General features: G+C 41.3%; 1 protein-coding gene across 5 annotated transcripts; it reads left to right on the top strand.

Moving 5' to 3' along the window:
• The first annotated feature begins 16,642 nt into the window (after positions 1 to 16,642).
• On the top strand, positions 16,643 to 66,189 carry slitrk6 (SLIT and NTRK-like family, member 6). 5 transcript variants are annotated; one of them, XM_055636799.1, is made up of 4 exons: positions 16,643 to 17,102; positions 38,537 to 38,651; positions 43,240 to 43,294; positions 62,403 to 66,188. In XM_055636799.1, the coding sequence occupies exon 4, from the start codon at positions 62,432 to 62,434 to the stop codon at positions 64,985 to 64,987; it is 2,556 nt and encodes an 851-aa protein (XP_055492774.1). In that variant the 5' UTR covers positions 16,643 to 17,102; positions 38,537 to 38,651; positions 43,240 to 43,294; positions 62,403 to 62,431; the 3' UTR covers positions 64,988 to 66,188. The 5 variants fall into 5 exon arrangements, with proteins under 5 accessions (XP_055492774.1, XP_055492775.1, XP_055492773.1 ...); XM_055636800.1 differs by lacking the exon at positions 43,240 to 43,294 and having other exon boundaries at positions 62,403 to 66,189; XM_055636798.1 differs by lacking the exon at positions 38,537 to 38,651.
• The last annotated feature ends 5,900 nt before the right edge of the window (positions 66,190 to 72,089 follow it).

The following is a 72,089-nucleotide window of genomic DNA, read 5'->3' as shown; positions in this document are numbered from 1 at the left end:
TTGTCGCACACACAATCCAAATGCTTTACAATGTGGAAATAAATTGAAAGAGAAATTTACAGATTATAAACATTTGGAATGAATGGGTGGATACGGTGTAAACAGTAAAAAAAAACGGTGCCATAGATGTGCTCATAATGGAGCTTGTTAATGTCGCAGGAAAATTGGGATAAAATAAGAAAGAAACAAATTATTTTTTATGTCGAGTAAATTTCAATTCATTGGAATTTACCATGGACATCAAGACCAAACTAAATAAGTCTTTCCTCATTTCTCACTAATTATTTTTAAGAGGCTTCATTCGCTTGTCATTGTAGGAGCTTGCAGTCCCCACATACGCCACATGATGGAGGCAGAGTCTTTATTTTGTTTTACATTATCAAGATTTGCATTTTCATAATGTATTTATTTGGGCTATTTTGAATACCTTCATGTGGTTATCAGATTTATTTATCATTATTCAATCAATGGAATCTAGTTTAACGAAAGGAACTCCAAGGTTCAATAGTTGAAACTAAATATTATAAACACAAACATTGACATTGTTGCACTCACAATACACTATAATGTCAATGTACACATAACATCCCTCTGCTACTATTTTAACGCAGCATCAAAACAAACTGGGAAATCGCTGGTGGAGCTCACTTAGTAAATTGGGACATCCACACTTTTTCAAGAGTTTTCCTGTTCCCAGCACTTACACTGAGAAATGATGGTAGTTGCTTTGAAAACTATCGGCAGAACCCAATAGTAGCTGGGCTGATATATGGTCAGTAAATGCATCAGGGAATCAAAAGATAATGAGGATTTTATGTGGAGGAGATTATAACACATTTATGAACAATAAAAAGTAGAACTATCTTTATAAGGTTTGTAGGAAGGAACAGCAGAAGCTGGAATAACTGAGCGGGACAGACAGCATCTCTCAAGAGAAGGAATGGGTGACATCTCGGGTTGAGACCCTTCTTCAGACTGAAAGTCATGGGAAAGGATGCTGTAGAGAGATATAGAACTAATGATTGAAAGATATGCAAAAAATTAACAATGATAAAGGTAACAGGCCATTGTTAGCTACCATTGTCACCTAGCAAACAGCTGGTTCTGGGAACATCACCACCTACAGATGTATTTCTAAGTCATGCATCACATTCTCATGGAAATATATTCCCATTTCTCCATCATATACTGTATGAATCAAAATTCTGCATAACATGCAGAAATAGTGAGCCAAATGGCCTAATTCTGCTCCTATCCCTTATGACCTTATGACCTGACCGAACTTTGACAGACCTTCACAACAACGGGGAAGTTCATTAAGCTAAATTATCAGACCCTTCATGAAGACAAATATGAATGGTATTAGCGAGCATCATGAGCTTGCTCTGGTCGACACTCATGTGTGCAATAAACAATCAACTTTGGATATGTTCTTAAATTGTTTCATTGTTTTGTCAGTCATGTAATGGTATCGATATTGGTAATTTGCAACAGGTGTATTATTTGCTGGGTGAACTCATCTCCTGGCATTTGGCTCCAATTAGAACTGAATGTTGGAAGCTGGGTCAATTATTGATCTGTGCACTCACATCCATTTAACATCAGTGATCAATGGCAAATTTGTCCCATTGTGTTCTATTTCCACCACCTTTTGTGAATGATAGATTGCTGCACTAGAAATAAATAATCAACATTGATATTTTTAATTAAATTACATAATATTGTTTTGGAAAGCAAAATGCTAGACAACATCATTCACTTACAAGCAGAGCACAACAGAAAATTTCTATCACACTGCTTTGAGGATTGCCTCTGTATTGAAAGGAACCGTGTAAAACTTGGGCCAAATCTTCATCATCCGCCCAACCAACTGTGTTACCTTAGGTTTCTTGCAGGGCTTTGCAAATGTCCACACACTGGCTATATGAAAAATAGTTTATTTTTACATGTTCATAAGTGTGTGTATGTTAGCATATGTGCACGTGATCCTTACTCTTTTAATTATTTTTAAATAATTATTTTTCACGTTATTTTCTATTATTTTTAACATTCACTGGCATGTAATAATGACAGCTTTGAAAGCCAGTGCACATGAGGACATAAACCCACTGGTTGTCAAATCTGTTCTCCCGATGCATGTGGTAGTTTAAACTGAGGCAGCCGCTTCACTTTATCTGCCAAGCCCATGTGTTAGGAAACAGCTCCCAGCAGAAAACACACTTGACCATGCCGGAAGAACAATGTATGTCCCCAAGGCTGTTGCCGGTAACTTTGATTAAGTGAAAAATCTCTTATGAGATTTGATGGGGAAAAAAACCCTTACAGATTTGGTATTGCTTATAATCCAACAGATTAGCCTCAAGGAAACAACTCACTGAAGCTACTCAAACACTTGCACAAGAATAAATTATTTTCTATCAGACAGTTCCTTTCATATGTACACAAGGGCTAATTCAATGATTGTGCACAGTTGGGGGAAAATGTTAACCATGGGGAAAAAAAGTGCAATTTGTGAAGATAAATGAGCAGCCTGTTTTACACATCAACCAAATGTTGTTTCTATTGGTGACCTCAGTTAAAATTAACCTTGTCTAAATAATTTCCAGTGATTTTTTAAGCTATTATCCAAAGTGGTACATGTCTAAATCTGGTTCTTTTTTGTTTGTGATTCTTTTGTTTTGTAAAATGAAGCCTTCTTTTGGACAGCTGTATCTGTTTTGCATGTGGTGCATCACACGCAACTGGAGAGTGCAGTTTATTTTCCAAAACAATAAAAATATTCTACAAGCAAACATGATTTATATTCTTATTGTCTAACATTTGATGTTTGTATAAAAAAAGCAAATCAGATTCTTACCTCGTCAGAACTGCACATAGCAATCTGTGCATGTCTGAAGAGATTTTCCTTTGTCACCTTCACGAGATTAACTGTCATCATGATGCACCTTTCTTACAAACAGCATCCTGACAAGTCCAGCACAAAGAGAACGCTGCTCATGGGTAGCAAAGAGCCTCCAAGCAAATGTATCCTGCCAAGCTATTACTAGAAACATTTACATAATCAGTCAGTGGTCAAGGCATGGTCCAAGGCTCCTGTCGTTCACTTCAGGCAAATAACAGGGGGCTCACTGCAAATATATCATATCTCTAACATGGAAAGTTGGCTGCATGTCAACTGTCAGAGTTTCACTTTGCAGGAAACAAAATGCCACCATTATTTGAAGGAGCAGCAGAATGGACTGATGCCTGTTGAGAAGAGGGGAGGAAGGGTGGACAGAATCCCTTAACACTCTTACTTTGCTAAACTGACAGATATGTGCAACAAATATTACATCGCTGCTTTGTGGAAATGTTGGTAGCTAAAGATCAAGTTTAAGTTCAAGTTTACATTTATTGTCACTGTACCATACAAATAAAAAGAACACAACACACGATAGAATTTAACATGAACATCCCCACACAGCGGAATCAACGTTTCCCACTGTGAGGGAAGGCAATAAAAGTTCAGTCTCCTGCCTCTATGTTCATTCGTGGTCGGGGCTCGATGTTTCAGGCTCTCTCACAGGATGATGGAACTCTGGCGTCGGAAGAACACTCTCAATGACTTGGAGTTTCAAAATCGGCTACTTCCTACCTGAGACCGTGGCTTCTGAAGTCCACAGGCCGAGCTGGGCAGAGCTCCACACGGCAATCCTCGGCGAAGGATCCCAGGGCTCCGCATTGTTAAAGTCAGCGCCCCTACCATGGCTGGAAACTCTGCAGACCACAGCTCCACGATGTTAGAATCTGCAGTCCCAGCACTCTTGAGCTCCAACACGGCGACCCCTGTAAGGCATCGCCCCGCTCCACGATGGTACTTCAGTGCTGTGCAGCTGCTGAAGCTGAAGCTCTGGCCGGTCCCCGGCAGGAAAGGTCACGCCAATCCAGATGGTAGTGCACAAGGAGGGGGCGAAGATGTGGCTTGGAGGAAAGACACATTCCTCGACCAGGTAGTGACTAAGAAAACAGTTTCCCCCTTCATCCATCCCCCACATAAAAAGAATAAAAGACCTCCAAAACAAAAATTTTTGACGGACTTAATATTTAAAAAAAGGATGAACAGCTACAGGCGGGGCAGCCATAAGGGCCAGTCCCATTAACGCGACTTTTCAGCGACTGTCATCGACCTTCAAGCTCGAGGGCACTCGCCTGAAAAACCTAGAGCTGGATCGACCGTCAGCGATGAAACCGTGTGCCGGATCGACCATTTGCACAGACATACACATACACAAACACATTGTAAAGGCGAGGGCAAGGGAAACGGAGGAGCGCTGTCTGAAATTCACACCTGCGATGAACAGGAAGGTAAAAGACGGCTGGCAACAGTTGCGGTAAGTCCTTTAGAGAGCGTGGGGGGGGGGGGGGGTGGAGAGAAGGGGAGAGAAGGGGAGAGAAGGGAAGGGAAGGGGGTGGGGAGATGGAGTGGAGACATTTATAAGAAGACAGACAACTTTTAATAAAGTTTAGCGGGCATTTAACATTACCTGTCGGATTACTTACCTTTTTTTCTCAACGAGCTTTACCTTCAACTACCTTCGATTACCTTTGATTGCCTTTTATTACCTACGATAACATTATTACCTACTACGACCTACCTCGACTAAACCTACGAGTAAAAAAATATTGATTTTTTTCCATGGTGACCTTTTGTTACCTGCGGGCATTTTTCAGCTTGCTGAAAAAACGCCGCAACCTAACAGAGGCCTCGAGAACGCGGGGACTACTCTCGAGCATGAAGGAGTTGCTGCAATGACCTCCGAGGACCTCGTGTCGACCATGCTGCAAGTATGAGTCGAGGGCAAACTCGTCTAAACTCGCGAATTATGTCACCGCAGTGGGACAGGCCCTATACTCAATGGCGCCACCCATCGGATTCTACTGCCCTCTCAATATTTTATCAAATCACTGTAATAACAACATATAGATTAATTGCTAGGTTATGGTGTCTGGTGATCCAATATCAAGATCAGTGAAAATACTGCAGTCCTCCCCTCACACAGCCTTTGCACGCTGCAGTTTCAGTCAAATAAATTCACAAAAGTTGGAACTGGGATTGATTGGGTTAAGCTGAAAACCTAAGCAATGTTCCTTTGTCCTGACTCCTTGCCAGTGACCCACTGGATTGTGAGCAAGCATAGATGTCGATGAGAACAGATCACTTGGCTGTGATTCCCCCTGAAGCTGCACAGACTCACACACTGAATAGCCATTTGGCATGAAGTACCAAAGTGCGGTCTGTATTTCGAAAACACCATTCAAGAGATAAATCAAAGATGTTAGTGTAGGAGCAACTGTGTTCATTAATGAGCAGCTCCTCTCTTATTCACAGCCAACTTTGGAGACAGGTAGGGAAGCATCCAAGTGGGTAAATTTGATATTGACCAGGGACACCGCCGTACCCAGTCAAGGTCACTCAGTGGAGCTGGATATTAAGTAGTTTACTGAATAATCTACAACAGTAAAGGTGAGCCCCGAAAGAATCCCTGCAGTGACAATAAAACATTAATAGAGTAATTATGTATTCTTGAGGTTAATTTGTTTATCCTTTCAATATTTCATATTATGTGGGTAGTGTTCTTTAATGTTGAAAGTGCTCTCTGTAGATTACTTAATGCTTTAAAAGATCATACGAGCTTCCATTTCTTCCTGGTCTGTTCTTAACAGCTGTCAAGAACACCCCATGAGTATTATAATGATCTTCACTTCAGAAACAGATTAAGTACGAAATCTATGAAAGTGACAAGTTTGTTCATATCTTTTGTAAACATACTAAACCGGTGGCACATCAGGGACATTTGAAAAATATAGTTAACAAGGTTTCTCTGCTTCTGGCGATGTTACCTCTCTACACATGTGACTTTAGCAGCTGAGAATAACTAAGCACTGAATCAGTTATCTGCAGCAATACAAAACATAAACACAGTAGTGCAACATTTCTACTGTTTTACTTTTTAGTTTTAGAGATACAGCGCGGAAACAAACCCATTGGTCCATAGAGTCTGCACCAACCAGTGATCTCAGTACATTAACTACACATACTAGGGACAATTTTACATTTATTCCAAGCTAATTAACATCTTTGGAATGTCGCAGGAAACCGAAGATCTTGGAGAAAACCCACACATGTCACAGGGAGAACATACAAACTACGTACAGATAGCACCCATAGTCAGGATCGAACCCGGGTCTCTGTAAGACAGTAGCTACGGCACAGTGCCGGCCATCACCACTACTTCATGGGCGGAATTCCGGGGGGGGGATGGACGGGGGGGCGGGGGGGGCGGGGGGGCTGTCCCCCCCATGTTTTGAGAGGTGGGGAACAATGTTTTGTGAAACATGTTGCAGCAAATCTGCCTTGGAATTTTACATTTTTATAAAGCTCTCGGGATTCAAGAGTACTGCAGAACAATTGGCGTCGTTTATCACTTGATTCCTCTAAGACAAAAATGATTTGTTAACTGCCACTGTTAGCACTTATTAACTGTACCTGTAGATTGAATTGAATTGAATTGAATTTCCTGTATTGTCATTCAAACAAGTTTGAACAAAATTTCGTACAATGCAGTCATTGTAGTGGCCATTTGGCTTAATTTTGTGTGTCATAAATTATGACATTTGACTTTAAATTTTACTTCGGAGTCACGTAAGTGACCACATGAAGAACCCCGCTGGGACGCATGCGTGCAATATCGCTACACGCATTGCAACGAGTCACAGCAAGGGGGAACGACATTCCCCTTAGCGGCAAAATTTGAAAGCCGGGAACAGCAGGTAAGAAGACTCTGCGTTCCAGAATTTGAAAGTCGGGAACAGCAGGTAAGAGACTCTGCATTCCTTCCACTTACCTTTTAGGTGGAGACTTGGACCGGATCCACGAAGGCTGCGGGAACGCTGGCGGGGGAGAACCGCAGAATTGCGGGCAGCCGGCAGCAGCAGCAAATGGCACGCTGATCTCCCGTAATGGGAACAGCTGAGCCCGACGTCGCTACCGACTTCGCTCCCGCGCCGGCCCGGCCGGTCGGGAGAGGAGCAGCCGCGAGCGACCAGTGCCCGTGTGTATGGGGGTCGGTTTGCGCAGCGGCAGGAGAAATTAAGCAGCCGCGAGCGACCAGTGCCCGTGAGCACCGGGGTCGGTTGGAGCGGCTGCAGCATGCAGGATAAAGAACAGCCGGGAGCGGCCAGTGCCCGAGAGCATTGGAGCCGGTTGGACCGGCTGCAGGAGAAATTAAGCTACCACGAGCGACCAGTGCCCGTGAGCACCGGGGTCAGTTGGAGTGGCTGCAGCATGACGAGCAGCCGTTAGCAGCCAGTGCCCATGAGCACCGGGGTCAGTTGTAGCGGCTGCAGCATGCAGGATAAAGAACAGCCGGGAGCGGCCAGTGCTCGAGAGCATTGGAGCCGGTCGGACTGGCTGCAGGAGCAGTACCCCTTGTGGGGCTGCAGAGTGGAAATACTCCAAAATGGGAAAGCCACAGTGGGCAACAAATAAGCCCACAGCAGTACTCCTTGTGGAGCGGCACAGAGTTTCTCACTCTTCAGAGGGGAACACCGAGAGTCAATCCTGGGCTGACAACAGGAGCAGCTTCAGGAGCAGCCGTGACGGCCAGTGCCCATGAGCATTGGAGCCGGATGGAGTGGCTGCAGGAACTGGAGCAGTAGCACCCTCAGGAGTAACGGCTTCAGGAGCAGCCGCGATGGCCAGTGATCATGTCATTTAAAAATAAATTGGATATGCATATGGATGAGAAGGGAATGGAGGGTTATGGTATGAGTGCAGGCAGGTGGGACTAAGGGAAAAAAAGTTGTGTCGGCACGGACTTGTAGGGCCGAGATGGCCTGTTTCCATGCTGTAATTGTTATATGGTTATATGGTTATATGGTTAATAGTCATGCAGAACAGACAGGGGTCAACACGCCTAAAAAAATAAAAAAATAAAATTAAAAAAAAACAGAATTCAGAGCCTACCCTACAGATGGTCGTCTCTGTATTATAACACACTTACTATCATACAGTAAGTATACTAAGATCATCAGAGGGAAGAAATGTCACTTTAATCAGCTACTAACAGCCATTCAAAACAGTGACAGTCCAGACCATCTCTAGATGGCTAAAACAAGTCCTAAATAGGCTGGAGTGCACACTAGCATTTCAAATCTCACTCCAACAGGGCTGCAGCTACATTGGCAGCTATGAAGTTGGACGTACCAATGGACCAAATCTTCAAGACAGCAGGATGGCCAACGGAGGAACTTTCCAACGACTTTATAACAAACCAGTCATTGAACCTGGAACTTTTGCAGAAACAAATTTAAGTTCTGTAATATAATATACCCATAAATAGGGGCAATAATTGGTGTTAATATTTTTACTGTTGGATTTCAATATCGTATTGATGTCTAATGATGTTAACTCTATTCTCCCCAAACATCAAGGCAGATGTGATGCATGGACTCATTCCACGGCATGAAATCACAGAGCTTTAAAATCTTCACGTAGTCACTCACGTGACTCCGAAGTAAAATAGTAAGATTAAACGAGAACTTACCAGTTTGAAGTTTGATCTTTATTTTATGAGGAGGAACGTTGAGGGAATACGTGCCCTCCGCTCCCACCCTTAATCATAGTCTGAACTGGTATCTGTTGTCTAATCTTACTATGTTTAGTCATTACAGTTATCTGTGATTTCACACCGCTGCTTTGAAGAAATACACGCATGCGTCCTAGCGGGGTTCTTCATGTATTCCCTCAACGATCCTCCTCATAAAATAAAGATCAAACTTCAAACTGGTAAGTTCTCGTTTAATCTTACTATTTTGTGTGCCTGTGATTATGTGGGTGGGATTTATTAAGTAGTCGAGGCGTGTTTGCTGCTTGGATTCTGTGGAGAAGCTTATAGTTCTAGTTAGTTTGGAGGAAGCATGGTGGGAAGGCATATCTTTCGACCATTCGGAGCTTTCTAACATGGAGAGAAGTTTTCTAACAAGCCGGTGTTTGACCATGCATGAGTTTGACTATGAATAACACCAAGATGTACCTAACAAGAAGGAGTTTGGATGAATATCTTACTGTTTTACTTCAACAATAAAGAAACTATTAATTAAGAGACTGTGTTTGGGAACATTTATCTTTCGACGGCTTTTAAAGTCTCATGGAGAGCTCCCATGCATATACAACACTATCTCCCTACCCTGTGTTTTCTCCTAGTGGCTAGAGGGAGCAATTCCTTGAACAATATAATAATCTGCCACTACAGTCATAACACAGTGACAAAACACATAATTAACACAAACATCTATCACAGTGAATCTCCACCAGACACCTCCTCACTGTGATGGAAGGCCAATGGTCTTATCTCTTCCCTTCTTCTTCTCCCGCATGAGGCAGTCAAACTGCTGCATTGAGGCGATTAAGTCTCTTGATGTTTAAGCCCCTGCTGGGCGATGGTAGATCCCACGGCCGATTTTAAGCCACGCCGGGCGATGAAAGGCCCTGTGTTTGGACAGATTCAAGCCTTATGATATGGAACGGACAAAGCTGCTGTTCCTGGAGGTCCTGAAAGTCGGTCATCAACCAGACACTTGCGAATTCCCGATGTTACCGTCCACAGGGCCCGCGGCTGAAGCCTCCTAAGTCGAGTCGCAACCGCAAGGCCACCACAACGCCGAAGTCAGCCAGCTCCATGATGGTAAGCCCACAGTCTCGGCGACAGGAGCCCTCAAGGTTGATTCCAGTTGGAGACCGCCAGCTCCTAGAATCTAGCAGCCTGAGACTAGCTGCAGTTCCCAGGTTGGCTTGCCTGCCTCGTGACTGGCTGTAACGCCCAGGTCAGCTCACCTGCCTCTGGCCTGGCTGCACCACCCACGTCGACTCGCTTGCCCCAGGTCTGGCTGTAGCGCCCAGCTCAGCTCGCCTGCCCCGGGAATGGTAGTAGCGCCCAGGTGGGCTCGCCTGCCCCGGGACTGGCTGCAGTGCCCAGGTCAGCTCGCTTGCCCCGGGACTGGCAGCTCCTAGAATCTAGCAGCCCGAGACTAGCTGCAGTTCCCAGGTCGGCTCGCCTGCCCCTGTACTTGCTGTAGAGCCCAGGTTGGCTTGCCTGCGTGCCCGGGATTGTTGGTGGTGGAACTGCTTTGAAAGGTTGCACTGCAAACAAAATGGCTGTTGTTGGTGGTGATAACTGCTTTGAAAGGCTACACTGCAAAAAAATGGCTGTTGGTGGTGGTAACTGCTTTGAAAGGCTGCACTGCAAAAACAAAATGGCTGTTGTTGGTGGAAACTTGACAACTTCCTGTTTGCACTGTATATTGATTTTAGATAAAATGCTACCACTTGCGGCTGTGATTTTTGGCCATCTTACTCAGTCCCCCACCGCTCATCAGGTGCAGAGGATTCTTCCCATCAATGAAAAATAAAATGTTAGTGGTTGAAAAAATGTTGAGAATCTCTCTCCTGTCATTCACGCCATGAAGACCATGCCCCTTCCGGTTGGAGGGGGATTATAAAACCCTTAAGTGTGAGTGTGGCTCCGTCTCTGCAAGATGGGGGAGGGGGAGGTCACAATTCTGTCTGAGTTGTGAATCAACTGAACACACTGAATGTCTACTGACCTGTGAGTGTGGTGTTTATGTGGTATTGTGTGTGGTTTTATAGTGGTTTTACGGTGGTCTCATCCTGCTTGAAATGGTATGAAACTTCATTTGAACGTGGTGGCCTGGCACCCTGCATGAAATGGTATGAAACTGTATTTAAACATGGTGGCCTAGCACTCTGCATGAAATGTTATGAAACTGCATTGTAACGCTCCAGAAATCCCCCCCCCACCCCCCCCCTGGCCACCAATATACTATACCTGACCATGATGCAGCCAGTTAGGATACTTCCAACCACACATCTTTGAAGTGTTTTAGAATATTTGGTGACATCCTGAATCTCCTTAAACTTTCCATAGTCAATGATTAAATCCTTGGTTTTGCTGACATTGAGTGATAGGTTGTTGTTGCAGCTCTACTCAATCACGTGTTCTGTCTCTCTCATGTACGCTGACTCATCACCTGTGATTTGGCCTACAACAGTGGTGTTGTCTGCAAATTTGTAGGTGGCATTGTTAAAGTATTTAAACACGCAGTCATGGATGTAAAGAAATTAAAACGGGACCAAATATATACTTATTTTAGGCAAATTTAATTATTTGACTGATGTCATCATTTTTAAGCAAATGCAATTATTGTTAATTAGATTTGTATGCTAAGAGCTCGCGATTCTTTTATATGTTGATGCTGTGTTTCATTTTTGATAATTCTTATACTTTTGTTTTTTTAATGGTGCTGGTAATCAGGAAACTTCACAAGAACTCAAGATCTTTGCTAACTGTAGCAATTGGTTCAAACCAGGGGCCCTCACAACTTCTGCTTTCCAAAAGCATTTCAGTGGTATTGGCAACAGGTGGAGCTCTTCTCTTGGTGATCAGCTTGGAGCCAGCTTCTTTGTGAAATTTCATGACAGAGATCCATTCAAGCAAAGAGTGAATAGAAAGTGCTCAGTTACCTGGCAGTGAGTAAGTTGGCTGAAGTTTAAGGCCAAAGTTTCCAGTCACAGTTTCTGAGGCTCAAATTTATTCTCACAGCTAGCTTCTGATTAAATGGATTTTATTTCTTACAGCCAATTAATGTAACTTAGAAGATTTCATATCAGCTAGCGTTTATTTCTTCGGTGATAGATGTTGACCCATTTTCCATGTCAATCTTCTCTGACGTTTAATGTTGGAACAATTGCTTAGTCCCTGCCTCTTAGACTTTGACCTAACTCTGAAAACTGAAGGATAAAATGGGAAAACCTAAAATGTTATATTTGTCTGGATCTGTCTTGGCATGAGTACACTATTCATACAGTGCTATTTGGTCACAAAAATAGCAAAAATAAATAATTCAAAAGACTTAAAATCTGTGAAAGCTGCACATTCGTTGCGTAATTCAAATTTTATTATTATTGCTAGGCTATCCCAGTCAATCCCAATATCGTGGAGCTGGGGCTGCGGGCGTCTGGCCGTGGGCGGCGCTGGATTTGGAGCGCCGCAGAGCCAGGGATCGAGTTCACCGGGGTCGGAGCTCCAGCCAGCGCGGCCTGAGGACTACAAGTGCCCCAGTCTCCAGGGAGGAGGCAGCCGCTCCAGACTTTTCCAAGCCACTGAGGAATGTTTCACCCAACGACGAAGTTCCATCTTCACGGCAAGAGAGCCCTGAAAATCATCGGACTGGCTGCACGGCCACAAATGGGCCCCGACCTCGGGTGTTTCACAGAGGAAGAGGACTTAACTTTCTGGTGCCTTTCCCCACTGTGGAAAGTTTTGATTCGGCTGTCGGGGGACGTTTGTGTTGAACTCTATAATGTGTTGTGTCCATTTTATTCTTTTTTTTAATAACCTTTTTCTATTGTTTGTAATGGAACATTATTTAATTTATGTAAAGCACTTTGGTGTCAATGCGAGTTGACTTAAAACGTGCTATATAAATAAAACTTACTTACTTACTTACTTACTTACTTACTTACTTACTTACTTACTTACTTACTTACTTACTTACTCACTCACTCACTCACTCACTCACTCACTCACTCACTCACTCACTCACTCACTCACTCACTCACTCACTGTCCAGTTGATTCACAGCTCAGAATCACAGTTGTGGACTCTCCCTCGCGATTTTCCAGAGTTACTGACTCACGACCAAGCATCCGGGGTATTCTAGTTCTGCCCCCCCCCCCCCCCCTCTCCCCACCCGGAAGGGGCATTACCTTCATCATGGCGATTGATAGGCGAGAGGACCAATAAGCTGATCCCAAGATTTTTTAAACACTCATAACTTTTTTTTTCATCGATCAGAAAAATCCTCAGGGCTGCCTCAGCGGAGGAGGACTGTGAGTAAGATAGCCAAAAATCATAGCGATAATTGATAGCGTTTTTTTCTAAAATCAATATAGAGCGCAGACAGAAAGTTGTCAAGATGAGACTTTTAGTTATATAGATTTTAAAGAAATACACCCAATTCTGCCTCAGGAAGAATTATTCTGTGAGCTAAATACACACACACAGATTTCTAGTGTTCAACTTTATTGTAAAGACATTGGAACACCAGTTGTATAACCTAAATGATGCTATATGTTCCTTCAAGCTCCACATATACAATTGATTATGAGATTCATCCCAACCTTCAGAATGGTAGGAATGCTCAATTTAATTGCTTGAATATCAAAACCACAAAACATCCTGGTTTACTGGACAGCGGTGATCACCGCCTTGCTACATACTTCCAACTTTTAGACTACCTCCATATGAACCTCAAAACACTAATGAGGTATTGTTCAGACTATGCATGCAAAATCTTCCAACACTAACGGCATCAATGTTAATGCCTCTCCCAGGTTAACAGCCTCAACATTGAACCGAGTCACTCAAATGTACAGGCCACATTGTTCCTTTATCCGACACTCGACTGCGGTCTATTCCAACCTTGGTCTTGGCAAGAAATTTCTAGGTAAAAATAATTCTAGAATTCTAGATTCTAGAAATAATTTCATGGTATTCTGAAACCTTCTTTGAACAAGTGTAATATCCCAATGACTCATGGCAACCCAAGTCCGTGATGACTTAAAATAGATAACGAACATTAGGGTAGGAAAGAGACTGCAGATGCTAGTTTAAACCAAATATAAACACAAATTGCTGGAGTAACTCAGCGGGACAGGCAGTATCACTGGTGAGAAGAAATGGGTGACATTTCAGGTTGAGGCCCTTCCTCCTATAGATGTTGACATAGAGAGGAATAGAACAAATGAATTAAAGATTCAATGATTCAACAAGTAACAATGATAAAGGAGAGTTCATTGTTAGCTTCAGCTAGGTGAGAACAAAAGACGGGTGGGGGAGTGATGGAGAGAGAATAAATGCAATGATTACTTCAAGTTAGAGAAATCGATATCCATACCCTTGGGTTGTATGCTGCCCATGTGAATTATGAGATGCTGTTCCTCTAATTTGCATTTAGCCTCACTGACAATGGAGGAGACCTAAGACGGAAAGGTCAGTGTGGGAAAGGGAAGGGGAATTAGTGTTTAGCAACCGGGAGATCAGGTAGATCCAGGTGGACTGAGTGAAGGCATTCAGCGATTGGATTGTCCAGTCTATGTTGATGTATAAGAGTCCACATATTGAACAATGGATACACGAGATGAGGATGGAGGAGGTGCAAGTGAACCTCTGCCTAACCTGAAAGGACTGTCGGAGTCCCTGGACTGTCGAGGGGGGAGGTATAGGGACAGGTGTTGCATCTCATGTGGTTGCAGAAGGTACCTGGGGAAGTGATGGTTTGGATGGGAAGGGTTGAGTTAATCAGGGAGTTGCAGAGGGAGCAGTCTCTGTGGAAGGCGGAAAAAGGTGGAGATGGAAAGGTGTGACTTGTGGTGGGATCCCTTTGGAGGTGGCAAAAATATTGGAGGATTATGTTTTATATGCGACGGCTGATTGGGTGAAGTGGGTTTGTAGTAGATGTCAGTCGATAGTCTATCTCCTGTAATGGAGACGGGGAGACCAAGAAAGGGGAGGGAGGTGTCGGAGATGTACAGGTGAGACCGCACCTGGAGTATTGTGTGCAATTTTGGTCTCCTAATTTGAGGAAGGACATTATTACTTTTGATGGACTGCAGCGTAGGTTCACCAGGTTAATTCCCGGGATAGCGGGACTGACATATGATGAAAGAATGTGTCAACTGGTCTTGTATTCACTGGAATTTAGAAGGATGAGAGGGCATCTTATAGAAACATATAAAATTCTTAAGGGATTGGACAGGCTAGAAGATGCAGAAAAACTGTTCCCGATTTTAGATGATCAGCCATGATCATATTGAATGACAGTGCTGGCTTGAAGGGCCTTCTCCTGCACCTCTTTCCCACACATATTTTTATATTTTCGATGGTCAAGTGAATTTGAGTGCAGGATGCAAATTGGCGATGAAGGAACATTAGGGGGGCTTTTAGAAAACCAGCATAAATGTCAGGAGAATATTGCTTTCCTAACCATCAAACACCTGTTTGTGACAGAGGCTGTAGATTCTACATTGATGGCACGACACATAAGACTGGAGTGGAGCAAGTTATTGCAGACCCAGAGGACTGCCTGGATGTAATCAAATTAATATGCCATCAATCCCTTTATATCCCTCGCCAGCCGTCAGAAGGGGGCGATGTTGAACTGTAGTTGAAACGCGAATCGCTAGCTGTAATTCACTTAAGCAATTTAGTTGTTAACACGACTTGCAATTAACTTGGCATTCCAAAACAATCAGACCACAGTGAGGTGGTTAAATCAACAACTCCACGAACGCTCTCCCAAAAATATTCCACTTTGTTTCAAAACTGGAGTGTCGAACACTAAACTATTGCTATTAATAGTGATTTTATAGGCAAAGTAACTCGGTGAAATTCGATGACAGAAATACCGTGGTACATTTTACCAGGGCAGGTTTATTGTGCGGCTCTGCGGTATCTTCATTTCAAATCAGGCGCTCAGCCCAATTCAATTGTATTTTGAGAGACTGAGTGGCTTTGGGTGTACCGGATTCACCTGTAATGGTTCGTCGACTTGCGAGGGAAATGTATACATCGGAATACATTTAACGTTGGAGAGGCTGTTATTTCTTATCACAGTTATAGTCCGCAACATTTTTTAACATCATTTTGCGTTTTGAACGTTCGGCGTTTTCCCCAAAGCGTTGACAGGATTAAACAGAACAAACAAATGAGGATATGGTGTGAATGACGAGATTAATGATTTGGCACATTAATCCAACGCACTTGCAATGGGAGTTAGTCAATGCGAAAGTTTATTTGAGGCTTTTTTCGCACGATGCATAAATCGTGTTCGTGCGCAGTTGGATTCAAGTTCAGGAGTTCCTGTTGTGTTTTATCTTATTTTTGCGATTAGATCACCGTCCCTTCCGTCGACCCCCTGAAAATGCAAATAATAAAATATAAGCCTTCCATCGTGCTGAGAAAGTAATGAAGCAGAAACTCGCTCGGCTCGGCAATCTATTCTTACATTCCCATTATCTCCCCATAACTTAAACCTATCCATTAGTGGACCTAAGAGTGAGTGACATTTTCATTCATGCACTGTTCTTCGGTAAAGCCGCAATTCTAGTAATTTTATATTCGCATAAATCTCTCTTTTTGCCAGGCGTTTTTTTGTCATCGACAAACAATAATTCTAACATATAGAAGCATGTTTCTGCGATCTAAACTCAAAGACTGGAGAACTGCGAGTTAACCAGCGATAGTAGAATTCGTCATCAAGCCCTTAACTTCAATTTATTATCGTTTCTGTATCAGAAAGCGGCTGGAAATCAGCTGGCAAAGGAGGGCTATTGTAGTTAAGATGCAGGTAATAAGAACGGATGCCCGCACCTACACGAAATTCCGGGTTTCGAGGCGGGATCTTATGACGGCGGGGAGAGGATGCGGCGTTGTACAAATAGTCATGTCCCAGGGTGGAGCTCGCAAGCTTTCTGACGAGAGGAATTAAATGAGGGTGGAGCTTCCGAGCAGATTCAGAAGTCAAGAAGTCTCCAAACGAGAACCCTCTGGCAATCTGATTACTTGGAGAACACCAGGAAAGACCAGCTCGCAGCTCCGGTGTGGATTTGGACTATGTTGTTGTAGATGATTGTTATTGCTCTTTTATATAACAACCCGCTCTCGTCTTTAGTGGACAGAATAGCTCTGGGGGAAACCTGTAAACTCAGAGTCTGTCGGCCAGGAGAGTGACTGTCCCTTGTAGCTTGACAGACGCTTTCAATCATTTTTTTTGTTAAACTGATATCCGCATATTTTCTTGACTTCCACACCGTGCGATTCCACCGCTGGTCTGTTGGAAAACTGACTGTCGAGGTCACGATGAGTTCATTTTGTTTACCGAGGGGGAAAAACCGAATTGACTGAAACTCAACTGACGTTACTGGTTTTAGCCCTCTGCATTGCCGATAAACTAGACGTTCAGGAGTTGACTGCACTGTGTCGGTAAGTCAACCTTGCGTTACACTTAAATCCTCCACTTGGCGTTTCGGCTTGCTCTCGCTACTGCATGTCAGATCTAACTTGTGTTTTGTGGGACAGTCCAGCTGGACCGCAGGCAAATGACCCATTCTCACCGCTGCTCCACACTAACGTGAAGCAGATGGTACAACAAGCACCGATTCGCGTTACCGAAAAACACGTTTATTTTCTGCTATAATTTAAATGTTTAGTGTATAAGATACAGATCATGTTGCCATTCATGCCGTAGAGTATGGTTTATAAATCTTATGTATTAATTAACAGGCAGTTCAAGAGTTTGGGGGGGGGGGGTCTTTTTTCAGATCAGTTATAAAGGAGGATCCACAGTAAATTATTTTGGTAGGTTGGGGTCTTATGTAGGCATTTCAGGTTGGGAAACCAAGCACCTCGAAGGTAAACAGTAGCAGATATTTGTTGTGAAGGTCTATTATACAACCTCACAAGGATATACGTTTGTCTTTGAAGAACTTATAATACTTATAAGAAGTAACCCATTTATGAATTGTTCAATTGATACATTGGTTCTTGAAAGTATGTTATTGCTTTGGATGTTGGTGGCCAGCGTTAATGAGTGGAGCACCAGTGCAGATGACGAAATCTCCACTGCGCTCCAGGAACATAGATGTGTTTGGGGTTGGTGTTCCGCGCAGTCAACGTTTGTTTCGGGAATGGATGTATCGACGTTTTTCGTTTTCGCAGTTTATCTTGACGGGCCACTTAAAAAAAATAATAATTAGGGGAATATTTAAAGTATCTACTTCTGGATAGAGAAAATCTTGTCTTGATTTCTAAGTAAAACTGCAGAATAGAATCCAACTAATAATATCCGATCAAAGGAGTTCACTGTCAAAAATCTAAGTAAGAGATGTTTCGGTGCCTCAGATGTGAACATGGACAGATCTGCGTGCGTGAACATAAAATCTTGGCAGATTGTCATGCGGGTGTCTTTCAATCTTTGGTAACTTGATCAGGGTGAATGGGCATCTGTTGTCGATTTCTTTGCGTGCATGTTGATCAACGTTTCAGTTGACTTCTATTTTGTGCAGTAGGTGAATGCAGACGAAAACAAATGTATCAATTAACCAAACCATTGCACAACTGTGGGGGATAATGTAAGGGATACAAGCCACATTGGTAACTACATGTATCTATTGCAACTGGCGCCCTCGGGAATTTCGTGCAGTTTCCCTGCATTTATGCAGTCAAACAAATCCAAAGTTTTTTTTCTGTACACCAGCATCTGTAATTAGTTGTTTCAAAATGCATGTTTTAGCTATTTTAAATTTGGGAGTGAAAATCCAGTGGTAATCTCGTATTTCCACCAGCTATCATGTTTTATCTTTAAAAACAGCCAGGAGAATGAACATTGAGGTAGGTCAGGTGCAGGATATCCTACAGAAGGTTTTTCAAAATATGTATATGTTTCACACGCAATAGGACACCAGGCAGAAGTGCACTGGGCCATACCCCACTTGGACTGGAATATCTTATTATCACATGTAACTAGGCACAGTGATATTATTTGCTGCATACCTAATTTATACAAATGACAGCCACCTACAGCGCTGACAAAGTTATAAGGCACGCAGGCTCCTCCTTGTGTCCTCCCCCCCCCCCCCCCCCCCCCCCCCCCCTCACAGTGGTTATCACAGGCCGGGCCCCTTTGTCCTTTGTTCTTTCCCCTCCCCAATTGTCCATTGTTGTGTCTCCCCCCCCCCCACTTCCATCATGGTAGTCCACCCAGGCCAGGTCCACCATTCTTTTCCCCCTACCTCCCTCATGGCAGTCCCCCCCCCATTGTTCTTTCCCTCTCCCATCATGGCTGTCCCCCATGCTGGGTCCTCCATTGTTCTTCCCCTCCTCCCTCATGGTGGTCCTCCACTCTCTCATCGACCGTGGGTCGACCTGCGAGGCTTCACCACCGCCGAGGCCCCATTGTTGCGAGGCTTTATCATTGCCACCGCCGAGGCCTCACCACTGTCGTTGCCCCACTTCACACCTCCGCGATGCCAACCCGGGCCCCAGCCATGACCTCCATCGTGTATATTGTCTCTGCAGTGCGTATTCTCTCCTTTTTGGATTACACCCACTTACCTGGAGGAATACAGTTCCAACAACATAAAAAGGCGTAACACCATATTTGTGGAAGATGCCCATTCTAGAGGCATTCCATTCCACCCCAAAACATTCACTGCCTTCATCTGCTGCACCGTGAGTTTTGTAAATTATTCACAAAAGGCACTGTTGTAATTATTCAAGGCAACTCTACAGTACCTAGCAAAGTATGTAACTATTGCGACTCAGAGAATAAAGGGCACAGGACACAGCCACAAAGACAAACCACTTAAGTCCCAATAATGACTTGAATGGGATCTTCAAGTCATGATTACTTTGAGTTGGAAATGTATTGTTGTTCTGTTATGAATACTGGGTGTGAATAGTGGCACTGCCTCACAACTATTTGGAATTATCATTGTCATTATCAATGCAGTAGTTCAGGAGAGGGGCTTACCACATTCAGGGGTAGTTAAAATTGTTGGCCTTTCCAGCAGCTGCAGTATCCTTTAACTGAGTAAGGAATATGTATAATTTGGATATAAACTTTATTTCAACAAAATAATTTATAAAGTGAACAGATCAGATGGATAAATACGACTTTTAAAAATAAAGTTCTTCAAGCTGATTATCATGTGGAAGTGCACAGTAAGGTACCTCTGTAAAGACAAATCTTGCACATGGCAAGATCCTAGGCACATATACACAGGCACACATTTTTTAAAAAAAGCATAAATTATATATTAACTCCACATAAAACTCCAGTAAAAAGCAGTTTAGCGAAAGAAACAAGATATAAGTGCAACAACATAATTGGAGAGAAGGAAAAAAAAACAAATCCATAGATGTGCAAGTGGTAAGCGGTAGTGTTTTGTTGTTGAGGGAGGGTTAAGTTTGTGTAGGCTGGTTCCAGAAATTGATAGTTTTAGGAAACTAGCTGCTTCTGAACTGATGGTATGAGACTTCAGACTTTTGTACCTACTGCCTGATGGTAGCAGTGAGAAGAGGGCACGGCCCAGATGGTGGGAATCTTCGATGATGAACACCACCTTCTTGAGGCAGAGCCTCGGTTAGATGCTTTTGATGGAGACGAGGGCTGTCCACATGATGGACTGGGCTGAATCAACAACCTGCTGCAGCCACGTGCATTCCTGTGCATTAAAATTTCCATACCAGGCCACGATGCAATTCATGATTCAAGATACCTCTGCAAAAAATCTGTAAAATTTTATTAATAAGATTCGGAGACATCCAAAACTCTTTTAACTAAGAAAGTAGAGGCATAGGTGAGCCTTCTTCGTGATTGCATCAATGTGCTGAGCCAGGGCAGATCATCTGAGATGTTAATGCCCAAGAATTTGAAGCTGCTAATGGCCCTATCCCAAGGTATGAGTTCATTCCAAGAGCTCTCCCGAGTTTAAAAAAAAATCTAACTCCTGGTATGCACGGAGAATGAACATAGCGGATACGTCGGAGCTCGGGGACGTCTCTTAGCGGCTCGTAACACTAACGGCAGGTACTCGGGAAGACTCACTAATGGCAGGTAAGCTCGGGAAGACTCGTGAAGATTTTTCAATATGTTGAAAAATGTCCACGAGAGCCCCGAGTACCGACCAGCGGCCATTACCGTAAATCTCCGGGTTCGAATCAGGGCAAACTCGGGAGAGCTCTTGGAATGAACTCGTACTGTGGGACAGGGCCATAACTCTCTCCACCACCAAACATTCAATAAAAACTGGTGAATGGTCTCCTAACTTCCCCTTCTGAAAGTAACAATCGGATCTTTGGTCTTGTTGAGGTTAAGCAGGAGCTTGTTGTTGCAGCACCATTCAACCATGTGTTCCATCTCTTTCATGTACACTGACATCACAGCCAACCATAGTGGTGACGTCAACGAGTTTAATAGATGGATTTAATAGATCAAAGATCATAGGTTTACTTACTTACTTTTTATTACAGACTCAACGCCCAGATAAAAGTCAAGACATCACATTGAATAAATTACATAAAAAAGCACATACATTACATACAAAAGCACAATAAATGGTTTAAGATCAAGAATTTAAAAAAAAAACAGTGTCCCACTACGAGACGACTATAACAATGTCTCCACAGCTGGGATTGGTAGCATGTCGTGCTAAACCTTATATTTGATAAGGCCAAGATTATTTTATTTTCAGAGTAATTAATCTGGCAAATAAATGTATACATAAGATTTCTTAAGACAGTTTTTAAAGTATTTACTCAAACATTACACTTCCACTACACCATCTACGTCTCTTAAGTAATATTCTCATAGCATCATTATAAGCTCCTTTAAGTCAGAAAAGCAAGCGTACAGAGGTGTGCAGTATAGAGTGATGTACAATATGCTCTGAACAGAGGCAACCTGGGATGTCAGGACTGTCTTATGAAGAAAGACTGGATAGACTTGGTTTATACTCTCTAGAATTTAGGAGATTGAGAGGGGATCTTATAGAAACTTACAAAATTCTTAAGGGGTTGGACAGGCTAGATGCAGGAAGATTGTTCCCGATGTTGGGGAAGTCCAGGACAAGGGGTCACAGCTTAAGGATAAGGGGGAAATCCTTTAAAACCGAGATGAGAAGAACCTTTTTCACACGGAGAGTGGTGAATCTCTGGAACTCTCTGCCACAGAGGGTAGTTGAGGCCAGTTCATTGGCTATATTTAAGAGGGAGTTAAATGTGGCCCTTGTGGCTAAGGGGATCAGGGGGTATGGAGAGAAGGCAGGTACGGGATACTGAGCTGGATGATCAGCCATGATCATATTGAATGGCGGTGCAGGCTCGAAGGGCCAAATGGCCTACTCCTGCACCTAATTTCTATGTTTCTATGTTTCTATAACTTCATTGCATCTGTACACACACTAAACCTGCTGTAGTTGTTGTGATTCAAATATTCTCAAACAGACAAAAACGCAAATACAATCAGTAATCAACCAGTAATCTTTATTTTGCCAGGCGGGTGTGGTAAGGACTCTATAGTATACAGAGCTTTAGTCGCCACACAAAGGGGCAGTGATTAAGTATATATATTTATACTCCAATAATCAGTGATTAAGCAATATCTTATCTACAGAGCATAGTACAGCCTCTTGCTTCTTTAGATTGACAGCTTCTTAAGATTGACAGGTTCTTCTGACAGAGGAAGGATTAGCCATATATGGTTTTATGAGAAGGCTATTTTTCTGCAGATCAAGCATCTTGGGGTTTTATTTTACTAATGATGCACATTATAATCATATAGAGCAAGGGTAAACCGAGAGTGTCTGAACATCCTCTTAATGTTTATATTATAGAGGATACATTCATGAAGTTGTGCTTGTTATCTCATTTGTTTTTATGGGAAATAGAACATAAACATCTTGTTGGCCTTGTAAGAGCTCTCTCCTGGCTTTGCAATTTAATAGGAAAAGGTGACAGCTTGTCTTAGTTTTAGCTGAATCAATTTTTGTAAAGTTTAAATCTTTTAAACTTCCACATAGTGGTCATTTGGCTTAATTTAGTATGTTATAAATTATGGCATTTGCCTTTAAATTTTGTCTACCTGTAATTATGTGGGTGGGATTTATTACATAGTCGGAGGCATGATTGCTGCTGGGATTCTTGCGCAGAAGCTTGTAGTTTTTTAGTTTAGTTCGGAGGAAGCATGGTGGGACGGCATAGCTTTCATCCATTGGTCAGAGCTTTTCAACATTAGTTGGAGCTTTTCAACATCAAAGGAGTTTTCTAACGTTTCGGAGCCACATGCTGGAGTTTGACTACGAGTAAGATTAAAATGAACTTAAACAAGAAGAAGTTTGGATTAATATTTCACTGTTTTACTTCGACAATAAATAAACTATTAATCAAGAGACTCCGTATTGAAGATTTATCTTTTGACGGCTTGGAATGTCTTGTAGATTGCTCACATGTGTAAACAAGACTATCTCCTTACCCCCGTGATCTCATACTGGCTAAAGGGAGAAATTCCTTGAACGATATAATAATTTGCAACTATACCTGCGTAAGAGAATGTTTGCTTGTGCATATGGCGTTGCCTATAAATATCCTCATCTGTAATTTGTTCTGTAATAAAATGTCCAAGATATTTTACGTTATTACAGACACTAATCATTATCAGACAATTTAAAATCAGGAAATTTTAGACATTTAAGGGCCTATCCCACTTATTTTAGGTGAATACAGGCGACTAGGCCGTCATCATATGGTCGCCGGGATGTTGCCTGTATGGCCATGAGTAGTCTCCTCAGTCGCCCAAAGAGTCGTAGCGTTTTTCTGGTCACCGCTGGATTTTGAAATGTTCATAAAATTTCTGCGACAGTGGGCTTGACGCCAGTGATCGTAGCTTGACTTCTCCTGATGTAGGTTGTCGCCCGGTCACTACGGAATTCCATTAGCGACCACCTACGTCAACCGGCGACAGGTACCATTGACTGAATTATCTTAAGTTGTCTTCAGTTGTCGCCAACAGGGTCATAGCTTGTCGCGGGTGGACGTAGGTTGTCGTAGGTTTGGTCGTAGGTGAACAACCTAATGGGTGACTAGAGTATTACCAATCATGCACCCAGTATTACAGGCTTTCAATTGCTTGGACAGATCATCAATATAGAGATGACAAAGAATTGGGGATAAAATTCCTCCTTGTCTAACATCATTGCTAACCCCAAATGGGGCTGAGACCTATTGCCCCATTTTATTTGCATTGTCTGGTGGGCATACCAGTAAGCCATAATTCTCACAATGTACAGTATTTAGGCACCCCTCTTTGACCCAATTTAACAAACAACTTTCTATGCTTAACACGATCAAAGGCTTTGGAAGCATAAATAAAGCACATCAAAATCGATGAATTTTGAACTCTATATTTGTTTACAATTTCCTTTAAAGCATGTATACTCATTCACGGCTTAGCTATAAACCCAAACTGGTTATCTGTGGAGTTAACAAACTCATTTAATCTATCCACCAGAATTCTTTCCAGGACGTTTGACAGTATGCTGGCTAAACCTATGGGTCTGCAATTATTTAGGCTGCCTACTTTACCAGCTTTGTCGTCAATGACTGCCACTAACAGAACAGACATCATTAAATCTGGTAAAAAGCCATGATTCTTAAAGCCAGTAAAACAAATAGCAAGGAGAGGAGCTATCCTCATACTGGCAAATTTAAGATGTTCAGCAGAAATATGATCTAAGCCACTCGCTTTGTTGTCGGACAGCTTGTTCATAGCTTGATACACCTCATGTGACATAATCGCCATTGAATCATTACTCTCATCATTGTCCACCCTATACAAACCACTTTGGACACTGCTAAATAGAGTACTATAATGCTGTCGCCATAACTCCGCAATATTAGCTGTGCCAGAGATTCCATCTACAGTGCATGGTAGAGATGTTTTGCAGTCGTTAAGAACTCCTTTCCAAAAATCAGTAGCATTGTTACTTAGCAGCTTCTTAGCCATGGATTCAGCCTTCACGGCTTGCTCATTTTTACAGATGAAGCGAACAGAATACTTATATCTTGCATTAATGAGCTTCTTGTACTCGAGCACAAGCCCTTGTCTGGGTCTACCTGCCATAGCCCATGATTTAGTGGCTTCACAGACTTCACCATGATACTCAGCATTATACTTATTCCAGCCAGGCCTGATGTTATGTGTCTTGTTTTTATGCTTGCAGTAGGGCTTACTGCCTATATATATTGTAAAGTGCTTACTATATCATTATACATGGAGCAGATATCTCTCCTATGCTTCACATCCATACAATTAACATTACAACTCACAATTGCATCTTTAGGTAGATGAATACTGCTTAAGGTTTTATCTGTATGAACATAATAGGCTAAGATGTCTTCCTTTGTGAGGGTTGACCAGTCCAGTTTTTCTAGTGTTAACACTATTTCCGACTCTTGATACCACAGGTAGATGTTCAACATTTATTGACATAGCAACAGGTATATGATCAGTCACTGCTGTCCCATACAGAATGCTCATACACCCCAAGGAGGCATGTGCATCAGCTGTACTAATACAATAATCCAGCCATGACATAGTGTGCCAGGCTTCACTAATATATATATAGAATAATTATTGTTTTGAATATAGGAATAGATGAATAAGCCTCCTTAAATATACATCCTCATTCTGCTGACATTTGGTATATACACATTCAGGATAACAAATGCCTTGTCATTGTGAGCAAAGTGTATTGCAATACACCAGTCAGCAACACGCCTAACCACATGTATTGATGAGTCAAGCTTCTTGTTCCATAGAATAGCCACACACCTCTGATATCCTACCTCTGACTATTCCCATGCCAAGGTCAGTTGTAGACTCCCCAAGCCCGTAAAAGTTATAATTGAGATAATTTAGTTTGTCCAAGTCTCACTTCGGTCTCTTGCATATATAGTATGTCACAGTTCTCCAGAGGTTCTCAACAACTATGCTGCGAGCTTTATCCTCTGCGCTCTGGCCCAAACGCAGGCCACGACAGTAGTACGACAAAACTCGAATAGTCATAGAAACATAGAAATTAGGTGCAGGAGTAGGCCATTCGGCCCTTCGAGCCTGCACCGCCATTTAATATGATCATGGCTGATCATCCAACTCAGTATCCCGTACCTGCCTTCTCTCCATACCCTCTGATCCCCTTGGCCACAAGGGCCACATCTAACTCCCTCTTAAATATAGCCAATGAACTGGCCTCAACTACCCTCTGTGGCAGAGAGTTCCAGAGATTCACCACTCTCTGTGTGAAAAAAGTTCTCCTCGTCTCGGTTTTAAAGGATTTCCCCCTTATCCTTAAGCTGTGACCCCTTGTCCTGGACTTCCCCAACATCGGGAACAATCTTCCTGCATCTAGCCTGTCCAACCCCTTAAGAATTTTGTAAGTTTCTATAAGATCCCCTCTCAATCTCCTAAATTCTAGAGAGTATAAACCAAGTCTATCCAGTCTTTCTTCATAAGACAGTCCTGACATCCCAGGAATCAGTCTGGTGAACCTTCTCTGCACTCCCTCTATGGCAATAATGTCCTTCCTCAGATTTGGAGACCAAAACTGCACGCAATACTCCAGGTGTGGTCTCACCAAGACCCTATACAACTGCAGTAGAACCTCCCTGCTCCTATACTCAAATCCTCTTGCTATGAAAGCCAACATGCCATTCACTTTCTTTACTGCCTGCTGCACCTGCATGCCTACCTTCAATGACTGGTGTACCATGACACCCAGGTCTCGCTGCATCTCCCCCTTTCCCAATCGGCCACCGTTTAGATAATAATCTGCTTTCCCGTTTTTGCCACCAAAATGGATAACCTCACATTTATCCACATTAAAATGAAATGAAAAAAAAAATGAAATGAAATGAAAAATGAAATTACGGCGGCAGGCGCGGGCACACCGCGACGCCCTGTGTCTCCCTTTCAAGGGAGATGCTAAAAATGCATTTCATTGTCTCTGTACTGTACACTGACAATGACAATAAATTGAATCATTTCATTTCATTTCATTTCATTTCATTTCAACAATAGGCATAATGTTACCGGATTTATTTTTTTGTCCGGGGGTAATAATGCGCAATCTTGACTTACCAGCAGTGTTCTCTGGAACATGATGTTGACCCTTTTTCATAACATGACCACCTTGGAGAGCCTAGCAAAGACGTTAATCCACTGGGACTAACCGTTGTCATAGCTCTCTCCACGTTTAAAGTGAGGCCCCCCGCCGCAGCCCTCACTCTGGTGACCAAGCCCGAGGCTCCCGCCGGTGCAGCCCCCAGTGCTGTGCCGTCCATGCCAGTGGCTCCATCCATCGCCGCCAAAGCATCCGGACCACTGCTCCGAGCCAGGATAATGGGGAGCTCCAATGCACACACTCGGCGATTAATTCCCACTGTGATGGCATAAAAATATTTGCTTATATCACTCTGTAGCTGCATGGCATGCTTCATAGAACAGATCTCAGCAGACAGCTTCTCCATTCTCCCAAGTAGGCTCGAGACATCCATTTTGGTAAATGTCGAGTCCAAGTAATGAGAGATAAATCTGGGAGTATTCTCCCCACACTCATTCACTACTTTAAGGCAACTCTTTATGTTGTTGGCTGACTTTCTGTGTCCCTTTATGGGAAACGTCTCGCTCTGTAATGGGGCAGTGTTCAAACAAAACTTTCTTCGAGAACTCTATCCACTCGGAGTCAAAATTGTTTGCAGCCAATAGGACGGTCTTGTCTTTGCTTTATGTCTTAATTTTTACAGCGAGAACGTTAAGTAGCTCATCCTCCACAATAACTTTACCGTCAACAGTCTTGTAGATCTCAGGGTTTATTCGAGACTGGCTATAAACAGGAGCAGCTGAATCGCGTGGTGCAGTGTCCGCCATCTTTGCACAGAATCTCTCAAAGAATGAATGGCAATACAGGCTAAATAGCACAGTTTCTTAGGAGTGTGCAGGGGATAAATGTTTTAAAATAACGTAGAGACTGGTGCAAAACATATGGGATTCAAAGAAAGAGAAATGAAGTACAATGCAGGGAGGGCATGTCGTGCTTGTTGTAAACACTGGAAACAAGGAACTGCAGATTCTGGTCAGTAAACACTGGCCAGGCCGCTGCTGGAGTGGGTTGTATCCTATAACTTGAGGAAGTTGCAGGTTTCCAGGACAGGCTGCACAAACTATTCCCGACAATGTTGTCAGGGATTTCAACGGCGCGGTGATGGGAGAGACGGCGACTGCCCGCCTGGGAGCTGCAAAGGATAGGGCAACGATTTAATAGGAATCTGAGTGGTAACTTTTTCACAGAAAGGGTGGTGGATGTACAAAACAAGCTGCCAGAGGAGGTAGTTGAGGCAGGGACTATCCTAACATTTATGAAGCAGTTAAACGGGTACATGGATAGGACAGGTACATGGATAGGATGTGCCAAATGCTGGCAGGTGGGACTAGTGTAGCTGGGACATGTTGGCCGGTGTGAGCAAGTTGGGCCAAAGGGTTTGTTTTCACACTGTATCACTCTATGGTTTTAATCATCATCACAATTGCACTCGGCTTTTTAATATTGAAGTGAAATCTCTGGCACACGTATGACATTTAAAAAAATAGCTTCCAAGAACCAAAACTCTACACCTGCACCCACCTCCATTATTTTTAACTGCAGTGTGATATACCATGATCAGTTAACTACTGTGAGTCCTACAAATGTTGGTATAAATTTGCGTATTTTCTTATTCTAGATTGAACGTATTTGCATAAAGCTCTTGCATACAGCTCATGCCAATGCAGATACCACCCTTCAAAATTTGCAAATCATAAAAAATGCCATGACTATTTTAAAAGGCGTCCAATGATAAAATCTGCTCTCCCATATGCTGGTATAAAATATTAAGTGAAATGGAACACACCCTCTCTATCCAACACATCATTATCTGACATTTCTACCACCTTCAAAGTGAGCCCTGCACCAGTCGGATCTTCTCATCCCCACTCCTTTCTGCTTTCCATAGAGACTACTCCCTCTGCAACTCCCTGGTTCATTCATTCCTTCTCATCCGAACCGCTCCCTCCCCAGGAACCTTTCCCTGCACCCACAGGAGATCTAACACCTGCCTCTAAACTTCCTCCCTCACATCCATTCAGGGATCCCAGCAACCCTTGAAGATAAAGCAGAGGTTCATATCCATATCCTCTAAACCTCATCTCCTGCATTTGGTGCTCCCAATGTGGCCTCCTCTACATCATCAAATCAAGCATAAAATAGGCGACCGTTTTGTCGAACACTTGTGCTTGGTCCACCCAGTCCTGATGGATCTCCCGGCAACACACTATTTTATCTCCCCATTCCAATATTGATCTTTCTGTCCTGGTCCTCCTACATTCCTGGAGTGAAGCCACACACAAACTGGATGAATAGCACCTCTCTCCAAACTTTCTCCCCACTACTTCAATCAGTCTGAAGAAGGAAAACCTAGCCTGTCCATTGTTCTCCACACATGCTGCCTGGCCCGCTGAGTTAATCCAGCACTTTGTGTCTTTTTTGGTGTAAATCAGCACCTGCAGTACCTTGTGTCTACATCTATGTATGTCTACATCTAGACCTGCTTCTAACATAGTTGAAAATTAAATGGAACCTATTAAATGGAAAATGTTCTTTATCAACAGGAATTAAACATTAACTGTTCTCAAATGAAAGACCATTAAAATTTTCAGCATAGTGCCTTGTTTTTGGGTGGGCGGCGTGACTCGCGTCGCAACGGCTTCTGCAGTTTGTCTGTCTTTTTATTACTTTTTGTCTCGTTTGAATGTAGTTTTTAATATTATTTTTTTGTGTATGTGTGTGGGGGGCAGGGGGTGGGGGGAAACCTTTAAAATCTATCCCCTGCACGGAGAACCCGACCTTTTCTCTGTCGGGTCTCCGTTGTCGTTGGGGCCGAGCACAGTGGAGCGGCCTCCAGCAGGAATGATCTGGGGCTCCAGTCGCGGAGCCTGCGGACCTACTTACTATCATGGAGCTGGCCGAGTTCGGAGAGGGTGGAGCTGTGGTGACGCGCGGCTGCGACCGGACCCCCGTGGCTTGGAATGGCTGTGGGACGTTGCTAGCGCACGCCGGGGGCTCCAACAACAAGAGCCGGAGCGCGGCCTTGTATCACCCGGCGCGGGGTTAATTGGCCGCGGGACAATTACCATCGCCCGCCGGGGGCTTTGACTGACATCGGGAGGGGAATGGGGAGTGCAGGGGAGAGATAAGTCTTTGCGTTCCATCACAGCGAGGAGGAGATGCGCTATGATGGATGTGTGTGTAAATTGTGTTGTGTCTTGGTTCTTTCTTGTGTGCATGACTGCAGAAACAACATTTTCCTCAATGAGGTTCAATGACAAATAAATTGTATTGTATTGTAAATAAATTATGTAAGCTCTATATGCTGCTCCTGCAAATATAAAATATTGCAATGTCCCATTTAGTATGAATAACATTATGGAATTATTTTAACATGTAAAGATTTGCATGTCATTTGAATAGATTTATTAGTGTAGTGTAGTGTACTGTTTGTTTCCATCCCTTCGAAAGATATCTTAAAAAAGTTTGTCAATCCTGGAGAGAAAGACATCTCGTTAGATGTATTAATAAGCTGACGGTCTTGTTTTGCATTCAGAAAAATACAATGCAGCGATGGGGAAGATGTTGAAATTGTCATTACTTTAAGCTACACATTGGTTTTGAGGAAAAAATAAAGGTGTCCCCTTATTGGAAGAAAGTAAAAGTAATAGGTATCCTCAAATTGTATTGGATATCAGCAAGAGCAAGTGCTTGACAACTGATCAGGGTCATACCTGATAGAAGTGGTGATAAGTTCTGAATGGAGATAAATTATGTGAACAAACAATTTGACAGAAATTCAGTGATACCAACGGGAGGTATTCAAGAGGGAGACTGAAGGACACATTCCCACAAAGTTAAAGATTGAACAACAACCCTTTTCCTGCTATCTATATCTCTTCTTCTGGCTCCACATCCATTTTGCATATCAATGTTCCTTACCTCCTTATCTCAGTCTTTTCTCACCTTCCAATATCATGGCTTTGTCCACCCATCTGCCAATCAGCCCTCCCCCCTCATGTATGCCATACAACGGAAATGGAAGAATTAGATACAAAATGATTTGGTTCCAGTTCCGGTTTGCTTCCAGTTCCTCGTGTTGGCGAGAGCAGGAACAGGGGGATACGGGACCTGAATGTGTGGCTGAGGAACTGGTGCACAGGGCAGGGATTTAGATTCTCAGATCACTGGGATCTGTTTTGGGGTAAGGGGGAACTGTACAAAAGGGACGGATTGCATCTTAACAGGTGTGGGTCCAGCATTCTGGCAGGCAGGTTTGCCACTGCTACACGGGTGGTTTTAAACTGAATAAGGGGGGTGGGGTGTCAAATGGGATAGTGAAGGATGGAGTTAAAGGGAAAGGGTTTCTTAAATGTGTGAGCATAGAGACAGAGGGGTGTGAAATGAGGGTAGAAGCAATAGGTAGCAAGGTGAAAAGTAAAAGTGGCAGGCCGGCAAATCCAGGGCAAATATCAAAAAAGGGCCACTTTTCAGCATAATAGTATAAGGGGTAAGAGTGTTGTAAAAACAAGCCTGAAGGCTTTGTGTCTCAATGCAAGGAGCATTCGTAATAAGGTGGATGAGTTGAATGTGCAGATACCTATTAATGACTATGATATAGTTGGGATCACGGAGACATGGTTCCAGGGTGACCAAGACTGGGAGCTGAACATCCAGGGATATTCAATATTCAGGAGGGATAGACAGAAAGGGAAAGGAGGTGGGGTAGCGTTGCTGGTTAGAGAGCAGATTAACACAATAGAAAGGAAGGACATTAGCTTTGAGGATGTGGAATCGATATGGGTAGAGCTGCGAAACACTAAGGGGCAGAAAATGCTAGTGGGAGTTGTGTACAGGCCACCTAACAATAGTAGTGGAGTTGGGGATGGCATCAAACAGGAAATTAGAAATGCGTGCAACAAAGGTAAAACAGTTATAATGGGTGACTTCAATCTACATATAGATTGGGTGAATCAAATTGGCAAGGGTGCTGAGGAAGAGGTTTTCTTGGAATGTATGCGGGATAGTTTTCTAAACCCCCATGTAGAGGAACCAAGGAGAGAGCAGGCTATTCTAGACTGGGTATTGAGTAATGAGGAAGGGTTATTTAGCAGTCTTGTTGTGCGAGGCCCCTTGGGCAAGAGTGACCATAATATGGTTGAGTTCTTCATTAGGATGTAGAGTGACATCGTTAATTCAGAAACAAGGGTCCTGAACTTAAAGAAAGGTAACTTTGAGGGTATGAGACGTGAATTGGCCAAGATAGACTGGCGATTGATTCTTAATGGGTTGACGGTGGATATGCAATGGACGGCATTTAAAGACTGCATGGATGAACTACAACAATTGTTCATCCCAGTTTGGCAAAAAAATAAATCGGGGAAGGTAGTGCATCCGTGGATAACAATGGAAATCAGGGTTAGTATCAAAACAAAAGATGAAGCGTAAAAATTAGCCAGAAAAAGCTGCCTACCAGAGGACTGGGAGAAATTCAGAGACCAGCAGAGGAGGACAAAGGGCTTAATTAGGAAAAGGAAAATAGATTATGAAAGAAAACTGGCAGGGAACATAAAAACTGACTGCAAAAGCTTTTATAGAGATGTGAAGAGAAAAAGATTAGTTAAAACAAATGTAGGTCCCTTGCAGTCAGAAACGGGTGAATTGATCATGGGAAACAAGAACATGGCAGACCAATTGAATAAGTACTTTGGTTCTGTCTTCACTAAGGAAGACATAAATAATCTGCCGGAAATAGCAGGGGACCGGGGGTCAAATGAGATGGGGGAACTGAGTGAAATCCAGGTTAGCCGGGAAGTGGTGTTAGGTAAATTGAATGGAATAAAGGCCGATAAATCCCCAGGGCCAGATAGGCTGCATCCCAGAGTACTTAAGGAAGTAGTCCCAGAAATTGTGGATGCATTAGTGATAATTTTTCAAAACTCTTTAGATTCTGGAGTAGTTCCTGAGGATTGGAGGGTAGCTAATGTAACCCCACTTTTTAAAAAGGGAGGGAGAGAGAAAACAGGGAATTATAGACCAGTTAGTCTAACGTCGGTAGTGGGGAAACTGCTAGAATCAGTTATTAAAGATGGGATAGCAGCACATTTGGAAAGTAGTGAAATCATTGGACAAAGTCAGCATGGATTTATGAAAGGTAAATCATGTCTGACGAATCTTATAGAATTTTTCGAGGATGTAACTAGTAGAGTGGATAAGGGAGAACCAATGGATGTGTTATATCTGGACTTTCAGAAGGCATTCGACAAGGTCCCACATAAGAGATTAGTATACAAACTTAAAGCACACGGTATTGGGGGTTCAGTATTGATGTGGATAGAGAACTGGTTGGCAGACAGGAAGCAAAGAGTAGGAGTGAACGGGTCCTTTTCACAATGGCAGGCAGTGAATAGTGGGGTACCGCAAGGCTCCGTTCTGGGACCTCAGCTATTTACAATATATATTAATGATTTGGACGAGGGAATTGAATGCAACATCTCCAAGTTTGTGGATGACACGAAGCTGGGGGGCAATGTTAGCTGTGATGAGGATGCTAGGAGGCTGCAATGTGACTTGGATAGGCAGGGTGAGTGGGCAAATGCATGGCAGATGCAGTATAATGTGGATAAATGTGAGGTTATCCACTTTGGTGGCAAAAACAGGAAAGTAGATTATTATCTGAATGGTGGCCGATTAGGAAAGGGGGAGATGCAACGAGACCTGGGTGTCATGGTACACCAGTCATTAAAAGTAGGCATGCAGGTGCAGCAGGCAGTGAAGAAAGCGAATGGTATGTTAGCATTCATAGGAAAAGGATTTGAGTATAGGAGCAGGGAGGTTCTACTGCAGTTGTACAGGTTCTTGGTGAGACCACACCTGGAGTATTGCGTGCAGTTTTGGTCTCCTAATCTGAGGAAAGACATTCTTTCCATAGAGGGAGTACAGAGAAGGTTCACCAGACTGATTCCTGGGATGTCAGGACTTTCATATGAAGAAAGACTGGATAGACTCAGTTTGTACTCGCTAGAATTTAGAAGATTATTTAAACTTACAAAATTCTTAAGGGGTTGGACAAGCTAGATGCAGGAAGATTGTTCCCGATGTTGGGGAAGTCCAGAACAAGGGGTCATAGTTTAAGGATAAGGGTGAAATCTTTTAGGACCGAGATGAGGAAAACTTTTTTCACACAGAGAGTGGTGAATCTCTGGAATTATCTGCCGCAGAAGGTAGTTGAGGCCAGTTCAGTGGCTATATTTAAGAGGGAGTTAGATGTGGCCCTCGTGGCTAAAGGGATCAGGGAGTATGGAGAGAAGGCAGGAACACGATACTGAGTTGGATGATCAGCCATGATCATATTGAATGGCGGTGCTGGCTCGAAGGGCCGAATGGCTTACTCCTGCACCTATTTTCTATGTTTCTATGAAAGCTTCTGTGAGGTCTCAATAATGTAATACAGCAGGATGCTGAGAAGCATATAGTGAGCGTGCCGGTTTAATTAAAATGGAATTAAGGGAAGCAAAGAGAGGCCTTAAGAAAACATTGGCTGGTAAAGTAAAAAAAATCCAAAGATATTTTGTGTCCATAAAGCAGTGGGAAGGATTATGAATGATGATATAAATCTATTACAGTGATTCCACAGTGGGTTTCACAAGGCTCAATATTCATCCCTTTGCTTTTCATGATTTGGACTTAAATGTTTGGGGTATGGTATAGGACATGTTGACTAATACAAACTGTCTATGTGATTGACAAAGAGGAGGAAACCTTTGAATTTTGGAACAATGTAAGTTGCCTGGTCAGGAAGACTGGAGTTTGGCAAATTACATGTCAAATTACATTACAGAGAATTGTGAAATTATACATTTAGGGGGACCAACAAGGCAAAAAAAAAAAACACAACTCTACATGGGAGGACATTAAGAAAAATGGATGAATAGCACTTTGGCATACATATCCATAATTCCTGAAACGCAATGGTAGAACATATGAAGAGGGTCACTTGTGGTTTCTTTGAGGCCATCAAAATGAATGTAATAGTATGGAAATTATAATTGAATTCAGTAGAGTGCTTGTTAGGTTTCTCCATGAAAATCATGCACAGTTCTGGTCATTATTTTGGAAGGGGGATGTGATTGTACAGGAGGCAGAGTGAATGTTTGAAGAACCCTTTCCCCTGAATGGAGGGAATCAAGCATTTAAAGTTGATTTTGATTTAAGGTAATGAGGAGCAGGATTTGAAAGGAGATGAAGGGGGAAAAATCACCAGCGTGAGGTAGAAATTTAGAATTCACTGCCTGAAAGAGTTGGAGAGTCATAAATCATCAACACTTGTATAAAGTGGTTTTTTGTGTACTTGAGCAGATTAAATTTGCAGGGTTACAGATCAAATGCTGGAAGGTGGGATTTGGCTGGGTATATATATTGAAGAAAAGTCAGAGAAAACAAGCTTAACTAACTAAGTAGATATAGGGAAGAGTTATCTCCTGCAAATGCTTGTTGGAATATTTTTGGAAGGGCGGTTAATAGCTTCTTGAAAATAAAGACAGTAGCAGGCATTATGAGAACATATATGTGGCTCATTGGAGAAACAATAAATGCAAACACTGACCCGAATTGCCTCTTCCTATATCTTAAAAGTTTATCATTAACCAAGAATGAGATCATGCACTGACTGGAAAATCACACTTTAGATTAGAAAATCGGACTTTAAAACACCTTAATATGGTAGCGATTGTTAATTTTTCTGAGATTTAAGAAACTAAAAAAATACCTTTTTGTTTATTATGTAGCATGCCTGGCAATGCTTCAGAGCCCAACCAAGGCAGCATTTGACCAAAGGTTTCATTAGGATGCTTAGTAAAACAGATGTCAAGAGGTGCTAAGATAAAAAAACATTTCGATGGTTGGAATTATACTTTGTACAAATAAAGATGGTTGTGGTTTTTGAAGGTCAAGTACCTTAAGAGCAGGTCATTGTTGGAGCAGTTGCTTAGAGTCATGTCCTAGGCTCTGCTAACTTCTGCAGCTTCATCAATTACCTTCCTTCCACCCTAGATGGTCTGTTGGATATGGATCACACATGTTTAGTTCCATTTACAACTTTTTGAAAATGAAGCAATCTTTGCTTTTTACTTTCAAATCGCTGTAGCACCAAATAATGACACAATCCAAAACGAGAGACGCTTAATGACCTCCCTTGACTGGAAGCAGCATTCAACCTTTGTGTTTACATTGTGTGAGCAATAAATCTAAGCAATCACTAAACTAACTCAATTAATATTAATGAGCTAATTTACTGTTACAATGGTATGCATTGCACTAATTTAAGTACATCTTCCTAGGTCCACAAATATGCAGAATTGATATACTTATGAATATCAATGGGATTGAAAATTCATTTGCTTTACATACAAGATTCATAATTTTTTCAGTACCATTTCAATGCCACAAAGAGTTGAAATTCTACTCGAGAGGCTTGCTTGTGAATTTAGCAAACTTAATTTATGATTAATTTTCAAATTAATACCCTCAAATAACATTTCTGAATTTGTGACTTACTTCTATATCTACCTCTCAATTTCATGCTCCTCTTGAGAACTATACAATCTGATCTTTTTATCTTCTTGAATGTATTTCTGGCTGGCAAAATGCTAAATCATGTGGAAGTCCAGAAAGAGGTATAAAGAACATCTATAAATATTATTGCAAGGGTATGTTGTGTGAAATATTTCATGAAGTTCAATGTCATTCTGCTAGATAGAGCTACATATTGAATAATAAATAGCTTAACTAAGGTACATTTAGTTGATAAATAAAAAAAACAAAAGAGTTTAAGAAGACATGATAACAAAGGTGAAACTGCTAATCTGTTATAGAGGACAGAAGGGAAGCACACATTGGTGTTCTGAGAACAGTTAAGGGGCTGTCCCACTTGGGCGACCTAATTGGCGAGTTTAGAAGAGTTTGAAAAAATGACATGTTGAAGACCTCCTTCGACTATGTAGACAACCTCCATTGACTATGTTGAAGACCAGCTTCGACTAGCTACAACTAACTTCGGGAAAATTGGACATCGAAGAGTGGAGAGTGAAGACGACCTCCTTCGATCTCCTTCGACCTCCATTCGACTATGATGAAGACTATCTACAACTACCCTCGATTACCTACGACTAACATGGCGACCTACTACGACTAAACCTACGAGTAAAAAAAAAATCAATTTTTTTCCCATGGCAACATTTTTTTACTCAAAGGTATTTTTTAGCATATTGAAAAAAACGCCGCGACCTAGCTGAGGCCTTGAGTACGCGGAGACCACTCTCGAGCATGAAGGAGAGTTACGAAGACCTCCTACGACCTCGTGTCGACCCTGCTGAGCGTATGAGTCGAGGGCAAACTCGCCAGAACTCGCGTATTAGGTCATCCAAGTGGAACAGACCCTCTATATCAAGAATAAGGAGTTAATTTCACAGCATAATACTGCTGGAACTGTGGCTTGAGTTCTGAGACACTCTTCACTGCCTCAGATTCTTACAATTATCTTAATAGGATAGAGAGATGAGCTCTGGTCAGCTGCAGAACCTTTTTTAGTCATCTGATAAAAAAGATCTACGATAAGCCCAAAAGACATAGCAACTGAGTGAACAAGGGATCTAAAGATGGACAAAGTAAATATTTTGATTCTTTAAATATCTACACATTTAACAAAAAATAAGCATGGGCCATGTCTTTCTTTGTGAATTTATTTGTGTAAAAATATACCATACATGAAAAATTACTTCCCATAACGCAAAGCTAAAATGCACTCAAAATATTCAATTGATATCCTTATTATTAATTGGTTCTACAGTGTGAAGAGATACATTGTATGCTTCCAGTGCCTAAAGAGAAGGGAAAACTTGCCAATTGTAATGGAAGTTTTGTCCACTTTGGACCATTTGGAAAAAATCCACCCACTTTCACCCTCTCAAAAACCTAATTATATTTGCATTTCCTTTGATTGTTCATTTAATATTTATGCAATGCACTGAAATCTAAATAAACTGTTGACGCACCTTGATGAGAGGTGCGTTTACATTTCATGGCAATTTTTTACAGCATGTCTGTGATTTTCTGTGAATAGAGCAATGGGGTCAATTAGCTGAATGGCCTTCTCTGTTTTTTATTACATTTTTCTGATAGGTGCAGGATTATTTTGGTAGTCCATATGCCTGAAGTTGATCCTTTAATCCCTGCTGTACTTCATGATCAAATTCTTAATTAAAGCAAGTTTTGTCAAATAGGAACAAAATGTAGTTAGAATCGTGCTTTGGCATTTCCTCAATTAATTTGTGAGAAAGTTTGCAGAGATCTCAACACATACTTCCTGAGCCCTCTCCTTATGATTGATGGGAAGAACTGCGCTGAAGATAAGATTGGAAGAAAAATACCAACTTGCCATTCAAACAAAATCTAATATAGTTCTCAAATCCCCAACAAACATTTAATTTCTGCTGCTATAAAGCCTCCAAAGTCATTGAGTCTTTATTGGTGCTGTCATTCGAGAGAACACCAGTCCAGGAGCACTTACTACGGCTCAGATGGCACTGATTGAGTCGCCACTCTTGGACCATTCACCCTGGCAGCGCAAATTTGTAAACGCTTCCTCAATGTATTGGACAATAAGTGACATTGATATTACTGTAAAACTGTCAAAAATGAACAATGCTTTTTTTTTTTTTTAAGAACACGTTCAACTTATGCAAATTCACTAAAAACAATCATGACAACTGAGAAAAACAGAGTGCTGGCATTACGCAGCGGGTCAGGTGGTGGAGAGAATGAACAGACAATATTTCAGGTCAGAACCTTCTTCAGACTGATAATACTAATTGAAATGCAAATTGAGATGAAGTTGTTGAAAATAAACAATTTAGCTTCACCTCGCAGTTCTACAAAGTCCGGCGAATGATTTCAAATTATTGGGACTGCACAAGATGTGTCAACTCTAGCTGTTGTTAAACTGAGGGGACAGAAATGAAGTGGGGCCAGCCCTCCAATTGAAAACCTTACAGAATCACCCCTTCCCGTCAGTTTAGGGGTCCATTTGCATCTGGTGCTTCATATACTTCTGTATCTTTGTATGTGCTGCCACTCATCCTGAAGCTAGCTGTACAGGGCTGCTGGCTAGGCATTATGTACAGGACTGCTGTCCAGGCACCACAACATTCATCATGGGTTGTCAAATTCAAAAGGCTGCATACAGAAAATAAAATAAGCATGACACTTTATTTTCAAACCCAATTCATGGGTGCACATGATATAATCAATGCAGATTAAATATGCTTTTCAGACTTAGTAGAAGTATATACTTAATATCAATAATGATCAGAATAAAGTGTAGTTATTGATTTAAAGATGGTTGATTGCAGCAAAAGTATTAGAAAGAAAAAAAATATTTTAGGTATTATTGAAGCAATTCTGACAGTTTATATCAGTAGGCACTATAATTTCACCCTCCGTTACAATCAAACGTGACATGGGAATGTATTAAACCAAGTAGAAGGCCCAGGTAATGTTCTGTGTGACGGCTCAATATTGATAATGCTAAATGGCCTCATGTCAATTTTCAGACCTTTTTAGTATAGTTTTCTTTAGACCTTAGAGATATAGCATGGAAACAGAACCTTTGGCCCACTTAGTCCGCGCTGACGAGTGATCTCTCCATACACTAGCACTATCCTACACACTAGGGAAAATTTGCATTTACAGAAGCCAATTAACCTACAAACCTGCACGGCTTTGGAATGTGGGAGGAAACCGGAGCACCCGAAGAAAACCCACGTGGTCACAGGGAGAAGTACAAACTCCATACAGGCAGCATCCATAGTCAGGATCAAACCCAAGTCTCTGGTGCTGTAAGGCAGCAACCCTACCGCTGCACCACCGTTCCACCCTTTGATATATGAGAAATCTTTACAACTGTATGTGTTAAATAAAACCTGCTGGAATATATACATTCATATATGATACTATGATGGTGCTTGTTGGGTGTAAAAGGTTTCCCCTTCTGACGCCCAGTCTGGTTTCTATTGAGGAGCGGGTAATGGTTTCATTTCTAAGCCAGGATCCAGATCCTGTTGGCATGTGGAGGCCCCAGTTCACTGTGGTACTGTTCACCTTTCAGAATGAGATTCTTCACTGAAGTTTTGCTTCAGATTCATTGCCGGACACAGCTGCTATTTTCTGTTTGGGTATCCCCAGGATGAAAGCATAGCTGAAGAATCTGCCTCACCCAGCATCCATGTATGGATACTGCGTGCCTTAGTGATCAATTGCAGAAGTTAAAGAAAACACAGATGCTGCAATTCTTACATAGAAAAAGAACATGCTGGAAACATTAAGCAGGTTAGGCAGCATCTGTGGGAAAAGACACCGTTGTCATTTCAGGCTCTGGCCCTTTCATCAAAACCAATTTCTGTAATAATAAATGGCTAGAATATTTCTATTCAACCTCTATAACTCCAATTGCATTTCTAGGATATGCAATCTCTTGGTTTACATTATCTCATATATTTTCTTAGCTCTTACATTGCAACAATGAATACACTTCTAAAATACTTGATTGGATTATAGCACATTGATACATCCTGAAAGGATTGTGAAATATTCTGTATATATTTTTCCTTAAATTTATTTAATTAACAAGCTCATTTATAAACTGTTTCAATTGAATCTAAGCTCAACCTAATGAATAAATAACAGCAGCACAAGAATTTATTAAACAGCGTTTACATTTTTGTTTGGACTTTTTTGCTCTTCCTCACAAATTTTGCTCTTCCTTACAATTTGTCCAACGTCACCTCAGTAAGACTGCTCCACGTTGCAAACTCCACACTTTTAAGTCATTTATTTTTTCTCAAGAAAAGGCACCTTGCCAATTAGTTTCTTTCAGGTTAACACAACCTAACACTCAGATATCAACCTTGTGAATTTATTTTTGTAGTCTTTCTGATTATTTGATAATGTAAAGACATGAACTGTACATGTTATTTGAATTGCAGTCTGTAGTCTATAACTAAGTTTCATTGAAGCTACATCATAAACTATCTGCTTTTCATTTCCAACGCCAAAAAAAAAGAATCCCTTGGATGTTGTCTAATTATGGTCATATGTATTTAGTTAAAGTGATTTATGGATTTGTACCCTGACACCACCACATTTTTTATGCTAAGTCTTTGCAAGTAAAGGGAATTCACTTATTTTCTTCCCAAACTTAATACCTCTTTGCTGCATCTATTTTGCAATTATGATTTGAGGCCAGTTCATTGGCTACATTTAAGAGGGAGTTAGATGTGGCCCTTGTGGCTAAAGGGATCAGGGGGTATGGAGAGAAGGCAGGTACAGGATGCCGAGTTGGATGATCAGCCATGATCATATTGAATGATGGTGCAGGCTCGAAGGGCCGAATGGCCTACTCCTGCACCTATTTTCTATGTTTCTATGATATTAAAATGATTGGTGTAGAAAAAGAGTAATTATTGCCAAAGAATTATGTTTTTATTTCACATTAGAGTAAATATATGTGATATCAGAGTGGAAATAAAATGATTTCTTAAATCTTCAAATGAACTTTGCTCCCCTTTTCTTGAAGTTTTCTATATTACTATAAATATTTATTCTAAAAAACACAAACATAACTCATTTTTTTTTCTTGAACCTTATCCAGGAAATTCATCATACTTTGATAAACCTGCTCCGTAGTGCAGATATGATATATTAGTATAAATTTAAATTGTTCTTTGAGTGTGAAAGATGTAAATCTCGAATTCTGTATGTTACTATCAGTATATGTGACTTTACACGAGTGAAAGAGTGTCTATCATCTCTGCAAAAGATAAAACAAAGATCTTGTCTGATTTTGGCATAACATTTTAACTCTATAATACTATGCTTATGTGATAACTGATGTGCATGGAACAGTGTTTGTTTTATTGGTGCAAATGGCCACTGTACATTGGGTGGTGATAAGGAGACACTAGTTTTGTACTGTAAATGTGCTGTCTATTAAAAAAATGAATTGTCATACAGAGTTCTGTTGCTAATTTATTACGATATTTTATGCAGTCCAACAGGTTGTTTTGTTCCAAAACTGCCTTGGGAGAAACACCTTTCTCAGCAGTGCAAAGGCTCAGACTAGCTAGAACAGGATTGCATAGGAGGTTCACATCAGTGAAGTAAAGAAACAAAGAAAAAAAAGTTACCTGTATTCAACAATAGAAACCTGAAAACGAAAAGTAAATAGCCTTACCTTGTTGCACACCTCAATGTCTAGGCAATGCTTCCGATGAATATGATAACACAACTACAAAATGGAAGCCTACAATTGGTCAGAGTATTTGTACAAACACCATTCACAGTTTAGTTTTCCATAAAGTAATTTTACCCTCACTTATAAAAAAAGTAATTGGTCTCCAGGAGGTAAAATTGTGTTTGAGTTATAATGCTATACTGTCAGAACTGGAGATCAGTGGAGTAAGCTTTCCCACAGAGTATAGTGAATGTTGGCAATGGGTTGCACGAGGAGGTACTGGGGCCAGATACTGTTACAATGTTTAAAAGGCTTCTGGACAGGTATTGGGATAGGAAGAGCGTAGAGGGATACATGCCTAATGTTGGCAAATGGGATCAGTGTATGTAGATATCATGGATAGTATGGGCGAGGTGGTGTACATTTCTATGATTTTATGATTCTATGACTATCTTCAATATTACTCACCTTTTAAATATCTAACGTATTCCTCCCCGAGGCAAACTACATTACTGCTTGCCAGCTTGAAAATGATCCATTTACACTTACTGCCTGTTTTCAGACAACCTATGAACACATGCAGTAATCTGTTGCGTGATACAACAGTCCAAATCGCCCCCAAAAAATCAGCATGTTACATATCATCATCTCAAGAAAGAGAAACAAATATACTACTTCAGGGAGAGTGCAGAATGGCCACAATGTTAAGCATCGATGAAACCATCCAGTTGATAAATTGATGAGAACTGGTAGAAAGAGGGAGGAAGTAAAGGGCAATGCAAATTATGTGAAACATAGGTACAAGCAGTCCAAAATACCTAGCATGTCGGCCAGTGTAATAGAGAGAGACAAACTGTGTTAGTAATATGAAAGGATGAGCAACTGCAAAACTGGTCGATCTGATGCATGCAGTGAAAATATACTATCTAAAATTGTTGATTTCGCTAGTGAAACCCAAAGATTGTAAAGTATGCAAATGCAAGATGAAGAATAGTGGAGAAAACAATTTCCAGATACACCCAAATGGGAGAGGAATTAAGAATTAAAGAGACAAGTAACTGGAAGCTATGAGTTCCTTCAAAGACTAAACTAAGGAACTCTAGGAAGTACTCATCCAATTTGCATTTTGTTTCCACAGTGTGGAGGAAACTACACAGTGAGCACAGAATGCAGCACGTTAGATTGGAAGAAGTGTAAGTGAATTACTGCTGTTGGGTCCCTGGATTGTAGTAGGGATTAATGGGAAAGGAAGCTCACAAAGGGATAGGAGAGTATGGCCAAGTGTAATGGGGATTGATGTGAAAGGTGAGATGCGTAAGGAATTAAAAGTATTGCATATGAATGTGCGAAGTATAAGTAAAGTAGATGAGCATGAGGCTCAGTTAGAGGTTGGTAGATATGACATTGTGGGGATTACTGAGACGTGGCTGCAGGAGGATCGGGCCTGGGAACTTAATATTCTGGGGTATACATCTTATAGAAAGGACAGGCAAGTGGGCAGAGGAGGGTGGGGTAGCTCTGCTGGTGAGGGATGGAATTCAGTCCCTTGCGAGACATAGGGACTGATGAGATAGAGTCACTATGGATTGAGTTGTGGAATTGTAAATGCAAGAAGACACTAATTGGTGTTATCTACAGACCCCCCAAATAGTAGCCCGGATGTAGGATATAAGTTGCAGCAGGAGTTAAAACTGGCATGTAACAAAGGTAATGCCATTGTGGTGATGGGGGATTTCAATATGCAGGTAGACTGGGAAAATCATGTTGGTTCCGGACCCCAAGAAAGAGAGTTTGTAGAATGCCTCTGAGATGGATTCTTAGAGCAGCTTGTAATGAAGCCGACCAGAGAAAAGGCAATTCTGGATTTAGTGTTGTCCAATGAACCAGATATGATAAGAGAATGCGAGGCAAAGGAACTGCTTGGAGGCAGTGATCATAATATGATTAGTTTTAATCTGCAATTTGAGAAGGAGAACGTTAAATCGGTCGTATCAGTGATGCAGTTGAACAAAGGGGACTATGAAGACATAAGAGGGGAGCTGGCCAAGGTAGACTGGAAAGGGATCCTATCAGGAATGACGATAGAACAGCAATGGCAGGAATTTCTGGGCATAATCCGGAAGACGCAGGATTATTTCATTCCAAAAAGGAAGAAAGATTCTAAGGGGAGTAGGAGGCAACCGTGGCTGACAAGATAAATTAGGGATAGACTAAAACTAAAAGAAAAGATGTATAACACAGCAAAGAGTAGCCGGAAGCCAGAGGATTGGGAAACTTTCATTGGACAACAAAAGGAAACAAAACAGGCAATACGGGCTGAAAAGATGAAGTACGAAGGGAAGCCGCCCAGGAATATAAAGAAGGACAGTAACAGCTTCTTTAGATATGTTAAGGGAAAAAGAGTAGCAAAGTCAAATGTGGGTCCCTCGAAGGCAGACACGGGTGAAATTATTATGGGCAACAAGGAAATGGCAGAAGAGTTGAATTGGTACTTCGGATCTGTCTTTACTAAGGAAGACACAAACAATCTCCCAGATGTACTGGAGGACAGAGGATCTAAGGTAGGCTAATGGGACTGAAGGATGATAAATCCCCTGGGCCTGATCTGCATCCAGGGTCCTCAGGGAGGTTGCTCTAGAAATAGTGGACGCATCGGTGATCATTTTCCAATGTTCAATAGATTCAGGATCAGTTTCAGTGGATTGGAGAATAGCTAATGTTATCCCATTTTCAAGAAAGGAGCGAGTGGGAAAACAGGGAATTACAGACCAGTTAGCCTGACTTTGGTGGTGGGAAAAATGCTGGAATCAATTATTAAAACAATGGAGCATTTGGATAGCAGTAAAATAATTAGTCCAAGTCAACATGGATTTATGAAAGGGAAATCATGCTTGTCTAATCTTCTGGAATTTTTTGAGGATGTGACAAGTAAAATGGACGAAGGGGTGCCAGTGGATATAGTGTTTCTAGACTTTCAGAAAGCCTTTGATAAGGTCCCTCACGGGAGACTGGTGACTATAATTAGAGCACATGGTTTTGGGGGTAGGGTGTTGACATTGATAGAAAATTGGTTGGCAGACAGGAAGCAAAGAGTAGGAATGAACGGGTCCTTTTCAGAATGGCAGGCAGTGGAGTGGAGTGGAGTGCCGCAAGCCTTGGTGTTGGGGCCGCAACTGTTTAACATATATATTAATGATTTGGAAGAGGGAATTAGGAGCAACACTAGTAAGTTTGTGGATGACACAAAGCCAGGTGTCAGTGTGAACTGTGAAGAGGATGTTAGGAGGTTGAAGGGTGACCTGGACAGGTTGAGTGAGTGGGCAGTGGCATCGCAGATGCAGTATAATATAGATAAATGTGAGGTTATCCAATTTGGCGGCAAAAACAAGGGGGCAGATTATTATCTCAACGGGGTTAGGTTAGGTAAGGGGGAGGTGCAGCGAGACCTGTGCGTCCTTTTACTGTCACTGAAAGTTGGCTTACAGGTACAGCAGGCAGTGAAGAAAGCTAATGGAATTTTAGCCTTCATAACAAGAAGATTTCAGTATAGGAGTAAAGAGGTTCTTCTGCAGTTGTATGGGGCTCTGGTGAGATCTGGAATATTGTGCACAGTTTTGGTCTCCTAATTTGCGGAAGGACATCCTTGTGATTGAGGCAGTGCAGCGTATGTTCACGAGACTGATCCCTGGGATGGCGTGACTGTCATATGAGGAAAGATTGAAAAGACTAGGCTTGGATTCACTGGAGTTTAGAAGGATGAGGAGTGATCTTATAGAAACATAAAGTTATAAAGGGACTGGACAAGCTAGATGCAGGAAAAATGTTCCCAATGTTGCGCGAGTCCAGAACCAGGGGCCACAGTCTTAGAATAAAGGGGAGGACATTTAAGACTGAGGTCAGAAAAAACTTTCACCCAGAGAGTTGTGAATTTGTGGAATTCCCTGCCACAGACGGCAGTGCAGGCCAAGTCACTGGATGGATTTAAGAGAGAGTTAGATAGAGCTCTAGGGGTTAGTGGAGTCAAGGGATATGGGGAGCAGGCAGGCACGGGTTATTGATAGGGGACGATCAGCCATGATCACAATGAATGGCAGTGCTGGCTCGAAGGGCCGAACGGCCTCCTCCTGCACCCTATTTCTATGTTTCTATGGATTAAGATAACAGAGAAGGTGTGGAATCGCCTGTGGTTGCTTGGGAAAGTCCTATAACGTGGAACATTTTGTAGAAATGGTGAAACAGACAAAATAGTCACAAAATGGACAGTCCTTTGTGAATGCTGAAAGAGATAAATGGAAGATGTGTTAGATGGTTGAATCTCATTAAGGTAGTGGTGATTTTGAAGTTTTGTTCGTGGAACCTGGTGGCAGTGAATGTGGAGAACCATTGGAACTCTACCTTGTCATTATCCAGAAGGGATGGGTTAGAACAGAGATGTGAGAAATTGATGAGATGCAGTCAGGAACTGTGTCCATGATAGCAAAGGTGAAGTCACAGTTAAAGAATGGCCACATTTCATGTGGTGTCTAATTGAATGCTTGTCATAAATCCAAATTTGTTATATTCACTGGCTCCCTTTTTATCTGCCCCAATTGCTTCAATTTCAAAGAAGTCAAAGAAAAATAGTTCAGCACGATTTCCTTGTCATAAGACGATATTGAGGCTGTTTAATCATGCTGCACTTTTCTAAGTGCCCTGTTACCTCTTCATTAATAATTGATTCCAACAAATATCTTTCCCACCTCAAGATATTGTCACAATTTGGAGAGAGAATCATATTCAATTGACATTTAAAAAAACAAAGAGACTTTACAACTTGATTCCTGTATGTAGGTCATTGCTCTATGTGCACAAGTTACTACAAATCTCTACTTGTCAAAAGTGGCATTGTTTTATAAGTAGATAGTAGTTTTGCAAACTGTTCTACAGTGTCTTGAGTTTGTAAAGACTATAATATAAATGCAGGTGTCAAGAAATTCACCATTGGTTCGTAATGTTAAATGTGCCATATAATTGTACATTGTGTTCTGTCTCTGAAATTCTAGCCATTGAATCCATTTAGCATTGAACCAAACTTTTAATTATATTCCTACTCTTACATAAAATGACGCTTACAGATTTTGAAATGCCTATTTTTTTATCTAATCATAATAAGCTCACACATGTCTTGCAGATGCAAAAGAGGTTTTAACATATTTTATGATATCACATGTGCAAATACAGTGCAGGACCATTCATTTCACTTGTAGGACATTTAGAACAGGGGTCTCCAAGCTTTTCAGCATGAGGGCCACATTATATATTTGGCATATTTTTGCGGGCCATAGGAAAAAATGTTAGTTTTATAAATTTATCATGAAATATAATTATCATGAAATACAATTATCAAGCAAGTAAAGAAAAAGACAGTAATCATGTATTTTTACCGAGGTGGAGGCCTGGCACCAACTCACCCTGACTCTCGCACAGCTCTGGGCACATGCGCACACACAAACACACAAACACCTACTCATTCACTCACCCACTCGCACACTCACCAGGGCGCTGCACTGGCAGCAGCCTCTACCTACAGCCTGTCTGTTTTTTCTGTCTTTTTTATTATTTTTAGTTAGACTAAAGTGTTGTGTTAGGGGGAACTTTAACTTTTCTATGTGGGGGAGGGGGGCAGGGTAAGGGGGAAACCGTTTCCCAGTCTCTTCCTGGCGGGGACGCGACTATTTCTCCGAGTCGCGTCCTCGCCCCCCACCTCGCGGCCTACCAGCTGGACCGGAGCGGCCTTTCCTGCCGGGGACCGGGAACCGGACCAGGGCTGCTACAGCGGCGGCGCAGCGCTGGAGTCACCGCGGAGCGGGCGATACCTACCTGGGTCGCCGTTTGGAGCTCCGGAGCGTTGAGCCGTTGCTCCAACATCGAGGAGCTCTGGTGCGGAGAGCTTCCAACGCGGGCGGCGCTGAACAACACCGAGGAGTCCTGGGGCGCCTTGTAGAGGGCCTACAGCAGCAGTCTCCACCCGGCGCGGCCTACGGACATTGGAAGCAGCAGACTCCGGTAGGAGGGGGCCGACTCTGTGTCCACGCCGCTGAGGACGTCCCGCAGCCCCGACGTCGGACTTTTAATACCCCGGCGTGCGGTCCTGAACATCGGGCCGCCCGTAGCGGCAACTGCGGAGGGCTTGGGGAGACCCTGACCACGGGGAATAGTGGAGGAAGAGACTGACTTTGGTGCCTTCCCACACAGTGGGGAACTTTGATTCTGCTGTGTGGGGATGTTTTATGTCAACTCTATAGTGTGTTGTGTCCTGTTGATTTTTAATGTATGGCTGTATGGAAATTCATTTCACTGTGCCATTAGGCACACGTGACAATTAAAACTATCTTGTATCTTGTATCACTTCTACATTTTAGTACTTTACGAAACTTCTCAGAAAAAACAATCTTAAACCAACCAGAACATGTTTTGGCAACCCAGCTATACTTTTTTTAAAGATTTAAAACCAAAAATAAAACATGAACCAGATGGACCACCCTTAATCACCCTGATATAAAACCAAAATTATCCTCTTCTACATCTCTCCACTCATACTTTCCCCAACAAATACATTAAAACAAATAGTAGCAGTTATCCCAAATGTTCCATTATATATACTGCAGTTTTTTGCTCTCATTGTAATCATCATTTATATCAAATTTGTTAACACATGAATATAAATGTTAGCAATGTGTTTAACATGTGAAGTGTAAATTTCACATGCAGCATAATTAGCTCAATCTTCTCTCCAATTAAAATATTCATTGAAGCATTCTTGCATATTCATTAAGATGCCAATACCTGGCGATAAACACAAATTACACTTGAAAGGATTAACAAATCCTAAGCAAATAATACGTTATTTTATTAAAGGAATCCTAGAATGTCTTCATTGCTTTAAATATATGAAATTCTTGATCTCATTTGAATTTTTAGCTGTAAAATGAGTGGGGGAGAGAGGAGGACCTTTTTGTGTAGTATTTTCCCAGAAATGGGGAAGCCATGACACTCAGGCTTATTATTCTTCAGATACCACAAATTGATATTATCAGGGAGCCCTGGTGGATTGGAATATAGACACTATGCTTTGATTAAAGCTAAATACACAATGATTGAGAAAATTATGGGTGCTCTACAAATTCTATTTCCAACCCCTAGTTCACATGTGTAAGCCTGGATGCAACTCAAAGTTTTGACTCCCTAACAATCTGTTGGTAGAACCCCAGCAGGAAGACTCTTTGGCTATGTACTTGGAGCAGAACCGAGTTGAAAAGTTAGTATCAACTCAGAAACATACACGGGAATCTAAAAGGACAAAGAGGTTGTAAGATCTGGGAAGACAGCGAGACTTCTGAGAGGGCCAACTGATTTACATGGACCTCAAAATTCCTTACTATTCCATTTGTGCGATAAAAGACCTATTTATCTGGTGAAGTGAGAGGTTCTCATCTTGGACTCTAGAGGCTTCACCTATTGTAATTTTTAATTGGCAGTTGAAATGTGATGTCTTAAACAGAATTCTTAAAAAAATATTTCTTCATTTGGCCTTTGCTGCAGCTTTATCCAAAACTTGACATATTTTCTTTAAAATATAAAGATAATGGATTGGGATTAGTTTGGTTGTAATGCCTAATCCTGATGCGTTAACTCTTCTCTTGTATCCCAACCAATGAGAATTAAAATTAAGGCCCATTTATATACAGCAATCATGTTCAGTTGCACACATAGCCATCAGCCTTTTTAATAGATATCAGAGTGAAGCAGTCCAATGGAAAAATGAAGACATTATCCGAATGCATTGTTTTTTAATCACTTTTGTACTAATCTATTGCTTGACATGCTTATCAGATGGCAGTTTTCCAGAATTCAATCAAAGAACATTCGTTGAGAAGGATGGTGAAAATATCTGAATATATCAAAGACCACAGTAGGTTCTAAATACTAGAAACATAGAAACATAGAAAGATTGAAAATAGGTACAGGAGGAGACCATTCGGCCCTTCGTGCCAGCACCCCATTCATTGCGATCATGGCTGATCGCCCCCAATCAATAACCCGTGCCTGCCTTCTCCCCATATCCCTGGATTCCACTAGCCCTTAGAGCTCTAACTAACTTTTTCTTAAATCAATGCAGTGATTTGGATTTCACTGCCCTCTGTGGCAGGGAATTCCACAAATTCACAACCCACTGGTTGAAAGCGTTTTTTCTCACCTCAGTCTTAAATGGCCTTGCATTTATTCTAAGAATTTATTTTACTGGCTATTGATAGTTGCAAAAATCAACATTGAAATGCATACAACATCCAGCCTTCACTGATGTATCTTTCAGCATTTACAATAATGCAGTAGTTTACATGTATGGTTTTAAGTACAGAATTAAGAATATTAAATGATCATGTTCTAATTAACTACCTAGAAAATTAAAGAAAATTATACAGGTAACTTGTGTAAACTATATTGAATAATATTTAAAGTATATACTGAAAACATAATCTAATGGTTTACAAACATTCGAGTAACAATTTACAAGAATTTTGCTATGAAATGGTGCCATGATTTGGGAGCTATTCTTGTATAGAGCATATCATGGGAAATTGTAGCTCTCAGGCTGTGATTTTTCACTTATTCTTCTTAATAGATGAAAGATCCTACATAAACTGCATATTCTCTACTCGCACAACTTCACACACACTTGAACACAGGTGTTGCTTTAATAGGGCGTAAGAAAAGTAGATTGGATATTTATTGTGCCTGAGTTTCCTGGATAATTCAGGAAAAAAACAAAGTGGAAATATTACGCTCCTGTAAAGAAGTGCCCATCTAACTTGTAGGCTGCCTTATGGCATGTGATTTTCCCTGCTTGACTTTCCTCTTTGTGGTATTATCCATTAATTCAACATGCATTGTTTCTGTACATCACAGAACATAACATATTTATATTTGACTGCACAAAATTGTTCTGGTTAATCTTAGTATAAAGCAGGATGACTTGTGGAGTATAGCAGCCCCCTGTGGAGGACATTTGGGAATTATTTTGTTTTGGCAAATATTATGAGAGTGAGATGAATCTTGCAGGTTGTGGTTGATAGCTCCAAACACATCCAAGTGCATTCAACCATTTACCTGTACATTGCATGCATAGTTATCCAGTATTACTTCAATGTGGAAGCATGGAACTTGTTGACAGATTCTTGCTGACATTCTCCAGCATTCAACTAGAGAATTGACTCGGAGAAAATCAATTGCTTGATTTCAGAACTCATTAACAGGAAATGTAAGACCAAAAATTTAGGAGGTGGTAAAATATATTATTACAATTGTGTATTAGTTTCAATTATTTCTACATGCTTTATAATTACATTAACCTACTTAAAAAACCCAATATACTTTTAAATTATGTATTTCTATTTTTTTTTTTGTAAGTGCCTGAGTGACAGAAATATTTAAGTTCAGTGGGAACTTTGGCAGAAGACAAAGCTTTGTCCCTATCTACAAACACCAAGTGCTGGAAGAACTCAACAGGTCAAGCAGCATCTGTGGAGGGAATGGACAGACAGTGCTTGTCATATCTGAAGAAGGGTTATAACCCAAATTATCCTCTGTCTATTCCGTCTGCAGATGCAGCCTAGCCCACTGAGGTCCTCCAGCATGTGATGTTTTGCTCAAGATTCCAGCATCTTCAGTTTTCTATGTCTCTATGTCTTAACTTTCTCTTCTATCAGGAGTAAGCGACTTCACTTGTGCACCATGCTACACATGGCCCTGGATCCCTCTGTGTCTTGTGGCTGGACTCTTAAGATACAGAAGACATGAACACAGAAGATGTGCTCCAGCATCTGGCCCAAGCAAGTTTGGTCAGGATTTAAGGGAAGCCATGGATGTGATTACAAGCAGCAGGGCCTCTCCTACTTGATTCAACACAATCTTCTTTCATTTTCAAACTTAAATTAAAGCCAGACTCTTTTGGTTTTGACTTTGCAAACTTTTGGGTTGTTGTCAAGTGTCATCTTTTGCTCAGCTGGTAGCATAGCTGCTTTTGGCCCGGTATGGCAAGTACATACGGGACAGAACAACTTCCTGTCCCATTTGCAACAGTTTGGCACCAACACATTGGTGTTTGGCACCTACTCTACTATGATTGGTTCACATACAATAACCAATCTACAAATATGAAAATTAGAAGATTATGTCTCGTGTAAAAATAATTGGTACAAATTCTTAACTGTGGCCTCCTACACTGTTAAACAAAGGCTCAATATGAGCTTGATCAACAGTTGTTAATATGGGCTAAAATAGAGATATATAAGATAGAGGATCAGGGCATCTGTAAAACTTGTTTGGTCAATTTATGTGCAAAGCTGAGAGCTGCAAATTGGTGCCAGGTAGTCTATGTCCTAGATTGAACTATCAGATAAGGTGAGGTCCAGATGTCCTCACAATTATTAAAATGTGTGACTACTTTGCAGAGAACCCCAAAGGTGTTGCAACTGCATTAGCATGATAAGCTGGCTGCAGAAGGATTGTTAATAATGTTACAAGGTGTTTATGTTACTGTTTGAGAATTGGCTGAAGTGTGAAGCCTTGTTTGAATTGTTTATACTCCCCAGGAGAATTTTGCATTACTTGGGTCAACTGACTTATTTCCAAAAGCTTCTGTAGAAACATTGTAATGGGATGCTTTGTAATTGGGTTGGGGTACTGCAAATAACACTTTAATGTAATCGATATCTGTGATTGGTTTGTAGGGGTACCAGCCCATGTGGATCTGGCCCTCAGGGTATAAAAGGTAACTCCCACGAGGTTCGTTGTCGATCCTCTGGACTGTGTAACCTTTTGGAAGTATCTGCTTGCACGAGGCTGAAGGGCTTGGACAAGCATAGACAAGGATCGATCCCGCGGTGTAGCTAGGTATCGTATACGGAATTCGTCATTATTTCGTAAAATAAAAGATGTAGTGGTCCAGTGCTAGACTCGGTGTTTTCCTGAACTAGACTATGGGGGTTAGCTCTAGGAGCATAATTACATAGTGTCCCATCTTCTGTGTGGGCACTGAAGCCGTCTGCACTCAATATTAAGTTCCCAACAACAGGTAAAGCATTTTCTCTGACTATCAAAAACCCTAATTCTGTCAGAATTCATCCATCTGTGATGTTGGATCCATTTTTTTCTCTTTCCTTCAGGAAACTGTGAATTGCAGAACATGTTGTGTAGCTCTGCATTTCATAACACATTACAATTATTTGCATTATCACTTTCCACCTATCCTCAGTCCATTTGATTGGGGTCGGGGGGCGGGGGGAATTATCACTATTGCAACCCTGACATCGCTCTAGCACATATACTGTGCCCTCCATAATGTTTGGGACAAAGACCCATCATTTATTTATTTGCCTCTGTGCTCCGCAATTTAACATTTGCAATAGATAAAATCACATGTGGTTAAAGTGCACATTGTCGGATGTTATTAAAGGACATTTTTATACATTTTAGTTTCACCATGTAGAAATTACAGCTGTGTTTATACATAGTCCCATCTCCCCCCCCCCCCCCCCCCCCCCCCCCCCCCCAGGACCCCCATTTCAGGACACCATAATGTTTGGGACACATGGCTTCACAGGCATTTGCAATTGCTCAGGTGTGTTTCATTGCCTCGTTAATGCAGGCATAAGATAGCCAGTCTTTCCTCCAGTCTTTCCATTACCTTTGGAAACGTTATTGCTGTCTATCAACATGAGGACCAAAGTTGTGTCAATGAATGTCAAAAAACCCATTATGAGACTGAGAAACAAGAATAAAACTGTTAGAGACATCAGCCAAACCTTAGGCATACCAAAATCAACTGTTTGGAACATCATTAAGAAGAAAGTGAGCACTGGTGAGCTTACTAATCGCAAAGGGACTGGCAGGCCAAGGAAGACCTCCACAGCTGATGACAGAAGAATTATCTCTATAATAAAAAGAGAGAGAGATCTACAATAATTATAGGCAGCATGGAGTAAATGAGGTGCTTGAGGAGTATAAAGAATGTAAAAAGAATCTTAAGAAAGAAATTAGAAAAGCTAAAAGAAGATATGAGGTTGCTTTGGCAAGTAAGGTAAAAGTAAATCCGAAGGGTTTCTACCGCTATATTAATAGCAAAAGGATAACGAGGGATAAAATTGGTCCATTAGAGAGTCAGAGTGGACAACTATCTGCAGAGCCAAAAGAGATGGGGGAGATATTGAACAGTTTCTTTTCTTCGGTATTCACCAAGGAGAAGGGTATTGAATTATGTAAGGTAAGGGAAGCAAGTAGAGTAGCTATGGAAACTATGAGGATCAAAGAAGAGGAAGAACTGACACTTTTGAGAAATATAAAAGTGGATAAGTCTCCAGGTCCGGACAGGATATTCCCTAGGACATTGAGGGAAGTTAGTGTAGAAATAGCAGGGGCTATGGCAGAAATATTTCAAATGTCGTTAGAAATGGGAATAGTGCCGGAGGATTGGCGTACTGCGCATGTTGTTCCATTGTTTAAAAAGGGGTCTAAGAGTAAACCTAGCAATTATAGACCTGTTAGTTTGACGTCAGTGGTGGGCAAATTAATGGAAAGAATACTTAGAGATAATATATATAAGCATCTGGATAAACAGGGTCTGATTAGGAACAGTCAACATGGATTTGTGCCTGGAAGGTCATGTTTAACTAATCTTCTTGAATTTTTTGAAGATGTTACTCGGGAAATTGATGAGGGTAATGCAGTGGATGTTGTGTATATGGACTTCAGTAAGGCCTTTGACAAGGTTCCTCATGGAAGGTTGGTTAAGAAGGTTCAATGGTTGGGTATTAATGGTGGAGTAGCAAGATGGATTCAACAGTGGCTGAATGGGAGATGCCAGAGAGTAATGGTGGATGGTTGTTTGTCAGGTTGGAGGCCAGTGACGAGTGGGGTGCCACAGGGATCTGTGTTGGGTCCACTGTTGTTTGTCATGTACATCAATGATCTGGATGATGGTGTGGTAAATTGGATTAGTAAGTATGCAGATGATACTAAGATAGGTGGGGTTGCGGGTAATGAAGTAGAGTTTCAAAGTCTACAGAGAGATTTATGCCAGTTGGAAGAGTGGGCTGAAAGATGGCAGATGGCGTTTAATGCTGATAAGTGTGAGGTGCTACATCTTGGCAGGACAAATCAAAATAGGACGTACATGGTAAATGGTAGGGAATTGAAGAATGTAGGTGAACAGAGGGATCTGGGAATAACTGTGCACAGTTCCCTGAAAGTGGAATCTCATGTAGATAGGGTGGTAAAGAAAGCTTTTGGTGTGCTGGCCTTTATAAATCAGAGCATTGAGTATAGAAGTTCGGATGTAATGTTCAAATTGTACAAGGCATTGGTGAGGTCAATTCTGGAGTATGGTGTACCATTTTGGTCGCCTAATTATAGAAAGGATGTCAACAAAATAGTGAGAGTACAGAGGAGATTTACTAGAATGTTGCCTGGGGTTCAGCAACTAAGTTACAGAGAAAGGTTGAACAAGTTAGGGCTTTATTCTTTGGAGCGCAGAAGGTTAAGGGGGGACTTGATAGAGGTTTTTAAAATGATGAGAGGGATAGACAGAGTTGACGTGGAAAAGCTTTTCCCACTGAGAGTAGGGAAGATTCAAACAGGGGGACATGACTTGAGAATTAAGGGACTGAAGTTTAGGGGTAACATGAGGGGGAACTTCTTTACTCAGAGAGTGGTAGCTGTGTGGAATGAGCTTCCGGTGAAGGTGGTGGAGGCAGGTTCGTTTTTATCATTTAAAAATAAATTGGATAGTTTTATGGATGGGAAGGGAATGGAGGGTTATGTTCTGAGCACAGGTATATGGGACTAGGGGAGATTATGTGTTCGGCACGGACTAGAAGGGTCGAGATGGCCTGTTTCCGTGCTGTAATTGTTATATGGTTATATGGTTATATAAAGAAAAATCCCCAAACACCTGTCCAACAGATCAGGTACACTCTTCAGGAGTCGGGTGTAGATTTGTCAATGACCACTGTCCGCAGAAGACTTCATGAACAGAAATACAGAGGCTACACTGCAAGATGCAAACCACTGGTGAGCTGCAAAAATAGAATGGCCGGGTTACAGTTTGCCAAAAAGTACTTCAAAGAGAAACCACAGTTCTAGGAAAAGATCTTGTGGACAGATGAGATGAATATTAACATATCAGAGTGATGGCAAGATCAAAGTATGGAGGAGAGAAGAAACTGTCCAAGATCCAAAGCATACCACCTCATCTGTGACGGTGGTGGAGTGTTATGGCCTGGGCATGTATGGCTGCTGAAGGTACTGGCTCACTTATCTTCATTGATGATACAACTGCTGATGATAGTAGCATAATGAATTCTGAAGTGTATAGACACATCTTATCTGCTCAAGTTCAAACTAATGCCTCAACACACATTGGCCGGCGGTTCATTCTACAGAAAGACAATGATCCCAAACATACTGCTAAAACAACAAAAGAGTTTTTCAAAACTAAAAAATTGTCAATTCTTGAGTGGCCAAGTCAATCACCCGATCTGAACCCAATTGAGCATGAGTTTTATATGCTGAAGAGAAAACTGAAGAGGACTATCCCCCAAATCCCCCATAAGCTAAAGCTGGCTATAATACAGGCCTGGCAGAGCATCACCAGAGAAGACACCCAGTAACTGATGATGTCAATGAATTGCAGAATTCAAGCAGTCATTGTATTGCAAGGATATGCAACAAAATACTAAACACGACTACTTTCATTTGCATGGCATTACTTTGTCCCAGACATTATGGTGCCCTGAAATGGGGGGACTATGTATAAACACAGCTATAATTTCTACATGGTGAAAGGGATAAAAATGGCCTTTATTAAAATCTGACAATGTGCACTTTAACTATGTGATTTTTTTTTCTATTACAAATCTCAAATTCTGGAGTACAGAGGCAAATAAATAAATGATGGGTCTTTGTCCCAAACATTATGGAGGGCACTGTATACCTTTATTTTGTTCATCCTCTCATCCTTCACTTTTCTGCAACTTAATACTAACTTGGTTTCTCTCCCCATTTCTAATGAAAGGTATCCGGCATGAAAATGTTCTCTGGTTGTCTTCCTACCTTTGCTACTTGACGTGTATTGTCTGTTTTTAATTCAGATTTCTAGTGTTGTAATTTCTTTAATTGCAAGTGTGTATATCCAATTGGGCTTTCCAGTGAACACAACACCATGGGAAGTTGTGTTTATCGAACAAAGTGCGGAAAGGCTGTTGTAGCTCTGTCATTTAGATGCGTGTGGGGGGTAAAACATCCTCAGACATTATTTTAAAGAAACGGAAATGTGTTATCCTTGATGAACTGATCATTATATCTCTCATTCAATTTCAGGGTTGATCCAGTTTATCTCTCACACAATGCCTATGGAAGCAGCACATTTCCCAGAGCTTCTGCCAATTGTCTTGCTGCAGCTTTTCCATGAGATACAGTGGTGACTGGGCTGTAGGCAGTCGTCATCTATTGCTGGCAAAATATATCTTCCCTATTGTTTCTGAATGTCTCCAATCATCAGAATTAAAAAAATATTTTAAACCATTTTCAATTTGTGTGACTTAATTAATCTATTAATAATAATTAGGCTAAATTAAATAATGCAAGCCACTTATCTTAGCAAAGATGCTCATACAATATGTCAGATGCATCATTTATGCCTGACATAAACATGAAGAACCACATACTAAGTGTATCTCGTGCTGCTATCTGATGATCCTCACATCTCATACTTCCACGCTGCTATTCACAGGCAAGAAAGTGTGGGAAGTCTGACATCCCTTGTAACTAGCCACTGCTTCTTTACTGAACAAATGTCAAGCCATCAGTGTGATCCAACATGTACTTAAATAGGCATTAATATTTATGCGAGCTTCCGTGTGCAATTGGCTTCTGATTTTATGACATGACATGACATTGCCTTTGAGGGGTGTTGCGATGCACACACAGAAATGTAGAAGGTGAGCAAAAGACAAAGTAATGGAGGAACTCAATGGGTCAGGCAGCATCTGTGGACGGGAATGGACAGACAACATTGGGGTCAGGACCCTTCCTCAGATTGATTCGAATATGAAGAAAAAGCTGGAGGCAGGATAAAGCCAGGTGGATACAGGTGCAGGATGGTGGAGATGGTTGCTTAGCAAATGGGTGGAGTAAGTGACAAATTCATAAAGGGTGTCCAATAAGAAAAGGAGTGACTTGTAAAAGGTGAGGGATGGTTATAAATATAGAAAACATAGAAAAATAGGTGCAGGAGTAAGCCATTCGGCCCTTTGAGCCAGTACCGCCATTCAATATGATCATGGCTCATCATCTAAAATCTGTACCCTGTTCCTGATTTTTCCCCTTATCCCTTGATATGGGTGAAAGGGGATGAGGGGGAGGGGGAAGATTGGGGATAAAAGGGAACCATGAATCTTAGGGAAAGGAAATGTGTGCAGAAAGGAGGAGAAATGAGCAGTGGCTGTGGTGATAGAAGATGGCAGGAGTAATGTGTGCACACTGGGTTGGCAGGCCAGGGGAATGTTAGAGGGGAGGGAGAAGGGTGGATATTAGAGGTATTATTTGAGAAACTGGGGAAATTAATACTCATACATCTATCAAAGATGAATATGAGATGCTGTCCATCAAATATTTGTATGTCCTCACTCTGACAAGAGAGGAGGCCAAAGGCAGAAATAACCATATGAAATGGGAAGGGAGTTAAAATGGTTAGCAATGAAAAGGTTGAACCAGGGGTAAAATGTGATAAATGTTATCCATTTTGGTGGCAAAAACAGGAAAGCAGATTATTATCCAAATGGTGGCCGATTAGGGAAAGGGGAGATGCAGCGAGACCTGGGTGTCATGGTACACCAGTCATTGAAAGTAGGCATGCAGGTGCAGCAGGCAGTGAAGAAAGCGAATGGTATGTTAGCTTTCATAGCAAAAGGATTTGAGTATAGGAGCAGGGAGGATCTACTGCAGTTGTACAGGGTGAGACCACACCTGGAGTATTGCGTACAGTTTTGGTCTCCAAATCTGAGGAAGGACATTATTGCCATAGAGGGAGTGCAGAGAAGGTTTACCAGACTGATTCCTGGGATGTCAGGACCGTCTTATGAAGAAAGACTGGATAGACTTGGTTTATACTCTCTAGAATTTAGGAGACTGAGAGGGGATCTTATAGAAACTTACAAAATTCTTAAGGGGTTGGACAGGCTAGAAGCAGGAAGATTATTCCCGATGTTGGGGAAGTCCAGGACAAGGGGTCACAGCTTAAGGATAAGGGGGATATCCTTTAAAACCGATTTTATTTGGGTAGTTTCTTGAGGAATGCAAAAATATATTGGGATTCAGAGAAATTGGGGAATGGGAGTTTCCAGCTTGCTCTTACAGGGAGCTGAACATGGGCTGAATAGCCTCTTATCATGCTCTAACAAATCTACAATACTATTACTTTACTTCTGTTGATATGCAGTTCTAAAAGATAAACAAATTTTAAAAATGTCTATCAGCGATGCAAGTGATATAAAATGTGATTTAAAAAATTGATCTCACAGTACGCAACTTTAGGCAGAGCAATGGAGGAAAATTTTCATCCTTAGTGCTTCACAGTGTGGAGCTTTGCAATCTGACAGAACACATGAAGACTGCTAGAATCAGTTATTAAAGATGGGATAGCAGCACATTTGGAAAGTCGTGAAATCATTGGACAAAGTCAGCATGGATTTACGAAAGTTAAATCATGTCTGACGAATCTTATAGAATTTTTCGAGGATGTAACTAGTAGTGGATAAGGGAGAACCAGTGGATGTGTTATATCTGGACTTTCAGAAGGCTTTCGACAAGGTACCACATAAGAGATTAGTATACAAACTTAAAGCATACGGTATTGGGGGTTCAGTATTGATGTGGATAGAGAACTGGTTGGTAGACAGGAAGCAAAGAGTAGGAGTAAACTGGTCCTTTTCACAATGGCAGGCAGTGACTAGTGGGGTACCGCAATGCTCAGTTCTGGGACACCAGTTATTTACGAGATAAATTAATGATTTGGACGAGGGAATTGAATGCAACATCTCCAAGTTTGCGGATGACACGAAGCTGGGGGGCAGTGTTAGCTGTGAGGAGGATGCTAGGAGGCTGCAAGTTGACTTGGATAGGCTGGGTGAGTGGGCAAATGCATGGCAGATGCAGTATAATGTGCATAAATGTGAGGTTATCCACTTTGGTGGCAAAAACAGGAAAGTAGATTATTATCTGAATGGTGGCCAATTAGGAAAGGGGGAGATGCAACGAGACCTGGGTGTCATGGTACACCAGTCATTAAAAGTAGGCATGCAGATGCAGCAGGCAGTGAAGAAGGCGAATGGTATGTTAGCATTCATAGCAAAAGGATTTGAGTATAGGAGCAGGGAGGTTCTACTGCAGTTGTACAGGGTCTTGGTGAGACCACACCTGGAGTATTGCGTACAGTTTTGGTCTCCTAATCTGAGGAAAGACATTCTTGCCATAGAGGGAGTACAGAGAAGGTTCACCAGACTGATTCCTGGGATGTCAGGACTTTCATATGAAGAAAGACTGGATAGACTCAGTTTGTACTCGCTAGAATTTAGAAGATTGAGGGGGGATCTTATAGAAACTTACAAAATTCTTAAGATGTTGGACAGGCTAGATGCAGGAAGATTGTTCCCGATGTTGGGGAAGCCCAGCACAAGGGGTCACAGTTTAAGAATAAGGGGGAAATCTTTTATGACAGAGATGAGGAAAACTTTTTTCACACTGATAGTGGTGAATCTCTGGAATTCTCTGCCGCAAAAGGTAGTTGAGGCCAGTTCATTGGCTATATTTAAGAGGGAGTTAGATGTGGCCCCATGTGGCTAAAGGGATCAGGGGGTATGGAGAGAAAGCAGGTACAGGATACTGAGTTGGATGTTTAGCCATGATCATATTGAATGGCGGTGCAGGCTCGAAGGGCTGAATGGCCTACTCCTGCAGTTATTTTCTATGTTTCTATGTTTCTATGAAGGGGAATGTCGAATAAGCATTATTGTAAATTTTTCATCCATTAGGCTAATGTAGATCAAAGAAGCATTCAAACTACTTTTCCCTGCTATGATTACCATCTGTTAGAAGTTAATGGTTGGAAGTTGATAGGATCACATTTGAATTGACATAAAAGATGAAACTTCATCTTTAGATATTTCATTTCAAATGGAGGATATTGGAGATTGTAGGTTTATTGTAGCGCTTGTTCCTTTGTTAAGGTCTATTTTGACTACTACCTGGAGCCTGAGACTGACTGACACTGACTGATTGACACAAAGATTACTACACCCATATACTTGCACACCTACTAAAAGGAAATTTAGTGGGAAAATTTGAATCCTCTGTGAATTGGCAGAGATCACACAGAGAATCACAGTCACGCAGCACAGAAACAGGCCCTTCGACCAAATGAGGCAGCACTGAACATTTAGCACCATTTTCACCAATTATGTGTTAATCTTGTTCCCTATCCCCCTCCTTCTCATCAATTTCACCAGGATTCTAACAATCACTTATGTATCAGGAGCAATTTACAGTGACCAAATATTGTGGAGAATAGCACATAGCTTATTGCATGGCTTGCTTATCCACTTGAGGGTTTTGGCATTGGTTTATTATTGTCACATGTACAAGTATACAGTGAAATAATTTGTTTACACGCTGTCCGGGCTAATCATACAGAAGTACAGTCAAGCCATACAGAAGTACAATAATTAGTGCAAAGAAATAAAACAAGCAGTGTGCTGAATAGTGTCACAGTATTATGGAGCAGAGAAAGTGCAGATATAAAAATAAGTGTAGGGGCTGCAATAAGGTAAGGTGGGAGATTAGGACTACATCCTCGCAAATGGAGATCCATTCAGTGGTCTGATAATAGTGGGGAAGGAGTTGGTCCTGAATCTGGTGGTACATGCTTTCAAGCTTTTGAAATATCTGCCTGATGGAAGACAGGAAGAAAGGAGGGAATGACCAAGAGTGTAAATGGTCCTTGATTATGTTAGCTACTTTCCTGAAGCAGCGTGAATTGTAGATAGAGTTGGTGGGGGATTTGGGGATGGGAGGGGGGTGGGTTGATTTGTGTGATGGACCCTAATCCTTCATGCCTCTGGTTAAGGTTGTGCTATTATATTTGAATTAGATATCTGTTGTCTTTCCTTATTGTGCAATGTTTATTAAATAATATGCATTTTGTTTCAACAGGTACTTAACCACTGTGAAATTCTGACAAAATGTTGACCTGGCCTCTTCGACTAAGTGTGGTTTTAGTTATAATCACTTCGCACATGGCAGATCCTTCTAATGCTTCAGATAAGGAAGTGTGTGAACGGCTGTGCTCCTGTGAAGAAAGAGATGGTTTGCTGCACATAAATTGTCAAAACAAAGACATCACTGAAATATCTCAAATAAAACCGCCACAGACATATAGCTACAATCTTAACCTACAAGAAAACTTTGTGAGTGTAATATATCGCAATGACTTCATCAGCTTCAGAAATGCTTTGTCACTACATCTCGGCAAGAATAATTTGCAAACCTTGGAGGCTGGGACTTTCACTGGCCTTAGTTCTTTGAAACGCTTGCATATAAACGGTAACTTTTTGGAAATTCTGCATGAGGGCACGTTTAGAGGATTGGACAATTTGGAATTCCTTCAAGCAGATAATAATTTCATCCAGATTATTGAGCCTGGTGCTTTCAGTAAACTTCACCGGCTGAAAGTGCTCATCCTGAATGACAATGCGATCCCTTTTCTCCCCACCAACATCTTTCGTTTTGTCCCCCTGACACACCTGGATCTTCGTGGAAATCACTTAAATTCGCTTCAGTATGTCGGCTTTTTGGAGCATATTGGCAGAATAATGGAGCTACAGCTGGAGGACAACCAATGGAAGTGTGATTGTGATTTATTACCACTCAGATCCTGGCTGGAAAATATGCCACCCCAGTCAAATATCGGGGATGTTGTTTGTATGCAACCATTTAGACTGAAGGGTAAAATTTTAACTAAAATCCCAGTTGTGGAGATTTGTGCTACCGGTTCTGGGACTGACTTTGAAGAACCAATTAATTCAATTCATTTGGTAGTGACTCCAGCTGGTGATACCATTCATATCAACATCCAGAATGCCAATAAGTCGGGTATTAATGAACCTAAAAAGGATCCATACTTTCTACAACCTGATGGACAGGACAATGGTAAAATTGTTACAACAAGGCCTGTGAACTATCCAAAATCGCCCTGCGTGGCAACTTGTCATTGCAGCACACAACCAAATGTTGGGCAGATAATGAAATGTCAAGAAAGAAACATTAAAAGTTTGTCAGACCTTGTGCCTAGTCCACCAAATCCAATAAAGCTTTATTTGACAGATAATGTTATCCAGTCAGTGAGAAAATCTGATCTACTGGGTTATGGTAGCCTAGACTTACTTCATTTTGGGAATAATCGAATAACAACAATTGAAGATGGTGCTTTTGCAAACCTCACCAATCTTCACAAGTTGTATTTGAATGGTAACAGTATTGTAAGATTAAGAAAAGAAATGTTCATTGGTCTCAATTGCCTTCAGTACTTGTATCTGGAGCACAATATAATCAAAGAGGTACTACCAGGAACATTTAGTGCCCTACCACAGCTCAAGGTCTTGTATTTGAACAACAATCTTCTTCATAGTTTGCCTCCACATATATTTGCTGGTGTTCCACTTCTACGCTTAAATCTTAAAAGTAACCATTTAATGCATCTTCCTGTGAGCAATGTAATAGACCAACTTGAGTTTCTGGTTCAGATTGATTTAGAAGATAATCCTTGGGATTGTACTTGTGATTTGGTAAGCTTGAAACAATGGATGGAAAGACTCCCTAAAAATGTTACTGTCAGTGAGGTAATGTGCGAGTCCCCTGAAAAGTTTGCGAAGAAAGATTTGAAAATGTTAAGCAATGAATTGATATGCCCGGGATTAACAAGCATCCTGGGCCCACCAACAGAGGCGAGTAATATTGATTCAACCACGGCAGCGTCTGGTACTGACTCCAGCTTCCTGGGTACCATCATGGGCACAGTCCCACTTTCTGTTTTGATCCTTAGCTTGTTAGTGGTATTCTTACTAATTGTGTTCAGTGCAGCTGGGATGGTGGTCCTTGTGCTTCACCGTCGGAGAAGATCAAAGAAAAAACATAAAATGACTCCCATACAGAATTGCAGTCCTTTGCAGGTCCAATACAGTGTGTATGGACACAAGAGAACCCATCATACTGAAGAAAGACCAGATGGAAATATATATGAGCATCACACAATCGATGCAATTGGTCCAGTGTGCAGAAGCCGTTCTTATAATATGAGGGATATGGAGTTTGACAATGAGAGCAAAGATGGGAATGAGGCAAAAATGATCTACAGGAGTCACATGATGAGAGAAAATGACCCTCTGTTCACAAGTCCCAACATTAAATTCAATGCTATAGAGCAGGCCCCAGAGTTTATGACCCTCCATGATCCTACTTCAATGTACAGAAATATTCTTGAAAAGGAAAGGGAACTCCAGCAAATTGGAATCACGGAATATCTGAAGAAAAATTACTCTCCTTTACAATCAGATCTAAATGTTTGCTACCCTTCCAGGCATGAAGAGCTGAAACTGATGGAAGCAATCATATATTCAAGACCTAAAAAAGTTGTGGTTGAAGAGACTAAAAATGAATATTTTGAGCTGAAAGCAAAATTACAAACTGAGCCTGACTACTTAGAGGTTTTGGAACAGCAGACAGCATTGAACCAACCATAACTCTTTCAAGGGCATTGGTATTTTTAACTTGCCTGTTACATTGTGATAAATAAGATTATTTGCTGTACTAAGACAGTAGTGCCTTTACAGATGATTCTCTTTATCCTGCAAACAATACAGCAGTAATCCTTATTTAACTCAGGGATCGATAGAGAAACCACTGGGAATAGCCAATAGAGAATGTAGGTGCAGGTACAGTAACAGCCCACAGGATTTATTTCACAGTGTGGAGACTGTGCATTGCCAAGCACAAAGCTTTATTAAACGTCAGGGCGATCATTTTATAATTGTTGAGACAATCCTATTAAAATAACCTAATGATGCTGTCAAGTGAACCAATGGTGATCGAAAGAGGGTTCCTGAAGTGGTGATTGCTGCCTGTATGCACATTTACTGGGAAGCCTTATTTTCAAGGCCACAGGTTTGCAGTTTTCATGGAACAGTGGATGAAATCATGGAACGTGATCCCTAAAACAAAAGTGACAATTCCCTATGACAAAACAGAATCTGATCTATTCAATTGACGTAAACCAATGACTTTGTTTATTGACTATGTTTTCATTTTAGTTAACACATATACTGTACTATTATGGTCTTCTGAAATGATTGTCTAATATGGGAGGTGAGTTACATGATTTCTGACAATCCAATCTGTTGCTGCTGGATTTTAAATTATAGACAACAGTTTGAACTTGCAGCAGTGTAAGTCTTGAAATAACTACTGTAAGAAGCAGGCCCAAATGTGGTGGCACATTGTATTTAGACTGAGTCATATTCTCTTTGTGACAATTCTTCCACGTCAATTAATTCCCAATTCCTTGAAGCCTGGAACTGCATTCAAGGCTTTTATTTTCAAGAAAATCTTAAACTGTGTTTTGTTTTGGTAAATCTTCCTTTTACAGAAGATTTTTAAACTGACACATATGGAGAAGAAAAGCAAAAACAAAGACCAAAATGTTGAAGAATATGATTTGTTTCAAATACAACATAGAAGTCTGCAAGCTATATTTTCATTTACAAAATTGTAAGATATTCCTGTAAACTATTTATTCTGTACAGTTTTTAAATAAAGCAGGGGTGCCTTTCTTGTGTAAAAAAAATATGCGCACTGAACTTTTAGTTGAAATAAAGTCAGGATACAAAAAATTGTTTGCTCATTGTGCTTTTCTATCCTAGTCTGTTTCTGGCATTTGACAAGGCTTATTCATAGTTCTTTTCTGCAGAACCTTCTTTTCTGGGTATTTCCTCAAGCTTGCACCCATTCCATCGACATTACCTTGGTCTATTAGGATGTTTCCACTTGTGGGAGAGTCTAAGATTAGAGATCATAGCCTCAGAATTAAAGGACCTTCCTTTAGGAAGGAGATGAGGAGAAATGTCTTTAATCAGAGAGTGGTCAATCTGTGGAATTCTTTGCAACAGAAGGCTGTGGAGGCCAAGTCAATGGATATGTTTAAGGCAGAGATAGAAATATTCTTGATTAGTATGGGTGCCAGGGGATATAGGGAAAGGCAGGAGAATGGGGTTAGGAGAGATAGATCAGCCATGATTGAATGGCAGAGCAGACTTGATGGGATGAATGGCCTATTCCTGTTCATATCACATGACCTTTTAGCTACCGTACATGTGTTGAAAAGTAGGGCATTCTGCAATTGTGGTTAGTTACAACAGCTAATGTGGAAAGAGCTTATTACAATCAGCAGCACAGCTTTAATTTATATTCGCCATCACCTACACTCATTCATATTTATCACTGGTGAGACACATAAAACAAACCATTCACCAATTATTACAGTGAATGTATTAAACATGTCAATCAATTTGTGCCCATTAGTACCCATTCTGCTAATTCTACACAAGCTTTGTCAGATATTTGCATTGTTGTTAATTAAAGGAAAATCTTAAAATGAAACCATCAATCTGACTAATAACGCTATTTATTGACACTGAATATCAATAACAGTATGAATGTCAAATGATCAGAAATCAATGGTACCATGTCTGCAGAGGTAGCTTGCTATATATTCTGTGTACAGTTCAAGTTATATTGCATGCAAAATATATTTGTGAGAAGGAGGAATTCAAATAAAATAACCTAAAGATCAATTGCAATTAGTCATTCCCTTACAGATCCTGTTACCATATTTGTAATATAATTCTGACAAGACAATAATCCAGTAGAGATTATTTTATGGTCTTCTGCGCTACAAAAGACTGAAAGAAGATGGTCAGAAGCAAACTGACATGTTGAGATGATTTTTTAATAATTAAAATCCAAATACATAAATGTATCAACACAACAATTATACTAATACCGAGATATTTTTAGCATTACTGGAATAGGCCATCCCAATATGGGCAGACAAAGATGAAAGCATAGTTATATATAATAATCAAAGATGAAAGCATAATTATAGATACTTATTTGCAGCAGTAGAGCATGCACTGCCTCAAATTCTTACTCAGGGGGAGGCAAAGCTATGTAGAAGTCTGGACCTGATTAACATGTTTACAGTAACCTGCAGGCATCAAGAACTGGCCCTGAGTACTTATACAGATCTATGTTTAAAATCCCAGCATCCATCTTAGAAACTATTGAACATAGTTTTTGGCCTTGAAAAGCCAATCTCAAATTCAGAATTTATTTTTTTTAAATACCATAATTTTTAAATAATAAACCCTAATTTAATCTTATCTTGATATTTCATCTTCATCACACTACATGCACACATCCTATCTTTTATTTTGCTCTCTTTTAATTTCATAACATATTATAACATTTAGCTTTTTATTTCCCCTGGTTGATGACTGCCAATATTTACAATTTGATTTGCCAGTGAGCCAGTTGAATGACCTGCTAGCAAATTATATCAGGGTTGGTAAACCCCATGCTGGAGAGTCTGCTGAATTTTGTAGACAAATCTTTGTGAACCAGTACCAAGATCTTTAGACACCAGCCTAACAATCTTGAGGGTGATTTCGAGCTTTGGAGCTCTTGGAATTGACCATGAATGCACTTTGAGAAATTGTGCATTCCCAGTTCATAGTCTTCTGTGTTTTTGCTGGAAGTGAAATGTTTATCTTTAATTATTTTCTTTTGACCCCCTTTAATTCATTTTCTTTGCCATCATAATCCCAGTGTATAGAATCCTGTACATCGCGACCGAGACCATGCCAGATTTTCCATTGACCTGTATTTTGAACAACATATCAAAATCATCTTTTTAGAAATATATTAATGTTAGGGAATTCAGGGAAATTAATAGTGAACCGAACATAACAGAAGAGGTGGTGCTGGAGTACTTACAACTGCATACAGGTAAATATATCTCCAGTACCCAGGTATCTAATGGAAAGCTGGGGAAGAAATGATGGGGTCTCTGACAGTGTTATTAGTATCATCATTAGTCACAGATGATTTGAGTATAAGAACAGGGAGGTTTTACTGCAGTTGTACTGGGTCTTGGTAAGACCACACCTGGAGTATTGTGTACAGTTTTGGTCTCCTAATCTGAGGAAAGATATTCTTGCCATAGAGGGAGTACAGAGAAGGTTCACCAAACTGATTCCTGGGATGACAGAACTTTCATATGAAGAAAGGCTGGATAGACTCGGCTTGTACTCGCTAGAATTTAGAAGATTGAGGGAGGGATCTTATAGAAACTTACAAAATGCTTAAGGGGTTGGACAGCCTAGATGCAGGAAGATTAGTCCCAATGGTGGAGAAGTCCAGAACTAGGCGTCACAGTTTAAGGATAAGAGGGAAGTCTTTTAGGACTGAGATGAGAAAATCATTTTTTACACAGAGAGTAGTGAATCTGTGGAATTCTCTGCCACATAAGGTAGTTGAGGCCAGTTCATTGGCTATATTTAAGAGGGAGTTAGATGTGGCCCTTGTGGCTAAAGGAATCAGGGGGTATGGAGAGAAGGCAGGGATGGGATACTGAGTTGGATGATCAGCCATGATCATATTGAATGGCGGTGCAAGCTCGAATGGCCGAATGGCCTACTCCTGCACCTATTTTCTATGTTTCTATGAGGTGCCGGATGAGTGGAGAGTGGCTAATGTACCTCAATTTTAGAATGAAAAAGTCTGGGAACTACAAACCGTTGAGCTTCACATAATTGGTGGGTAGTTATAGAAGGGGATTCTGATAAACAGGAGCTGCGTGCATTAGGATAGGATAGCACTGGTTTGGGATAATTGGCATGGATTTTTGCATGGGAAATTGTATCTCTCAGATTCTGGGAAGAAGTGACCAACAAGATTATTAAAGGCAGAACAGTAAATGTTTCTACATGGACCAGCATGGCCTTTGACTGGTATTGTCATGGCAGGCTCTTCTAGAATGTGGTGTCACATGGAATCTAAGGTGAGCTAGCAAATTGGATCTAAAATTGGCTTGAATTAAGGAGAAAAGGGTTGGTTGTAGAGGGTTGCATGTCAGACTGGAGACCTGTAACAAGTGATGTGCCACAGGGATCGGTGCTGTGTCTCCTGTTGTTTGTTACTTACATTAATTCAAAGTGAATATAGTTGGTATGGTTAGTAAGTTTGCAGATGACACTAAAACTGGTAGTAAAATGGAGAATGAAGAGATTATCTCAGATTACAATTGGGATCTTGATTCTAAAAAGATGTTTCTGACTAAATAGAGAACAAATTATGCCTTGGAGTCACAAGGATCTGCAGAAAATGCTGGTTTACAAAAAAAGTCACCAAGTGCTTGAATAACTCAATGGGTAAAGAGCCTGTCCCACTTAGATGGGAAGGAGGAAAGTTGCAAAAGAGGAGGTAGCAATACAAAACCCGACAAGTGAGTGGTGGATACAGGTGAGGGGGTTTCATTAGTTCATGTCATAGGAGTAGAATTAGGCCATCCGCCTCAACAAATCTACTCCGCTATTTAATCCTGGCTGATCTATCTTTCCTTCTCAACTCCATTCTCCTGCTATCTCCCCATAACACATGAGACCCTTATTAATCAAAAATCTGTAATTCCCCACCTTAAAAACACCCAATGACTTGGACTCCACAGCTATTTGTCAATAAATTACACAAATTCACCACTCTCTAACTAATGAAATTCCTCTCCATCCCCTTTCTAAAGGTATACAATTTTATTCTTGAGGCTGTGCCCTCAGGTCAAAGATTCTCCCACTAGTGGCAACATCCTCTCCACATCCATTCTATCCATTGTTCAATAACTCCCCTCATCTTTCTAAACTCCAGTAAGTTCAATGTCCCCTCATCTTTCTAAACTCCAGCAAGTACAGGCAATGTGCCATCAAATGTTCATCATACATTAATCCAATCATCCCCAGGATCATTGTCATAAACCTCCTCTGGACCCTCTCCTATGCCAGCACATCCTTCCTTGCCCATCAAAAAGCTCACGATACTCCAAATGCAGTCTGACCAGTGCCTTATAGAGCCACAACATTACTGTGGTAATATTTTCCCAATGATATTCTGGTACTCTCAAATTAAATGATAACTTGAATAAGTTCATTGGCCAAGTATTCACATAAAAGGAATTTGCCTTGGTGCCTTCCTTTTTACCAATTCAACCTGCAAATTAACCTTTTGTGAATCCTGCACCAGCATTCCAAAGTCCCTTTGCACCTCAGATTTCTGAATCCTCTCCCCATTCAGAAAATAGTTTCTGCCTTATTTCTACTACCAAAATGCATGACTGCACACTTTGCTATGCTGTGTTCCATCTGCCACTTTGCCCACTTGCTCAACAAGTCCAAGTCCTTCTGCAGACTCCCTGCTTTCTCTATCCTACCTGCCGCTCCACCTATCTTTATTTCATCAACAAACATGGCCACAAAGCCACCAATTACATCATCTAAATCATTGATATAAACATATATTACAATCCTCCAAAGTATAAAGGACGATGTTTCAGGCCCTCGAACGGAAGAAAACTGTCAGCGGCCCAGAGCCTCTGAATCAGCCACTTCCTACCGGAGACCGCGGCTTCCGAAGTCCACAGGCCGAGCAGGGAGATTCAACGCTGGCGACCTCAGTGAGAGATCCCAGGGCTCGGCGATGTTAAAGTAAGTGCCGCCCGTGGCTGGAAAGTCAGCGCCACAAGCGGCTGGAAGCTCCACAGACCACAGCTCCACGGTGTCAAAGTCGGCAGTCCCAGCACTCTGGAGTTCCAACACAGCGACCCCGGTAAGGCATCGCTCGCTCTGCGGTGGAATCCAGTGCTGCACCGCCGCTGCTGAAGCTGAGGCTCTGGCCAGTCTCCAAAAGGAAAGGCCGCGCCAATCCAGGTGGTAGGCCGCGAGTAGCGGGGCGAAGATGCGGCTCGAAGAATGGTCGCATCCTCGACCAGGAAGTGACTAAGAAAACAGTTTCCCCCTCCCCCCACTTAAAAAAGACTAAAAGACTTCCAAAAACAGACTAAAAATAACAACAAGAATGAAAGGGCAGACAGCTGCAGGCTAGGCAGCCACACTCGATGGTGCCACCACTCAGAAGTTCTTACAATTAAGAAGCCGTTCATTAGGTTGGAAAATTATTCATAATTACCTCCTCAATTAAGAAAGATGGGAGAGGGATCAAATGATTTCAGATCAATCATTCAATTTTGCTTGAGAACTGTTAAAATATATAATTATGGATAATGTGAATAACGGACTGAAAACCCCCAACTGGTCAGAGAGACCAGGACATACCTGCGAAGGATAATTCATGCCTAATGTAGGATAGTCCTGATGAATAGTACTCCAGCATCTTTCTATTGCCTTAAAAACTACCCGTTTTCCTTTTTGAATGTTCTCCTTCAGTACGATTTCCGACAAAACAAGCACTAAAAGATGGAAGGAAAATGACCTGTAGGAAAACAAAACAGGAATAGATCATGGTGAACATTCATGGCATAGAGGAGCAACTTGTAAAGCTACTGCCAGGCATCTCCAGTGAGTTGCAATACAGATCTCTGGTGCTCTCGGCATGGAAGGTGCATGGTCTCCCTGTGACCATGTGGATATTCTCCAGCTGCTCTGGTTTCCTTCCACATCCCCATCAGGTTGGCAGATTAATGTGTCACTGTATATAGTCCTGAGTATGTGGGTGGGTGATAGA

Source organism: Leucoraja erinacea, chromosome 6 (assembly GCF_028641065.1).
Source record: "Leucoraja erinacea ecotype New England chromosome 6, Leri_hhj_1, whole genome shotgun sequence".
NCBI classification, from domain to species: domain Eukaryota; kingdom Metazoa; phylum Chordata; class Chondrichthyes; order Rajiformes; family Rajidae; genus Leucoraja; species Leucoraja erinaceus.
Note: the sequence above shows the minus strand (reverse complement) of the source record. Positions and strands in the feature narration are given on the sequence as shown.

Coding starts and splice junctions, on each gene's coding strand:
- slitrk6 (XM_055636800.1), top strand. CDS start 62,432: ATGTTGACCTGGCCTCTTCGACTAAGTGTGGTTTTAGTTATAATCACT.